The following is a 62,461-nucleotide window of genomic DNA, read 5'->3' as shown; positions in this document are numbered from 1 at the left end:
TTGGCAGGCTCTTTAATCTTAACCCCAGAACTCTTTCCCATTTTGGTACATTCAGTCATTTCATATTTATCTTACTTCATTCTCATGTTTCTAGTTTTTTCTCATTCTGCTTTAGTTTTCATAGATGTAAATTGTAGCTGCCAATTCAGACCGCTATTCAATGTTACTTTATAGTAAATCTGACTTTGCATCTTCCAGAATGAAAGGCCAGGAGGGAAGAAGGGACCAAGAATGAGAGAGAACAAAACTTGGAGCTTTGTGGCTCAAATGCAGGCACATCACCCTTCACCCATCAAGCAACATCATGCTGCAACCCTGTGTTTCCTTACAGCAAGGGAGTCCAAATGAACTTCCCCAAATAAGCTGATTGGGCGCATGGAGAGGCAGCTGGTGATGGAATCTCGCTCTCTTTCTCTTGTAGATGTAGGGTGACTGCTCTTTGTATTTAAATTTAGGGCATAAATTTCCTATGAGAAAGAAACCTCCTTGTTCGAGAAGATGACATTCTTCTCACCAGAGGCAGAACAGTGATGCTGAAATCAGTCTGCACAAACTAACCACTAAAATAGCTCCCCTCATTATTTCCTCCATTGATTTCCTAGCCACTTTCCCACAATTTCCCACTCCCACCCAAACCTTCTTTCCATGTCTTATTACATCTTCAGAATTTATTGTAGCTAAGCTTTTGGGTTTAATTCTTCAGATCTTTATTTCTTCTATATAAAATTGTGTGATGCACAAAAATATTAACATGGAATGCAATTTGCTTGCTGGTCTCTTGTTAGTCCCCAGACTTTGCTGAAGAGCCTAAAATGATAGAGGAAAACTCACCAAGATCATCTGCAGTGACCAACGGTGCACGTCACACTTCGCATTGCCATTTGACTCCTCTGATTTCAGTCAGTGAAACATCTCTCAGTTCACTATTTCACAGGGAAGTTTTGAGCTGAGCAATGGGGTGTCTCCTCCTGGTCTGCATGCTTCATGGTCTCCCTGTCTTCTTCTCAGCCCTCTGCTTGCACCCTCTTCTTATGTGCTATCTCATCCAAGTTTCAATTTTTACATGAACTGTCTTACATCACCCCCACCTTCAGTTTTGTCTGCCTTTTGTGGTGCCCCACTAGGTTTTACTACTTGTCCTCAAAACTAATCCTTCCCATGATCCTTAAAGCATCCCTGCCAGCATTGTGGCATAGCATGTTAAGCTTCCACCTTCAAAGCCAGCATCCTATATGGGCACCAGTCCAAGTCTCAGCTATTCAGTTCCAATCCAGCTCCCTGCTTACACAAAATATATATGCTAAGAGACTATAAGAAACATGCGATTTCAGAGAGATTACAACAGGGGCTATAGAGATAGAACTGACTGTAGCACCAGCTTCCTGCCTGAACACAGTTCAAGTCCTTGCTGCTCCATTGTTGATAGGAATCCCTGCTAAGACACCAGTGGAAACAGCAAATCAAAGCCCTTGGGCCCCTGTCTCCCACATGTGGATGAGGTTCCAAGCTCCTGGCTTTGGCATGACCAGGCATTGATCTTTGAGGCCACTTGGGGAGTGAGCCAACAAACGAAAGGCATGTCTCTCCCTTCCTCTTCCCTCTCTCTCTCCTTTCTCTGTAACTCTGCCTTTCAAACAAATGAAACAAACATTTAAAACAACCTGGGAGCATGAGCACCGCATCTCAACAGCATTTCAGTGGTAATACAGGAGATGAGGTGATCTCACACGTATCAATTCCCAGTCTCCCAATTTCCTCTTCCTCTTAGCCAGGCTATTAGATGGCAAAACAGCATCTTGATCCTCAGGCAGCAACCAAACCCATTTCATGCTTCACCCTTGGAGCCTATGTACTTAAAGCATTGGACACCGGCACTTGGCAGGGATGAGCATTTTCTAGATCAGTCTTGTTGGAAGGTCTGTGAATTTAACAGAGCTGTTTTCTACATGTGGCCAAGCATGGGACTGCTGGCCTGCATATTGTGAGAAAGTGTAGAGTCGGTGGAAAAGTGTCATGGGATGTAGGCTATTGCCTTATATTCTGCTCATTATCCTCAGTCAATTACTCTCAATATTGAGTAGAAGGTATTCTGACAGGCCCAGCTAATCCTCCAACTGCCAGTGCTAGCATCCCATATGAGTGCTGGTTTATGTCCTGGCTGCTCCATTTCCAATCCAGCTCCCTGCTTGGGGCCTGGGAAAGCAGCTGAAGATGGGCCAAGTGCTTTGGACCCTGTGGCCACACAGGAGATCCAGAGGAGGCTGCTGGCTTTGGATCAGCTCAGCTCCAGTCATTTGGGGGAATGAATCAGTGGATGAAAGATCTTTCTCTGTGACTCTCCTTCATTCTCTGTAACTCTGCCTTTCCAATAAAAGTAAATATTTTTTTAAAGGAAGGAATTTTGACAATTGCTTTTTCAAAATGGAGAAATAGTATGCTCTTCTTCTAAATACTGTTTCAGAGACACATTTCTCAGCTATTACATCAAAATCACTAAAAGAGTTTTAAAATTCTAATAAATAACTCAACTGTGAAACTAAATTGTTTCTGCAACTTGTCTAAATGTATAGTGAACTTGTTCATCCAATTTGAAAACACCTTTGATTTAGAAAGTAGTGGAAACAGATTTGATTTTCCCCTCTATTTAACTGGGAAAACTGGGGGCAGCTGTTACGCACCCCTGCAGAGGCAATGCCAAGGGCGAAGAGAAAGCAGCTGCTGTGCACACTGTCCGGGTAAGCGGGAGGGCCCATGCTGAGTGGCTCCTGCCAGGTAGAGGAAACAGGCATGACCAGGGCAAAAGGGGATTATTTTAAAAATGCCTGTTTTCTCCATGGAATTTAATCCTAACAAGAGACTATTTGTCTTCATCCAATGGGCTAAAAGGTAAAGAATGCAAGGTTGAAGGTGCTGAAACAAAGCAAACTGCATTTTCATTGGCTGTGGTCAACTGAGTTATCCTCCTGCACTGGCACAGGTGAGCACAGGCACCCGTGAGACCCAGACACCTGGCTTGCAGGAACAACTGGAGTGAGAGCTGCAAGGTCATGAGCACCTGCAAAGAATGGAGACAATGCAAGAATACTGCTTGTCCTCTAGATGGCACTGTGTGACCCACCCACAAACGAAGTTGGTTTTGACAGAATAGGTTACCAGAAAGATTAGATGGGGAGGGAGGTGCACCAATGGCCCTGGCCTCCTGCCAAATGCGTGGGTTGGGGGTGGCCTCGAGGCTTGGTGTGCCGATGCCCCACTCAGGACATGACCCTGGAGACATGTTTTGCTGTGTACCTGTGGCCTGTCCCACATGCCAGGTAGGCAGAGACCCAAGCCAGGCACTGGCTTGCCCACAAAACTTTCCCTTCTTCCTTTGGTAGTGATGGAAAGGGGGGGGGGGGGCGTGTTCTCAGTTTGGTTTGATTTTTTTCTAAACTAATTTTCTTCTTCTTTTTTACATGAGAGCATTTGCTTTTTAAACACTACAAATACTTTTCTTTTTTCTTCTTTGCAACTTGTTCGAAACTTCGTATCCACAGAGCTTGAGTGGACAGAGAAGCTATTGTCACAGCTGTTATTCTTGCAGCAGCCTTCATTTTGCACACAGCACCAAATAATATGCAACCCTGATACCCTTTGTGCCTGAGCTTCAGGTTCCCCTCTCCCACACTGTGAGAGTTTTGGTTCATCTTGACAAGTGGGATGGTGTGGCACAGGTGGCTGGAACATAGTTCCTGTGTTTCTGTTCCTAGTTTGTATCTGTTCTGCCACAAATATGTACTTCCATCAGTTTTCACTATATTTTGGTGCAAAGCCATTGTGGACACTTGGGGAGTGAATCAGTGGATGGAAGATCTTTTTCTCCCCTTCTCTCTGTAAATCTGCCTTTTGTTTTTGTTTTGTTTTTGCAGGACTCTTCCTTTCTCACAACGGGCACCTAAAGCTGCAACAGTAGGACTGCTGGTTCAGATGGTGAGCCTGTGATTAGCTAGGGAAGAAACTGCCAAGTGTCTTTTATTATGAGTCCCACTAAACACGAATGGGATTCTTATGGCAATTGCCACGGAATTGTGTGTATTGAATGCAGCCATTTTAATGGCTTTTTTAATTTTATAATTTTTCTTTTATACATTTGTTTTTCCCTCATGACAAGTGTTAGGTTCACTGCTTGCCAAAATGTTAGATTCGCCGACCACCAGGGAAAGAATAACTCAGCCGAATATATGAAAAGAATCTAGATGGTCTTTATTTCAGGGAAGCACGGTCACAGGCTTCTCTTCCCGGTGCAGCAGACGGACAGATGTGAAGGAGTGAGCTGCAGAGGAAGAAGAGCCCGGAGGAGACAGGGAAGGGGCCTTTCTAAACTCTCCTTGACATGGAAGCCGAAACAGGGGTCGCCTCGGCCCTTGCTTGGTTGGGGGGATATGGGTTTGTGTCCCTCATTGGTGCAACAGTGGTGTCACAGCCTGAGGGGCCCCGCCAGAATTCTGCCATCTGTTCTGGGTTTGGTTGGAGGCAAACTCTGCCCTCCTCCGGTTACCGTGGTAGCCCTCAACAAGTATTTCTTAACAAGTATTTCTAAAAAAATTTTTTGTGCTTATTTTCTACATGTATATCTTCTTTGAAGTGTCTTTTCCTATTTTCACTTATTTTTATTGGTCTGTTTATCTTTTTATTGTTTTTAGGAGGAGGAGAAAACTATAAATCTTTGAAAAATAAGAAAATAGAGATATTTTAAAAGAAGAAAACTAGTGAGAGTTACCTATGCTACCCACGGTTAAGCTTCTTCATTCTTAACACCTTCCCCCACCCCCTTTTTTAAAAGGTTGACTCATTTTATTGGAAAGGATGGGAGAAACATATTTCCCATCCACTGGATCACTTCCCAAGTGGCTGCAACAGCCAGAGCTGAGCCGATCCGAAGCCAGGAGCCAGGAGCCTCTTCAGGGTCTCCCATGCAGACGCAGGGTTCCAAGGCTTTGGGGCTGTCCTCTGCTGCCTTCCCAGGCCACACGCAGGAAGCCGAAGCAGTGCCCACTTGGGATCACGGAGCGTGCAAGGCGAGGATTTAACCACTGGGCCATCGCGCCGGGCGCCTCACCTTTCTCTCAAAACCAGGAACCAGTACCAGGAATTCCCCTTGTCTCTCGGCAGACGTGTCACTCGCAGCCTCCAGGTAGCCGGAAGCCGAGCCCGCCAAGACGCCAGGGAAGAACAGAGGCTTTCGGGAAATGTAGTCTTGGGCTCCCAGGGCGTCGCCTGCGCAGACCCGGGGAAAGGTTTTTCCGAGTTCCTCTTGCGCATGTGCTGCCCCGCCCACCCCGCCTTCCTCCCGGAAGCTCCACGTGTGGTGGGGTCTTCGGGTCGTCCACGCGGGGTCCCGAGCGCCCGGCGCGAGAGCGGGTGCCGGGGTGCCGGGGTGCCGGGGTGCCGGGTGGAGCGGCGACGCCGGGGGCGACGGCGGGCCTGGGCGCGCCGCGCCAGCCGCAGGTCCCGGAGGCGGCCCGAGCTCCGGGGCGAGGTGGGTGTCGACAGGAGGCGCCCCGAGGGCGGGCGAGCCGCGCGGGCCTGGAGGCGGGCGAGCCCGGGACGCAGCTGCGCTTGGCCTGCAGGGGCTTCCCCCCGGCGCGGGCCGCCCGAGAATTGCTTCCCACGAAGTCGAGTTGTAAAGGAACTTAACTTGCTCTGCGCCTCAGCTGGGGGCCCATTTCTCAGAAGCAGTACTGACTGACGGCCCCTCAGAGTTGCTGTGACCGAGCGCGGGCTTCTGTTAACCGCGCTTCCTCTACTTAGCTGCAAAACAGGATGCGAGTTTACCTTTAAATTACAGCCTAAAACTGACTCGGGCGCTGTAGTTCCTTGGGTCGCCGAGTGAGCTGCAGTCTGCCTCCGGCTGTCTGTGGTGGCTCGAAATGAAAGTTCCATTTTCAGCGACCTCGGGTCTGTCATGAAGCAGTGTGTGAACGCGGGGTGCGTTGGAGCGGGAACAGTCCTCCGTGGCACATCTCTGCTGCTGGAAACGAGACCAGCTCTTCTTTATCACTTAAATTTTAGTGTGGTAGCGCAGTACATCTTACTACAATTAACAGTCACCCTTAGAATGTTAAATTATGTTCTTTTTACACTGTTTCGCAAATAAAGGTTTTCATTAACTTGATGATAACTTGTTTTTAATTATACCAAGTAATAAGGTTCAGGCGTGCCGTTTGCGGTCCTGCTCCTCCACAGGAGGCTTTGTGACCTTCGGTGATCTGGTTTGGCACAGTGGAATCTCAGGGTAGCTGGAGCGTTTCTCTCACTGTTCTGCCCATTCGCCTTCTCTTCCAGGTGTGTGATTCCAGGTTTTTCCACGTGTTTCTAAGAACAAAGAAAATGAACACATTTCCAGTAAGTTTGTTGTTTATCCCTCAGCCTATTTTACATTGTATTTCAGGAAATTTATGCGACTTCATTAATTAGAATGGATACATAAGAATAATTCAGCCTCAGAGAAACATACTTAAATAGGTCGGTTGATGTGATTATGAGACCTTGAAGCCATCTAAATGGAATGCCAAAGGTGTTTTTATCTTGTAGTAAATGGACACTCTGTTACATGATTCTGATTGGCTTAATTTGGAAAGCATGCTACTTCTCATGGGTGCTGGGATCTGGCAACAGGCCCTGGGTCACATGGACAGGTACACAGTGTCACTCCTCTGCAGGGAGGGACTTGGTGCACAGCCAGTTTATTAAAGACTGAGGGTCGGGGGGAGTCAACCAGCAGACAGTGTGTTCTTCTGGCATGCTACTAATAAATAAACAACCTGTGCATGAAAGAAGCTAGGAAAAATGTTTCGCTTTGATCTGTTACCAAAGCTTGAGAGTCAGGGAATTCCTGTGCCAGCCAGTGGGCTTTTGAGTTGCAGCTGCTGCAGGACCTTTATCGTGAGTTCCTGGAGCTTTCTCACAAGAATACAGCTGGTTACAGCTTTATTCCAGCGAGAGTCCCAATTGTCCTCCAACACTTAGCTTAATTATTTAAGATTTCATCAATAAATCATGGGTAGATCAAATACTTTTTTCTTGTCCCTGCTGCACTTAAATCTTCCACTGTATTTAAAACTACTTTCTAGTTTTTTAGGAGAAAAAAACTTTTTTCTGATTATTCTATGTCATGGCTTCTTAATGGCTTCTTTTCCTTGCCTGAATTTCTTCACTTTTTTCTCTCATACATGGTTTGTTCAAGCGCCCTGTTTCTGTGTTCTGCCCAGCGTGTCCCACTGTCTAGGTCTCCTTGAATGCCCTCTGAGGTCTGCCATGTCCATTTATTTCCCTTGCTTTTAGATTAATGTCAGCTCCTTGTCGGATGTTGCTTTGTTACCTGAGGTGCAAAAGGCACCTCAGCTCAGCAGTTGGGAAAATGAAAGGGTAACCCCTTGTGCTTCCCTTAGGTGCCTTAGGTGTTCTACCAACAAACTTTGGCCCAGACCACCAGACAGGCTGCGCTGGCCCCAGTTTTAAACTGACCTGTCATCCATTCCTGCTGTTATTCTTCATTTGTAAATTTTAATTCTACTGCCTATATGCATTGTGAAAAAATAAGAAGGATACTGAAAAACAGTACAGTAACTTTCTACACTGGATCTCAGTGAAAAGGCTGAGAGGTGATATCAGAAATGCAGTTTTGGCTCTGCAGAAGTTGATTCCCTGTGAAGCTGTGCTGCTGCCAGAAGTGTGGTGACGGCCTTAGGGATCCGTTGGGTACATGTGAAGAGTCGAGAGAAAGCTGTGCAGAGTAGAAACAGGAATCTGTTGCTTGTGTGTGTGTTGTGACAGCTGTGCCCGAGAGCGTGGGGCCAGGCAGGGTTTCGGGCCTCAGACGAGGAGCCTGAGGACTGCTCGCTTTTCACGTTCATGGAACTTCTGTCACTTCCTTGATAGACAGTGATCGAATACATTTTTATTAATGTTGCAGGCAAGTTTGCACACCCATAAAAGAACCCAGCATGACACAATGCTATACTTTTCGCAGCCCTCAGGAGTTTATGTACTAACTGCATTAACCAAGACCTGCCCCAGGTGTTCTCTAACTGAAACTTCTGTCCGTGACTGGGCAAGGAAAGCACATTTCCAGCTTTGCAAATGGGCACACCTTTAGCTGTGACACCAAAGTCTAGTCAGTCTTCTCAGTCCTGTGAAAGCAGGACAGCAGCTCAGCACAACTCGTTTGTGAGATTCCCAATAGTGATTGTTCTGAAAAGTTACTTTTGTGGGAATCTTGAGATTAAGAGAGCTTGGGCTGTTGGTGGCCATTTGGGGAGTGAATCAGTGAATAGAAGATCCCTCCCTCTCTTTGTCTCTTCTGTGTAAAAATCTGCCTTCCAAATTAAAAAGTAAATGCATCTTTAAACAGAGAGCTCCCATTTGCTCGTTTACTGTCCCTGAAAGTCTGCAGTGGTCCGCAGCTAAGCTGAAGCTGGGAGCACAGAATTTAATGTAGGTCTCCCAGGCATCAGTTACTTTAGTCATCACTACTGCCTTGTAGGGTTCACATGACCTGTATTCAAGGTCTCCCCTATGTCAGTGATTTTGTCTATAATTTGGACTAAGACAGAATTGTATATTTTAAACCTCTCCCCCCAAAAAATATGTTATCCCACTATTAAGGATTGTTTTCTGTAATTTCAGCAAATTTGTTTAATGAAAAGGGAACGATAGAGGTATACCTCAGTCATAGCTATGATTATGAGTTACAACTGGAGTTCATGGTTAAAAATAAACTGATAGGACCCAGTGCAATGGCCTGGTGGCTGAATCTTTGCCTTTCACACGCCGCGATCCCATGTGGGTGCCAGTCTCCGTCCAACTCCATGCTTGTGGCTTGGGAAAACAGTAGTCCCAAGCCTTGGGACTCTGTACCTGCATGGGAGACTCAGACAGGAAGCTCGGGCTCCTGGCTTCAGATTGGCTGGGCTCTGGCCATTGCAGCCACTTGCAAAGTGAACCAATGGGCGGAAGATCTTTCTCTGTCTCTCCTCCTCTGTGTAGACCTGCCTTTCAATAAAAGTAAGTCTTTGAAAATTAAAATAGTGAAAGTAAAAACTGATAAACTATCTGTAGCCTGGAATTGACCCTCAGTATATTCGCGTCACCTGCAGCATTTTCTGTCTTCTCAGATGGAACTTGGTTTTTGTCAGACTCTGTTTCCCTCTTTCACTTTACCATAGACTGTCATTAACTTGACTTCCTTCATCCACTGGAGGAGCTCATGGGTATAGAGTCACACAGAAGTTGTCCTTTTGGTACTTGCTTATTCATAGAGCAGATTGGCTTGTACATGTTTGAGTTGTCAAAATTTTCTTAAACTTTTAAACTCAGATTCCATTCTGGGTTGCTATTATTTGAATAAGAGTCTCCCCTGCAAAACTCAGGCTGGGTTTTAATTGCCATTGGGAGATAGTGAGACTGTAGTGTTTGGAGGAAACGTCCTGGAGGTGTGTAGGATTAGTTTATGAGACTGAATGTTGATGGCTTTCTGAGAGAGGACAGAGGTGACTCCTGAAGCCCCATTTTGGCTGGACCTTGCCAGCCAGAAGACCATGACCCTTAGACCAGAATTGTAAGCTGAAACACAGAATATGCCTCTTTTTTATAGTATTATGTTCTTAGCAATAAAAATGAAGAAAAAGTATAGCACTTGATTTGTTAATATTTTCGTGCTACCTTGGGTTACGTCCATGTTTTTATAGTGGATACTACTGTGAGCAAGCATGTGCAAATATCTGGTCACATCCTTGCTTTCACTCCTTTTGGGTGTTCTTCCCCCTCCCCCAAAGAGTGGAGTTGCTAGATCAGATGATAATTGATCTGTAACTTTTAATGAATTTCCATACTGTCTTCCACATTGGTTTCACCATTTGCCACTCAGATGAGCCGTGTATTACAGCTTTAATTTCTTCACATGTTTGCCAACACTTTGGCTTTATTTTTTCATAATGGGCATTACAGTGGGTGTAGATCATATTTTTCACTTGTATCTCCCTAATGACTGGTAATGCTGAGTATCATGTGTCTCTAGGCCATTTGTGATTTTTTTTTTAAGATTTTTTTTATTTTTATTGAATAATCAGATATTCAGAGAGAGAGGAAGATATTTATCCACTCATTCCCCAAGTGGCTGCAATGGCTGGAGCTGCAACGGTCTGAAACCAGTAGCTCTTCTGGGTCTCCCATGTGGGTGCAGGATCCCAAGGCTTTGAGCAGCCCTCGACTGCTTTCCAAGGCCACAAGCAGGGAGCTGGATGGGAAGTGGAGCTGCCTGGATTAGAACTGGAGTCCACATGGGATCCCAGTGCATGCAAGGTGAGGACTTTTAGTCACTAGTACCGCGCTGGGCCCATTTATGTGTTTTTTAATGTCCTCACGTGTCCAAGGTAGGGATGTAGCTGCTGGACCCCAGGAAATGCCTTTCTCACTGTTCTGGAAACTGAGTCGTGCAGGATTGGTTTCCTCCAAGGCCTTTCTGTTTTGAAGACTGCCAGGTTCTTGCCATATCCTCACACAGCCTTCTCCATCCCTGGTGTGTCTCTTAAAATGACACAATTTTAGTGGATTAGGATGGATTACATGACCTTAATTAACCCCAGATGGAATCTTAGAAATGAAATAGCAGCATGGCAAATAGCACGCTGTCAGTGCTATGAAGGCAACACTTAAGCCTGACGCAGCAGCTCCTGTGTGAGTGATGATGGTCTTAAGGTTTCCATAACAGTAAACGGATCATGTCAGGATGATGTCACAGCAATACACATGCATGTGCTTAAAGACAAAGCTCCAAACAGCATAAAATAAGAACACACAAGTAAATGGGAAACTTATTTTTAAAAATGCAATTACATTTGGACACTTTTTTTAGTCAGAATACAAAGAAAGTATACTGACGTGACCTGCTGAGCCATAAAAGTGAAATTTTGCACCAAGTTCTTGTATTACAATGGAAAAAAGGAAGAAAAATTAAATCCATAAGAGTGTCAAATATTTAGAGGTTAAATAACACAGTTCAAAATCTGTTTACTATCCGACAGTGATGGGCTTGGTGCGTGGAGCAAGTAATACACGTGGACACTGACTGATGGTTAGTACCTGAAGTCTTATTAACAGCATCAGACTTTTTATGCACAAATAGTTTAGTAGGCATCGTGTAGGAAGGTTTTAGGAATTATGTTTCAACAGCAAGAGGGAGTCTCCTTTCTTGATCTGCTAGTTCCTTTTCCCTATTCTCATTCAAATGACATCTCATGCAAATGATATCCAATCAATTGTCCTACAGATACCGCTCTGTGAGTATGTGCACAGAGCAGGGGGGATACCATAGCAGAGCAAGAGGATAAAAGGAGTCCTGTATTCCTGGTCTCAGTGAGACGCCAGAGGCCTCCCTAGTACTTTTGCTACAGAAGCAGTGGACACTTCATCGGGGATTGTCAGAAAGGACACCCAGGTCCATGTCCCAACTGCCAAGGAGATTACTGGAAATTTGCCTGCCCTAGAAGAATGAGAACTCTGGGGTGAGTTATTTCCTATTGGATTTTCCACATGGGACTTAAGCATCCCAGGACGCTCCTCACACCAGGAGCCCCTGATAGTTCTCAGAATGCTGGACACAGAAGAGCAGCTTTCTCTGTCCTTAGCTCTAGCTTTGGCACCCTAAAGAGGTTGTCAAGGTGTTCTTGGGCCCCACTTCAGGTCTTTTTAGTTTTTCCTAATGTCCAAGGCAGTTAATCTGCTATCTGTAAATCACCTTATATTTTAACAGATTATACTTTTTCCCTCAAACATTCTAAGAAGTTGGAGGATTTCTGTGCACCCTTCACGTGTCATGGAACAAAAAGAATGTTAGTTTAGTAATCCTCATTTATGAACATTCTTATCTGCAAGTTAATTAAAAATAAACCAGGGTTTTCCATTATTTGAGACAGATCCATTGGGGATTCCATTTTCTCCAGGGGCAGGGTAGTATTCAAGGGAGTTGCCACACTTCTGAGGCCGGGTGAGCCATAGGGGAAACCTATAGTTTTTCGGAGGAGCTTTCAGGAAATTCTCAAGAGATAAGAGCATAACCCTTACCATGGGTTACTAGTGTTCCAGAAAACCATTCAGTTGTTTCCAGATAGGGATTTGTAAAGCCTTATCAGAGAATGTAGAAAAATGTTTGTCAACAGGAATATTAAAGTCTCCTTGAGGCAAATTTAAAAATTAAGTGTAAAAGTGTTTAAAGATGGTCCCGTCATGGTGGCCTAGCAACTAAAGTCCTCACCTTGACTGTGCCAGGATCCCATATGGGTGCCAATTCTAGTCCCGGCACACGCACTTCCCATCCAGCTCCCTGCTTGTGGCCTGGGAAGGCAGTCAAGGACAGCCCAAAGTCTTTGGGACCCTGCATCCACGTGGGAGACCTGGAGGAGGTTTCTGGCTCCTGTCTTTGGATTGGCACTGCATCGGCTGTTGCAGTCACTTGGGGAGTGAATCATCAGATGGAAGATCTTCCTCTCTGTCTCTCCTCTCTATGTCTGGCTTTGCAATAAAAATAAATCTTGGCTCTTGGCTTTGGATCAGCTCAGCTCTGGCCAGTGAGGTCATTCAGAGAGTAAACCACCAAGTGAAAGAGCTTCCTCTCTGTGTTTCCTTCTTTCTGTAAATCTCCTTTTCCAATAAAAATAAGTATTACAAAATTTTTTAAAGAAATGAAATTTCATCATGTCACTGTCTTCATTATGTTAGAGCAGTCTAGTGAATCTGTATACTTTTTAAATTTTTCATTAGTTGTCACATTATATGAGTTTTTTATTAACCTGTCAAGGAATTTGTAATGTGAACCTTCAATTTATTAAAATATACTATGAACTTACAATTGATTTCAATATAGAGTGGTATTGCACTGCTTTACATAAAGTAAATGATCATTTCAAAAGAATGATTCTACTTATGATCCCTATTCTTTGCAGTATTGTTTCTGTATGTACTGAGCTGACGTGTATCTTGATCCTCCCACATGGCATAATTCTGCCTTTGAACAGTCATAGCTATTTAGAAGAAATTGAGCACATCGAATGTATAACCTTTTATCCAGATGTTGACGTTTTTGGAGTCTTGACTCATTTGTGGATAGCTTGGGTAGCATCTGGCATCGTTTTCTTTCAACCTGAAAAACTGCTTTTTGTACCCTTAAAGTATACATCTCCCGGTCATTTGTTGTCTTTTCTTCTGAAAAGTTTTTCTTACCTTGTTTTTTGGGGGTATTTCCATTGGACGTGGAATCATTAATTGAAGAAAATTTTCTCTCTATGCTTTGATTTCTGTTTAAATCAGCCATCATCATGTGTTGTCCCTCAGTGTGGCATGGGGTTTTTTCCCCACCTCACTGTTTTAAAATCTCTTTGAATTGTTTTGTGATTTGCCTTGAGTGCTTTGTATTTATCCTGAGTTGAAAATGTAAATCTAAATTGATGTCTTTCACCAATTTTGGGAAGGTTTTGCCTTTATTTTTCTAAAAAAAATCTGTTTCTTTTTCCTTCTATAAGTCCAATTATATGTGTGAAAGCATGTCAAGAAGTTTGTGGAGAGTAGAATTAGAAGGTAAGTTTATTTTGGATCAAAAAGTGAGGGGTCTTTGAACATGATGGGAAAATGTACTGTGGAAAAATATATTTCAAGTTTGTTTTTGCATCAAGATAAACATCTTTTACTAATTTGAGAGAGAGAGAGCTCCCATCTGCTGACATACTACCCAGATTTGTGCAATGACAAGGAGTTTACATAGGACCCAGGGGCAGGATGCCCAAGGACCCCAGATCTCATACATTCTCAGCAGACAGAGTGCTAGCAGGAAACAGACTTCCTGCTTCGGACTGTGGCTGCCTTGCTGGCCAGTTGTGGCTGGAGACATGCAGCACCTCACTGTGTCTCCTTCATCATTAGTTGTTTGTGGTCAAGCATATATGAGTGTGAACAGTGCTTTGCTGTGCCCCTTCCTCATTTCATTTGCTCATCAGTATCAGTTCCTGAAAAACATTTTTACTTCCTTGATGCCATTAGATCTGTAATTGTTATTTAATTTCCTTGTATCCTTTGTTTAAAGGGGCTTTGTGTGGTTGTCTGGGTGATAAATGACCTGCCTAGTTTATACATACCCTGTTAAGTTCAATAAAGCGTGTGTTCATTCGCTTGATTTTGTGTGCTCTGTGTGCGGATTCTTAGTGCGGTTGTTACACCTCGGGTCCAGGTCCCCATAGAAGGACCCCCATAATAGCAATCTTTAGTTTTTCTTTTTGTTTCTTTTTCAAGCTGCTGTTAATTCATAAGGAAAGTTTCATTTTAGCTTCTGTATTTTTATATTATTATTGATTACTTTTCATCAGAAAGGCACATTTACAGTGAGAAGGAGAGACAGAAAGATCTTCTGGTTCCCTCCCCAGATGGCTGCAACAGCTGATCTGAAGCCAGGACCCTTCTCTGGATCACAGGTTACAGGGTCCCAAGGCTTTAGGCCATCCTCTGCTGCTTTTCCAGGCCAGAAGCAGTGAGCTGGATGAGAAGTAGAGTAGCCAGGACAGGAGCCAGCACCCATATGGGGTTGCCAACACTTGGAGGTGGAGGATTAACCAATTGGGCCAACGCACTGGCCCCAGTTTCTGTATATTATAGCTCTTGAATTTCAGTTGTGCTTTTTTTCTAGTATACTTCCCTGCTAAAGATCTTGATCTGTGGCACATTATACAAGTATGTGTTTATTTGAGAAGCATGGAGACAGAGAGGAACTTCCATTCCCTGGTTCACTCCCCGAGCGCCTATAAAGGCCTGAGATGGGCTGAACCAAAACTGAGAGCCAAGAATTCAGTCTGGGTTCCTAACACTGTGTGGGTTATCACTGCTGTCTCCCAGGGTCCCTATTAGCAGGAAACTGGAGCCAGGTGTTATCCTAGAATTCCAGTGTAGGAACCCAGGCATCTTAACCATGTCTGGGCTACTAGGCTAAATACCCCACTCTAGCATGTTAAATTTATATATTGTTTGTAGTACTTGAAAATTAGAGCTTAACCATTATCTGCTATGTATAACATCTGGTTTTAACTTGGCTTATTAAAAATAATTTTTTTCCCTTCTTGAGTTATAGGTCACCTCTTTTGGATGCTTTTATATACACACATACACATACATACATTTATTTATTTGAAAAGCAGCGTGTGTATGTGAGAGAGAGAGGGAGAAAGAGACAGAGAAATCTTCTACTTGCCTCTTCTCTCCCCAGACGTTAATGGTCTTAATGCCCAAGGCTGGGCCAGGCCAGATCCAAAAGCCTGGAACTCCACCTGAATATTCTGTATCAGTGGCAGGGGTCCAAGTGCTTGACCACCCTCTGCTGTCTTCCAAACATGAGCAGGGTTAGGGTTAGGTGGAAAATGGATGCAGCAGCAGCAACTCCAATATAGAGTGCTGGCATTCCAGTGTTAGCTAAGCTCACCACACTAGCATGTCCCTCCATGTCTTTACATTTGTACTAATTGGGAATTTTCTCTTGAGTGCTATAAATTTCATGTTGCAGAGGTTGTGAATAGGATTCTGTGGCTTCTTGACTGGCACTGTGGTATAACAGGCAAGCCTCCACCTGTGGCATCAGTCCCCTATATATGACATTGGTTGAAGTCCCAGCTGCTCTACTTTTGATCCAGCTCCTTGGACCTGGAAAGGCAGTGAAGGATGGCCCAAGTCCCTGGGCCCCTGAACTTACGTGGAAGACCTAGAAAAAACCCCCAGGCTTCTGGCCTCAGATTGGCTCCGTTCAGCTCCAGCTTTTGCAGCCATTTGGGGAGGGAACCAGCAGATGGAAGAGTTGTGTTTCTCCTTTTCTCTCTGACTTTGCCTTTCAAATAAAATAAGTAGGTTTTTAATACATGATTAAATTTATATAATATAAAACATGTGATTTATTTTTCTATATGATATAGAAAAGGTTTATATAATATAAAATATAGTTTTATGTATTTTTTGATATATATACACACATACACACACAGTCTTCCATTGGAGTTACACAAAATAAAAGTAGGCAGTTTGGGCCTGTGTGCCACATTTAGCCGACTTCCTCTCTTTACATGGCCCTTGATCTCCATCACTAGTTTATTAGTTAGAACTAATTACTCTGCTACCTATTACAAGTTTATATCAGCAAAACTGCAGTCCTTTTCAGCAGTACCAAATCAGAATAACAAGAATAAGGGTTGAGGATAAAGGAAAGAAAAAGCTGTTTTAGTCTAACAATAGAAGAGAAAACAGCCAACTTTCCTCCTGAGGGCAGCTCTGCTTTTCAAGGAACCTGGAGGGTAGCTAGGGATGGAGATCAGGACTAAACAGCCAGTCTCCAAAATTACCTGCAAGTCCATTAACAGGATATTTTTTGTTGTTGCTGCTTGCTGATTTTGTTCTTGTTTTAAACATTTATTCTTTTTATTGGAAAGTTAGATACACAGAGAGGAGAGACAGAGGAAGATCTTTTGTCTGCTAATTCACTCCCCAAGTGACTGTAGCAGCTAGAGTTGAGCCAGGAGCTTTTTAATTTTTATTTGAAAGCTTTACAGATGAGAGATGAAGAGAAAGCTGTTATATCTACTGGTTTACTCCCTAAATGGCTGCAGTGGCCAGAGTTGAATCAGTCCATAGCCAGGGCCATTGTTTGTTGCTTTCCCAGTCCACAAGCAGAGAGCTATATCCAAAAGTAGAGCAGCCAGACATGAACTTGTGTGTGTTTGGAGGTCTAGGGGCGTGGGGTGCTTTGGCTTTCAAGTGGAGGATTGGCTAGTTGAACCACTATGCCAATGCCAACTGGAATTTTATTTTTAATCTTGACCAGCATTGCAGTTGAAAATCCTGTTGAAGGAGAATTGATGGCTTGTTCTTAACATGGGTGGGGCATAATAGGATGTTCTGCATAGGTGAGTAGCTACAGAATATTTGGCTGGAATCTGTATTGTGTTAAAAGGTTCTAGTAGTTCGGTTAACTATAAGAATGTCTGGTTAATAAGGTCTGACATGCCTTCAGTCACCTCCACACATTTCATAGCTCATTGCACCTTGTTTACATTTGGAGACCTCGAAGTTTATGCTGAAGTGCATTAATTTCTTATGACAATTAAAGCATTTAAGAGTGTCTTCATACTCAAAATTTAGTTTACTACTATTAAATGATCCATTGAAATAGCTAAGAAATGAGCCACAAAGAACAGAGTTCAGCATGAGCTTCCATTTGTTTTCTGTGCACTCCTGTTACTGCCCGTGTCTGCCAGCAGTGACTGATGACACCCCTCTGGACACTGACGTCAGAATTTTGTCTCATCCTGTGTTTGGGTTTTCCATCTGAGTTTGGTCACATAGACACGGTGATCACATATAGCTGTCTTTAGTCTCTTGCACCTCCAAGGGTTGAGCTGATAGTGCCTAACTCAAGGACCCCAGCAGAAGTCACACTATGCATAGATTATCCATGGTATCCCAAGCCTTAAAGTGAATGAAGGTACTTCTGGCAGCTGAGACATTCCAAAAATTAAGAGATTACACCCCAGAGATGCACAAAGCTTATGATCGGTAGGATTACACTGGGTCTCTGGTTTATAGTTTTCATTGGCTATACAAAGTTTTTAGCTTTTGTAGGTTTTTTGAACCCACTTCTCACTGAAGTCTACATTTACATGTGTGTCATGTCTCTTGATACCCCCCCCCCCCACAGCTCATAGGCTCTCATTTGCTTTCAGTTGAGATCCTGTGTTAAAGTCTTACCCTCAGCTAGATGAGAATAGATGAAATCTCATTTGCTTCATCACTTAAAACTTAAAAGCCCGAGTGTTTATGTGTATATACAGAGCGAGATCTGTTCACTGGTTCATGTTCCAAATGTCTTCAACAATAGGGTAGGCCAGCAAAAACTAGGAGCCCAGAACTCTGTCCAGGTCCCTGTGTGGGTGGCAGGTATCCAAGCATGGCAGCCATCGTCTGTTGCCTCCCAGGATGCATTGGTAAGAATCTGGACTGAGGCAGCAGAGCTGGGACTTGAATTGACTTCTTGATTTGGGATGTGAACATCCCAACAAGCAGCAGCTAGCCAGCTGCACCACAGTGGCTGCCCTACTTTGTGTCACTTCTTGACTTTGGATTTAACTTCCTGTCCCACAAATCTTCTAAACTGGCAAACAGCTATGTGTTAAGACCCTCAAATTGCCAACATTGTCATTCCATCTCCATGTGATGTCCAAAAGCTTGGCTAGATTTTCAGTCTGTGCTGTCTCTCAGGGAAAGTTTGGAAGCAATGAGCCCTTTTTAGGAAACTATTTCCAGTCAGTTAGGTAACCATTTTTGGTGCTTTGCAAAAAAGTAAAAGGAAAAAAAAATGGTAAGGATGGGTACAACAAGGAGTATATTTGGAGGTTAGAGCTGCTTAAATGATCAGGTTTGACTATTTCACACAGATTATGTTAAACTTTTTGACCTATCAAATGTATTAGGTAAAACAACCTATTGCATCGTTGTTGTAATTTTGAGTTTGTTTATATTTTTTTCAATAGCAGGGAATGAGCTGTAATCTTTTTACTTATTTTTCCCCCCATGGAGATGCTGATTGTTGCCTTATGCTTTGTTTTTTAATTAATTATTTATTTATTTATTTATTTAGGAGGCAGACTTACAGTGAGGCCTTGTACCGGCTGGCTTATTCCGCAGGTGGCACGAACAGCTGGAGTTGGGCTGGTCTGGAGCCTCAAACTTCCAAGTCTCTGTGGCTGAGGGGCTGTTCTCTCAAGATTTTATTGCTTTTCCCTTTTAGACAAGTCTACAGGATAGACCGGATTCTCTTTAAAACCAGGATTTTGTCATGAAATATGGATAGTTGTAGATATATAAATGGGAACTTTGTTATACTGTTTTGAGAACGTAAAAGGGAATGTAAAGGCAAGATACTTTGACTATGTCTCACCATTTAGGGCACAAAGTAAGCTTCATCTTATGTGAGACAAGTAGAAGGAATTCGCAATCTTGCTTTGTGGCCCAGAGCTGATGCCCTTGAAAATGCCATTGCAGGTCTTGGTGTCGTTTGAGGATGTGCTTGTGGGCTTCACGCAGGAGGAGTGGCAGTGCCTGAACAGCGTGCAGAGGACCCTGTACAGGGATGTGATGCTGGAGACCTACAGCAGCCTGCTCTCCTTGGGTGAGAGAAGCGCTCGGGATCTCTCAAGGGGAATGCTTCTTTGTGATATATACACAGACTTTGTGTAAGGGTTGATGTTCAGGTGTGAGATTCCATTCTATGGGGAATGTGTCAGTGCTGCAGAAAAATATCCAAGCTGGCCTTTTCATTCTACAGTTCTTGAAGCCACAGTTGTTCTTCACAAGACCTAACTTAGCAGTTTGGCAAAATTCTACATTATTTCCCATTCACAGGGTTCTGCATTACCAAACCTGAGGTTATTTTCAAGTTGGAGCAAGGAATAGAACCATGGACAGTAGAAGAAGCCTTAAACTGGAGCGTCTCAGGTCAGTCAGAGCACCCAAGGAGGGAAGGGATAGCTCCTCAGGAAAACCTTACTGGGCTGTCTTCACCAGTCCTCCAAAGGACAGCTCGTGAGTTATATGGCCTATAAGGAAGCTTGTTGGTGTGTCTGTTCATCTTCTTGGGCTTGGTTTGACTTGGTTTTATGTTGAATACAACTTCTTCTTTTTTTTTTAACCAAAATCAAACTCCTGGCTGCCTGCTCTTAAAGTTTTTTTCTTGCTTATGTATAGTCTATAAATTCTTTTTCTCCATTTTTATACTCTGTTTTTCCCCATATATTTATTAATATATTAATCTCTTCAGTGCTTGTTAATTGAGCATCTAATAGGCACTGGTCTTTTTATACTCACAGATATAATAAAACAAATGTGTTACCCTTTTTTTGTTGTTGTTAAAGATTTATTTACTTATTGGAATGTCAGATATACAGAGAGGAGGAGAGGCAGAGAGGAAGATCTTCCATCCAATGATTCACTCTCCAAGTGAGTGTAACGGCCGATGCTATGCCGATCCGAGGCCAGGATCCAGGAACTTCTTCCGGGTCTCCCACATGGGTGCAGGGTCCCAAGGCTTTGGGCCGTCTTTGACTGCTTTCCCAGGCCACAAGCAGGGAGCTGGATGGAAAGTGGAGCAGCTGGGATTAGAACTAACGACCATATGGGGTCCCGGCACATTCAAGGCGAGGACTTTAGTTGCTAGGCCACGCTGCCGAGCCTGACAAATGTGTTACCTTTTAAAAGGTTTTCAGTCTCTTCGATTGAAAAACACACATGAGATAGTGAAGTATGAACGATAGGGTTTAGATGAGAAAATGGAAAATGTGTTCTTATAAGAAGGGAAACCAGCTTTAGAAAGATCTTTTTACTTTGGGCTAGCTTAATTTTGAGACAACTGGGCCCGCCACGGTAGCCTAGTGGTTAAAGTCCTCACCTTGCACACGCTGGGATCCCATATGGTCTCCAGTTCTATTCCTGGCGGCCCCACTTTCCATCAGGCTCCCTGCTTGTGACCTGGGAAAGCAGTCCAGGACGGCCCAAAGCTTTGGGACCCTGCACCTGCGTGGGAGACCCAGAAGAGCTCCTGGCTCCTGGCTTCAGATTGGCTCAGCTCCAACCATTGCGGTCTCTTAGGGAGTGAACCATCAGATGGAAGATCCTCCTTTCTGTCTCCTCCTCTCTGTATATCTGCCTTTCCAATAAGAATAAATAAATCTTAAGAAAAGTGTTTTCTTGAGACAACAGTTTTCCAAAACTTGCTGAGTGATCTCCTAGAAAGTTTTTAGGAGGAGGAAAGACTTTAAGGACCAAACCTCCTCTATGATGATCTCAGTAGTCATGAAGCTTAGCAAGACATCCAGCATAACAGTGTGGAAAGCGATGGCCATAGGTTTGGGAAAGGACCAGGAGATGATGAGAGCTGAGGCCACGTGAACCAATAATTTCATGTTGAAGGGCTCAGGTATGTTTTGAAGTGAAATTGAGTTGACATTCTCCTGTTTTCCTTATCAGAGTCGTTCTAGAACAAACCACATAAAAAATGTACATACCACTTGATCTTTCATGAAACTTACAGAGGAGATGACTGAATTCAACATGGAAAACAAAACAGAGTTCTTCAGAAACAGTAAAGGGTCAAGCAGAAGTGTGTGCACCAGGAAATGTGGGGCAAATGCCAGGCTGTTGATCTTAGAAGCGAGGAAAATGTTTTTCTATAATGGAGTACACATACAAGTCTCGGTTATAGAGCCAAATCCTTGAGATCAACAGGAAGAAAAATTGTTCATGGTAGACTGTAAAGTTATTTTTTATTTTATTTTTAACTTTTATTTGCACAGACAGATAGGTATTCCATCTGCTGATTTACTCCTCAGTTGTCTGCAGAAGCCAGAGCTGGACCAGGTCGACGTCTAGAGCCAGAGACCCAAGTCCTTTCGCCATCACTTGCTGTCTCCTGTGTGCATTGTAGCAGGAAGGTGGACACTAGGCAATTCAGTGAGGGATTCAGGGGTCCCGAGTGGCTTCTTCACTGCTGAGCCAGTTACCCACCCTACCCTGTTAAGTTTGAAAGAATCAAAATGTGTCTACAATTTATTTAGCAATGTGTGAGAAGTGTCTTCAGGTGGTGTGGGAAAGAAAAGGTTATGTTAGAAATGCCTCATAGGTTCTTATGGCCATTGTCCTAGAAAGAGTAAAAATCATACAAACACAGGTGCCAATCCAATTCCTAAACCGTGCTGCTGCTTGTGGGACAAATGTCTCTCTCCTTACCTGTAAATCGCTCATCTGTGAACACTTAGCTATCCTCAAAACTGAAATTTTGGGTCAGTTTTTCATCACTCTAGGTTAAACTAATATTTTCAATGCCAGCATTCCAAATCAGAGCTCCAGTTTGAGTCCTGGCTACTGTACTTCAAATCAGTTCCCTGCTGATGTTCCTGGGTAAGCAGCAAAAGACTGCTGAATTACTTACCTCCCATGTGAGATGCTTGGATTGAGTTCCAGGCTTAGCCCCAGCCATTGTAGGCATGTGGATAATGAACTAGCACATAGAAGATCTTTCCTCACAGTCTCTGTCACTCCCTCCACCTTTCGAATAAATAAATCTTATTTTAAAAGGCTGAAAGGTCAGCAGAGAAACACAAATGCAATTATAACAGAAAACTAGATAACAAAGAATAGATGAATAGCTTTCAATGCTACAACAAGCAGTAGGCCAGTGTTTGACCAGAGAGAAACCATGTATTTATCATATCATAAATAAATAATTTTATTGACATTTCAAGATTTTTATGCAGAATAGAAACTGTCTTACTTTTGCATATACATTCCAGAAAAAAAATGTTTATGTATGGTTAATAATTTTTTTTTCCTCCCACTTCAGTTGCCAAGAAAATTGATGTAATTAAAGCCAGCAAGAAAAATCAAGATGGACATTTGAGGCAAGTTGTAACCACAGACAACATCTCATCAATTAAGGATAGAGTTGAATTAAGAAAAACCCTGAATTTAAGGCCAAATCATGTTGTAAAGAACAGAAGTTATCCAGGAATGATGCCTGAGGCATTTAATGTATATCAGAAGGGACTTCTCCCTAATGATCCTATAGAGGTGAGTGGTGCCCAGAGTTTAATAGCTAGGAAATCCCTCCAACATCTGGAGCACCAAAGTCAGTGTAACCAGATTCAGGCATTGCAGTGGGATTTTGGATGCAGTGGACAAGACGAAGCCTGCAAGAGGGTTCATGTGAAAGAGACTTCCTGTAGAAATAATCAACATGTGACAGCCTGCGATAAGTCAGTTCTCATTGCTGATGAGACAGCTCTAATAGGAAAACAAACTCTATGTAAAAAAGTTAACCTCTGTAAATGTCAGCTAACACATGAAAGAAAGAGCCCATATGAATGTGAATGTGGGAAAACATTTATGTATAAGTCATATTTCATTCGGCATCAGAAATCTCATGCAGGCAAGAAAGCATATGAAAGTCAACAGAGTACTCACCCAGGGAGAAAACTTCATGACTGTGGAAAAGCTGTCTGTTCAAAAGCAGCCCTCACAATTCATCAAGGATTTCGCACAAGAAAAAAATGTTACAAATGTAGCACATGTGGGATGGCCTTTTGTAAGAAGTTAACCCTCCGGAGGCACAGAGTAAGTCATATAGGAAGGAAGCTTTATGAATGTAGTGAATGTGGAAAAGGTTTTCACCAGAAGTCAGTGCTCACTTTTCATCAGAGAATTCATGCAGGGGAATTATGTTATAAATTTAATGAGTATGGAAAAGCCTGTTACCCAAAGTTACGCCCTGGGACACGTAAGAGGACCCATGCAGATGAGAAAATATATACATGTGAAGAATGTGGGAAAGGTTTTTTCCCTGAGTCAGCTCTGGTTGTACATCAGAGAACTCACAAAGAAGAAAAACCTTATGAGTGTGAAGATTGTGGGAAAATCTTTGATCTCCCATCAGTCCTTGCCATACATCAGAGAACTCACACTGGGGAAAAGCCTTTCAAATGTAGTGAGTGTGGAAGACTTTTTAGTAGGAAAGGTGACCTCAGAATTCATGAGAGGACTCACACAGGAGAAAAAGCTTATGAATGTAAAGCTTGTGGGAGACCTTTTTACCGGAAATCACACCTCATCGAACATCACAGAAGTCACACAGGGGAAAAACCCTACCAATGTAATGCATGTGGGAAAGCTTTTATTCGAAAGTCACATCTGAAAAGGCATCAGACAACTCAAACAGGAAAACCTTATGAATGTGATAAATGTGGAGAAACCTTTTGTCAAAAGTCACATTTTAAGACACATCAGAAAGTTCACACATCCAAGTATATTCATGAATGTGAAGAATGTGGGCAGCCCTATTCCAAGAGGTCACACCTCAAGAGGCATCAGGCTATTCACAGAAGAAAAGCTAAGAACAAAGCGAATAATGGAAACCTTCTGTTAATGTATAGTGAGCTGCAAGAAACTGCAGCAAAATCACACGAATGAGATGCTCTGCAAAGAAAGTGGGTAGACTTCCCAGTTGTCACAACTGTAGCAGGCACGAGGGAACTTTGCAAAGACCCTCTTGCATGGTGGAGCCTGGCGAAGTGTTCTTCATATTCTTTTGTTTTGCCATCCTTCTTTTACTGTGGCTGATGACATTTAAATGAACTGTGCTTTCACAGGTGAATTTTGGGGACAAGTAAACATCCAGTCCATAGTATTAACTTGTTTGAAACACTGTCATTTGCTAAGTTGCTATTTGGCGTGACTGTGTCCATTCCTTCCCACACACAGCTTTAATACAAATGAGCTATCTGATCACAGTTACATTCCACATCATGTGCCAGTTTTAATGCTGTACATCCAATCTTTTGTGTTCCGTTCCAGAGGAGGAGTGAGTCTGTGGTAAGCCCTGAGTATGCCTGCACTGGCAGGAGTCGCTGTGGATGAGGTAAAGAGTGGAGCCAGCAGAGTGTTCTGAGAGCCTGAATAGCAGTAGTTGTGTGGCTGATACTGTGCTTGTGTTTCTGTGTTCCTCGCTTACACTCTGTGGAGGTGGATTAATCCTGCTTAGAGTGCTGACTTGACTGAGTTCATGTGACCTGGATGGTTTCACTAAACTGTTTGCAAACCGTAAATATATAATTAAAAATATTTTATGTGGTGTGGGATGTCTTATCCTTTCTTAATTTAGTCCTTAATTTAGGTTTTGTTGACTGGATTTGCATTCAGTTTTAATTCTCACCAAGGTGACCTGGCCATTTCTAGGTAAGGCAGTGGCAAATGCTATAGTTGTGCCTGCTAATGGTCCACCATCTCTCTGTTATCTACTGCCTACTGGGTACAGCTCCACTGACCATGACCTGCAGATTCCAAATTTCCAAATATGTGTATTTTTATGGAAAAACGGCCAAAAAAAAAGTGCAGTCATTCCAGACAAGAACTTAATGTAAGTAGGGAAACACCTTTTTAGGGAGTGAGAGCGAAGTCTATCAATGAATGTGTCACTTTGATGGTAGTAAGTCAGTTTTTTTTTTTAAAGATTTATTTTTTTATTGGAAAGGTGAATATACAGAAAGGAGAGACAGAGAGGAAGATCTTCCGTCCGATGATTCACTCCCCAAGTGAGCACGACGGCCGATACTATGCCAATCCGAAGCCAGGAGCCTCTTCCGGGTCTCCCACGCGGGTGCAGGGTCCCAAAGCCTTGGGCCATCCTGGACTGCTTTCCCAGGCCACAGGCAGGGAGCTGAATGGGAAGCGGGTGTGCAAGGCGAGGACCTTAACCACTGCGCCATCGTGCCGGGCCCAGTAAGTTTTAAATATCTACTTCATAACTCGGTTTTATCATATGCAAAGTTAAAATTAATCAAAGGAGTAGACAAACCCACTATTAGTGGGAGTCCCTTAAAGCAAGTCAGTAACAAATTGAGAGGACTCGAGTATTTCCTGCAAGTAAAATATTCAACTTCAGAATGGACACTGTTGCCATATTGACTCCTAGGAGTGCCATTTCTTGGTGCACTTCATAAGCCAAACTTCAGCAGACACCAGTATTGACAAAAGGATGGCTCAGCAGCCAGTAATATTGCTCTGAACTGCCTCTTCTTTGGGCTCAGTGAAGAGGTTTATATAGTGACAGAAGGTGGAAATTTGGCTTTACATAATGGCCTTGCTATATAAGTGTGAAACTTTTTAGAGCTTTATTTATTTAAAGTCATAGTTAGAGGAAGACATACAGAGGTATCTTCTGTCCATTGGTTCACTCCCCTGATGGCCACAACAGCAGGTGCTGGACCGGGCTGAAACCAGGGGCTTTCTCTGGGTTTTCTGCATGGGACCCAAATACTTGAACCATCTTCCACTGCTTTTCCCAGGCCACTAACATGGAGCTGGTTAAGAAGAGCAGCCAGAACATGAAATTGCTACCCATGTGGGATGATTGCTTCATAGATGGCAGCTCAGAAAGTGAAACTCCTACATCCCACATGGAGGCAAGAACCCAGTTACTTGAGCCAACTCCTCTGTTCCCAGGATTCTGCGTCAAAAAGGAGATGCAGTCAGGAATTGACCAGGGAGTCATATGCCTTAGCTTGTAACTTCCCAAGTTTCTGAACGTTTATGATTTGAAAGGCAGAAAAACGGCTCCTCGCATGGTTTAACAAATGTCCACAACACTTGATGATTGTCCAGGTCAACCCAGGAAACTGGGTTGCTAGGGACTGAAGTACCTGAGCCGTTAACAGCTGGACTGTCCCTGCCTGAGTGGGCTGGATTGCAGCACTTTGTTGTGGGATGCAAAGTAAGCATTGTGCTAGACATTTCTAGCACATTTCTAGTTCATGTCCACATGAACTTTATGAAATAGCCACATTTAATGTATATTCTACATTTGCAACAAATTTCATTTTACTTTTTTTTTATACTCTTAGTTACTTAGGGTACAAAGGGTCAAAGGCTACAGGAAAGTGGATAATACCATTGTTTTCACACTAATATTCTTTTTTTTCCCTGTATCTGGCATCAGGGGAGAAATACAGGGAAAAGCCCCACCCAGCCTCCCTTCCATCCCAGGTCCCCAATGTGAGGTGCACTCAAGTAGTTTTGATAGTTCAGAAGTTCTGAATTACTGCCAATCTCGCAGTTCCAAGCATGATGAAATCTCTTCAGAATCTACTGGCTGGCATAGTCCCTTCATGGTTGGAAACTTGCTTTTAAGTATTATTTATCCAAGCAACAAAAATACCAAGAACCAAATATGTCAGAGGTATAATGTTAGCTATTTTTAACCTACTCCTATTGGAGTGAGCAGGTAAGAGTAATTTGTGTTGCTTAGACAAACTTAATACCTAGAGTGTTCTTTTAAGCTTAATAGAAGAGTAATGACTTGGAATAAAACCAGAATGGAATGGAGACAAGGTCTCATCAGTTTTAGCTTCTCTAGACATTTTGCATTGGGACAAAGTTGCTCCCACTACAGGAGTCTATTTTGCACTCGGTTTTCTCACATATGCATATTAAAGTAAATTACTGAAGGGGTGAAAATAGCGAAATCACCTGTGATCACAGTGAATGGCAACTGCATCCTCTGGTGACATCAGCAGTTCTGTGAAAGGAACAGCTGCTCTTCTGATACCTGCGGAGGGGACATCACCCACTTGAGGGAACCTTCTCTAATACAGCAGCCACTTATTCCCACAAATCTGCCTCCACTAGTGACCTGAGTTCTGCCAGGTCCTCAACTTCTGGCCAATGCCCAGTGGACCTAAGCATGCACTGAGGCCCCTGGCCCCTGAGATATCCCATGTTTGGTCTCCTACATTGTATCAAGGCCCAGGTCAAAGCCCCCTTCTCCAAATTGGCCCCCTAACTTGCTTTGGAAACAACATGAGTCCCCTTGGGAACTGACACCCACATGGTAGGCAGGGACTGCCAGATCTCCAGGAATCTACTAAACCCACAGGGCTCCTGGCAGTGCTGAGAGGGGCCACAGCATCCATTCTCAGAAGCTTCATTTGCAGATGACATGGCTATGCAACTCCATACCAATCTAGTCCAAGGGAACTCTGTACATCTTCCCATGGCGCTGCTCACTGGGTGCTTGGGACATGGAAGTCACAGGTTAGGGTTAGGTCTATGGGTGATGGTCAGGGTGTAGGGTAGGATTAGGGGTCAAGGATTAGGGTTATGGTACCTTCAGTTCCACTCCTACATTGGTTACAATGATCAGGTTTGATATACAGTTTGTGCCAGGGAATTCAAGGAGAACTAGCGAGGCACCCAGTTCAAAGCACCATTGGTGTCAGATAATGATAGGGAGCACTACTTTGATTTAGGATAATTGGCTAACTAGAGCACAGTTGTTCACCATACACCTGAGAAGTACAAAGGCACATCCAAGGACTCACTGAAGGCAAGAGCACACTTGAGGAGAGACCCTCTGCCTCCTCTTTCCTGGAACTTCTTAACAGGGTCTCACAGACCTATGCTGTCCCAGCTATCCTGTTTTATGTATTGTGACAATGTGTTACTTTAGTTAGTGAAGATTTGCATGAAGCATTCCTACTGGCACATAGGACATGGAGGGAAAATCTAGGAGAATTGAAAAGGGAAATACACTGTATGGGTTTCAGCTTCTCAGGATTTCCCTCTTTAAACAGGGGTGCTACAGGTTTCCCCACTCCCATCCTAGGACCCCCACGTATCTCATATTTTCTTCCCTACAGGTCAGAACCAGTGTTACTCCAACAGTGAGTTCAGCATTAAACAGGGGCATTGGCCACACACCCCCCATCACATGTAAACATTTGTCCTGTATTACATGTCTGCCTGGGAAGCTTGAAATGGAGTGTCAGCCCCCTAGGGAAAGCCTCTCTAGAGTGTCAACCTCCCAGACCTGCCACAGGGACCTGGTCCCTACCCAGCATGGCTTTGCTTCTGTGCTCCCCCTGAAGTCACATCCCTCCTTGCCCATTCTCCTATACATACCTGTCAAAACCCAGGGAAACCTTCACATAGCCCTTCTGCCAGACTCAGCCTCAGAGTGCTTTTCTCAGCAATCTCAGCCAGTGTGAGGCACTGGCCACCCACTCCTGTGTCCTAGTCATGGTGATATTTCATGACTTCAACCAGGTTGGGACACTCAGTCACTGCCCACCCAAGGAAACAGTTGAGGGTTCAGACATCCTTGTCGTGGGCATTTGCAGCAGGAAAAGTGGCAGCCAGATGCTACTGCCCTTTTGTTCACCAGGGGTTGCTTCATTCTCCTCCAGGGGCATCCTTGATGCCTCTTCCACCCACAATGCACCTGTGGATTGTCCAGCTACTGATGTCCCACCTGCCACAAGACATCTAAATGCTGATGTCTCCTCCATGGAGGTCCTCACCAGGAGTGGTACGGTAGCAGCATCCCTGGATCCCTCATTCCCCCAACCACCACCCCCACACCACAGAACAGCATAAGTTGCTCAGGGAAGAAACTGGGGAGGTGTGGGGTGCATAGTGGCCCAGCAGGTCAAGCTGCAACCTGCCAGGCTGCCACCCCGTGTGGGTGCTGAGTCTTTTCCCAGTTGCTTCACCTCCTGTCCAGCTCACTGCTGATACTGCTGGGAAAGCAGCACAGGATGGTCTAGGGCCTTGGCCCATGCACTCATGTGAGACCACAAGAGGCTGTTGTGGTCTTTTGGAAAGTGAACCAACAGATGAAGAAAGATTTCTCTCCCTATCTGTTACTCTGTGGTTCAAATCAATAAATTAAAAAGAAAAAAGGACACCAACTGTAGGCAACAGCCCAGGTTGCACTGTACCTAGGTAAGTGCTGGTGGGTATTCTGGGCTCAGTTAATGCCAACTTAAAAAAAAAAAAAAAGATTTATTTTTATTGGAAAGGCAGATTTACAGAGAAGGAGAGACAGAGAAAGATCTTCCATCAGCTGGTTAACTCCCCAAATGGCTACAATAGTCAGAACTGAGCCAACCGAAGCCAGGAACCGGGAGCATCTTTTAGGTCTCCCACAAAGGTGCAGGGTACCAAGGCCTTGGGACATTATCCACTGTTTTCCAGGCTGCAAGCAAGATGCTAGAAGGGAAGTGGAGCTGCCAGTTTAGAGGTTAGGTGTTAGGGGTAAAGGTCAGGGTTAGGGTTAGGGTCAGGGTCTTATTATTTTGAAGAAATAGCAAAAATAGGGCTTTCTCAATATTCACAGTGGAAATTGTGGAGAAGGGATATGACTAAGGAAAAATTGCAATCCTTAGAAGCATCGGGTCAACAACTCACTGGAGGGGAGCAATTGACTTATGATATGTTGGTTAGAGATGGAGAGTGGATTACTACAGAACAACAGATAGAGCTACCTCAACCTGCACTCACCCATCTATGAGACATAGCATGTGGGCATGGGAGAAAATCGAAACTGGTTCTGAATTTGCAAGCAGTTGTACAAAAGTCATCCAAGGAGCCAGAGAATGTTATGCTGATTTTGTAAGACGTTTGACAGTCTCCATAGAAAAACAAGTTGGGGAGAAGGTGCTAGGAAATTGTTATTAAAGCAACTGGTTTTTGATAATGCAAAAGAGGACTGTGCGACTGTTATTGGTCCTATAAAAGAAAGAGGATCTTCTGGGTTACCTGAAAGCCTGTGGCAACATAGGGACACTTAAACACCATGCCTACCTAGCAGCACTTGAAACTTTTGCCATTCAAAAGCAAATGAATGCTAAATGTTTTAATTGTGGCAAGTCAGGACAGCTTAGAAAAAATTGCTTCCTTCAACTCAAAAATACCATGCTAATACTTCTAATGGTCACTCCCCTAAGTGCCAGAGGCCGACACTGGAAAAAAAGAATGTAAATCTAAATCTGATCATGATGGCAGAAGCCTGTGGCCAGAAGACTCCTGGAAGGTCCAGCCCCAGATCCCAAATTCAGAGGGTTACAAAACAGGAATATCCTATTCAATTTGTGTCTGTGGAGAAGCTACAAACTTAAAACTGCGACTGTCTCAATGCCCCACCTGTGCTCGTCACCCTGCAAGTATAAATCCTGGAGGATGAAATTCTAATCAATTGTGGTGAGTGCATGTTATTCATATAGCACTTATTCCTATACAGCAGTGCTTAACTATATATGCTAATTTTTAAGTACAAGTTTTTATATTAAGTTAATCTTTATGTTCGCTATCTCATTAAGTCCTCATTGTTTAAAATTAACAAAAGTGATGTTCTTGCTTTAAGGAGTATGTGGGTGACAGCATTATATCATTATAAGGTGAATGTTTGCTGTTTTGTGTGCTAATGTACCCAGGTTGTAACTGCATGCCTTGTGAAATATTTTGTATTGCTGAGAAAATTGGAATACAGGCCTTCAGTTCAACAGCTAGATTTCAAAGTAATGACCACTTTCTCTCATGAGGTTTTGATTCTGTTGCCTGGACACCCACATTTTAAATATCTTTATAGAATGAGAAAAAAGAAAAAGTCAAGGAAGAAAGAACAATTTGGCAGAATTTGTTCTCTGGGCTTGTGAATTCTACCTTGGAAGGTCTATTGTTGTGATAAATGTTTGGTTAGCTGACTTTATCTGCATATCCATGGCAAATTTTGGGAACTTGCAATTCAAAGAAGATACTAGGCTTTTGTAAATCTTGAGGGGTTTTTGGGGAACATTTTCAAAAATGTAAAATTTTATCCTACATAATTCGGTATAGAATTGAACTCTAACACACTATTAGATTATTTCAAGGTATAAGTTAAATTAATGTGATATTCGTTGTCTACAATGTGTTTCCATATATTAAAGTAATCCTTGTGTTTTCAGCCGGTTATCAAATTTCTCACTACCTTTAATTGGTCAAGGTTTTGTATTTGTTTTTAAGATATTTGAGTGATGATCTCACATCAATAACCAATTGTAATCTATAATGTGTTATGCTAACTTCAACAACAAAAATCTTGTTTCAGATATTTTTAGCTATCCTTGAATAAGCATCCAAGAATTCAAAGGTTTTGAATTCTGGGTTTCCCTTGGTGTTCTTATGAGGCCTCAAGAATGGCTGTGGGTCTATCTCCCACTTTGTGGAGACAGTTGACTGATGGGAGTATGTTAAGATTGTTGCCAAATGCCAAACAGAGTAAAATTTTGTCATGTTGTATACATCCATGGAGTTGTGAAGATTTAAACTTTAGTTTGCGTGCTTTTAATGATTTAGCTCTCTAGCTGTGATCTGGTTGTTCGTTACATATTCTTAGGGTAGTTATATCACTGGGAAGACTGAAATTCACATTTTCAGCTTGATGCAGGGATTGCATAGTGGTGATCAATGTTTTTCTCTCAGTGTCTTGGTTCGAGGTTTTTGACTTAATGGCTTTTCACTTACTGGTTTCTGGTGAACACTACTACGACTAAGCTTGGTTGAAAACAATCATTTTTAAGTCGCCAAAAGTATGTGCGTGTGTGCACGTGTGCGTGGGAGCACATGAGTATATTAACATTTGTCTTTTGCAAAAGTTGTTTAAAATTAATACAATTTAGTTTTAATTGTTAATCAATGCTCTTGTTTCTGAATTTACAGTGGACATTTTACTTTTGGGTAATGTTTTCTGAAACCGGTATTTGATATTTTTCATTGATAATTTTTTCTGATACTAAGCAACCTGGTGGCTCAGACTTGTTGAAGGTACACGCCCCACCTTAAAAAGCCAATTGTTTATAAAAATAATAATTAGTAAATAAAAAGGGTGGATGTCTTCCGGAGACACTTTATCTATAATATTTCTAATACTTGTAAAATTTGCCTTTTAAAATTTTCCTCAAAGAGACATCAATACTCCTGCTGATAAACATTTTTTATACTCTCTGATAAATTCTTGTGTATATAAAACAATAAAATGATTGATACTCTAGAACACTAATAACCCGTGGAAAAGGTTATGCTCTTGTCTCTAGAATTTCCTGATGGATCCTCAACACTGTGGGTTTCCCTATGGTTCATCCAGCCTCGGAATTGCAGCAATGCCATGGAATACAACGATGCCCCTGGAGAAGATGGAATCCCCAGGGGAGCTGCCGCTAACTACTGTAAAACCAGATTTGTTTTTATTTATTTATTTATTTATTTTTTATTGGAAAGGCGGATATACAGAGAGCAGATACAGAGAGGAAGATCTTCTGTCCAATGATTCACTCCCCAAGTGAGCCGCAACGGCCGATACTATGCCGATCCGAAGCCAGGAGCCTCTTCCAGGTCTCCCACGCGGGTGCAGGGTCCCAAAGCTTTGGGGCGTCCTCGACTGCTTTCCCGGGCCACAGGCAGGGAACTGGAAGGGAAGCGGGGCTGCCGGGATTAGAACCGGCGCCCATATGGGATCCCGGGCGTGCAAGGCGAGGACCTTTAACCACTTGCGCCACCGCGCCAGGCCCCAGATTTGTTTTTTAATGTTTTTGTTTCACTACAGGTCAGGAGTACAGAGAAATCTTCCACCTTCTTAGAGTGTTTGAGAAAGACTTTAAAGATTTATTTATTTTTATTGGAAAGGTGGATATATGCAGAGGAGGAGAGACAGAGAGGAAGATTTTCTGTCCAATGATTCACTCCCCAAGCAGCCGCAATGGCTGGAGCTGAGCCAATCCGAGGCCAGGAGCCAGGAGCTCTTCCTGGTCTCCCACACGGGTGCAGGGTCCCAAGGCTTTCGGCCATCCTCAACTGCTTTCCAAGGCCACAAGCAGGGAGCTGGATGGAAAGTGAGGCCGCCGGGATTAGAACAGGGGTCCATATGGGATCCTGGTGCATTTAAGGACTTTAACCACTATGCTTTTGTGCCAGGCCCAAGGAAGACTTTAAATATAATTTATTAAGACTGCAATAGGTGATTTATAGAGAACAGATTCTTAACTGCCTTAGACAGTAGAAAACCTATAGAAACATGCAGTGGGATCCAAGAGCAACCCTGACACCCCCTTAAAAGGAAGTTGTGTGTACAGAGCAGGAGGGGATCCCAGGGCGGAGCAGGAGGATAAAAAGGGGTCTGTATCCTAGTCCTGGAAACCCCCAGAGGCCTCCCAAGTGCTTTCACCACAAAAACAGTGGATACTTTATCATGGATTGTCAGTATGGACACCGAGAACCATATCCCGACTGCCAAGGAGACCACAGGGAATGTGAAGGCCCTCGGAGGCCGAGAACTCTGAGGTCAGTCATTTCCTATTGGATTTCCCACAGGGGATGGTAGCAGTCCAGAACCCTCGTCATAGAGTCTGGTGACATTGGAGCCCTGACTGGTTCTCAGAGATAAAAGGATTGTAAATTTCCTTCTGGACTCAGGGGAGGTGCTTTCTCTGGTTCTTACCTGGTTCCAGCTTTGGCTCCCAGTCCTCTCTTACACCACCATCAGGGTTGTTCTGGAGCCCCAAAATTAGTTCAGACAGAGACTAATAAAGGTCAGCTTGTTGATAATCACTCAGCCTGTACCAACCCAAAGCTTTGGGACCCTGCACACATGTGGGAGACCCAGAAGAAGTTCCTGGCTCCTGGCTCTGGATCGGCTCAGCACTGGCCATTGCAGTCACTTGGGGAGTGAATCATTGGATGGAAGATCTTCCTCTCTGTCTCTCCTCCCCTCTATATCTGACTTTGTGATAAAAATAAATAAATCTTCAAAAAAAAAAAAGAATTATAAAACTATTTTGATTATCCCAAAATGCATGAAGTTCTGTTGTGGAGTGCAGCCAGTGAAAGCACCCAGTGACAGTGGGCAAATGACATGTGGCTGCGTCCCTGCCCTCTGTCTTGAAGGTGGGTCCTAATAGTGATGGAATGTTAATTTCACCCTCAGCTACTCCCCCCCACCACCACTTAGGAATTCACTCCTGCCCACCTGTGACTCACCTAGCAACTCAGATGGGAGAGTATTGCATTGTTGTGTAGCCACTCCCCTCACAATCCCCTTTAAAAGGCCCATGAAGCAGGGGCTCGCTCTTTCTGGTCAGGTGCTTCTGTTACTCTGGCACCTCGATTCTTGGCTGACCCAGGACAGGTAATGCCCTGAGCATGGTCTCTGTGTACTGCTTAGATGGGACAATGGATATAGTAATGTTGTTTCTGTTTGTGTACTATCAGGAGTTCCAGGAGAGGTGAGGCATAGCAGTGGTGGAATGTGGGCAGAGAAGCCAGGGAAAGGATAATGTCTGCAGCTTTGTGAGTGTGTCCAGGTTCTTTGTAAGTGTGTCCAGGTTATTCATTGCATGTCTGTTAGGACAACTTGTATTGTTGGGGGAGCTGTGCCGTAGTTCTTCAGCTTAACGGATGGACTTCAGGATAATGACCATTTGTTCCCCTTTAGATTATGTTTGGTTGGACTATGATTGGTTGGATTGCCATAAGGACTTGTGATTTGCTACTTCTAGTATGCTGTATTATCACTAAGCTTGGTTAATAAGAATCCTTAATAAACCTTAAACATGTCTGGTGTGATCTCACTCACACCCTGTAACAGTTCTATAAAATCATGCTTGAATACTATAAACTGCAAAGTTTAAATTTTGGGTTAACAATCTCCCTGAAAAACTTTTACCAATTTAAAACTGCTAATACTAAACAAGATGTAACTGCATAGAAACTTTGATGTTAAGTTTACAATCAGCTGTTATATACGATGGATGTTAATGTTGAACCTTTCACTGTTCCTGTGCCACTCTGATTTAGGTTAAACTCAAAAACGTTACCTTGAGAGAAATTATAGCTGCTATTTTTCTTCTGCCAAGGACCCTTAGATGCATTCCCTAGAGAATACCTGGCTGCTGTGGCCCCCTCTCTTTGCCCCTTTCTCAGCTTGAAGTACCCAGAGTGACCACCGGCCAAGCATCCCTGACATGCAACCAGGGTCCATTTTCTGGGAAAAGAGGATGTTGAGGAGTTAGACGAAATGATAGGCAGTTGGGGTATGTGGTCCCTGGTGAAGTTATTTTTGTATAACATATAGTATTGCTTCTCCCCATTTTCAGCTCTTCCAATGACATATTCTCCCTAGCTACATCTTTCAGGCCTAATTTTACAAAACACAGAAGTTGAATTTGTAGGACATTCATAATCTTTGCTATTTGGGAGACAATAGCCTGTTGAATCTCCCCTGAATGCACCAGGATGAATTCATAAGGAGATGAGTGAGCAGGATCCAGCCTGGTTCACGGTTTTAGATAAAGAACCTGCTAGAGGAACTAGCTGTGTTTGGGGGAAAGGTACCTTGTTATTGAGATGTAAATGGCTCAAGCCCATCCTCCATGGAGACCTGCCTGACAACCTCCTTTAAAAGTCTGGTGCTGTTAATAAACAGCACCAGGCTCTGTGCACCAATCCATACTTGCAGGACAGCAAAAGCCTCCCATGCCATCTCCGGGCAGGGGCTCACGACAACCCCTTTCCCTTCTTCAGGGCATCCTAGGAAACACTTGGGGGCTTAGGCAACTCTGTCATGTGCATTTGAGGCAGGAATTTGGCTTCACAGCCCCCTGCCAGATGCTGCTGCCCTCTCGTTCACCAGGGAGTGCTTCACTGTCCTCCAGGGATCATCCTGGATGCAAGACTCTTTCTCCTGCAGGCCAGCCGTGGACCATCGGCCGCCACTGATGTGCCACTTGCCACACGATACCCCAACAGCTGATGTGTGTTCTCCACAGAGGTCCTTCTCACCAGGACAAGTAGAATAGCAACATACCTGGATCCCTCGCTTGTGCCCGCCACTCTCACAGCACGCAACGGCATAAGTTGTGCAAGCCAGGGGTACAGGCACCCTCACTGGTCTGGTGAAGGAGCTGCTGAAGAAACCGGCAAGGGGGGGAGCTGGGTGCTGTGGTGTGGTTGTGTGTGGTGCAGGGTGGTGTCCCAGTGGGTCAAGCCTCAGCCTGCCAGGTGGATGGCCTGTATGGGTGCTGCTTCAAATCCTGGCTGCTTCATCTGCAGTCCAGCTCCCTGCTGATCCTCCTGGGAAAGCAGCGGAGGATGGTGCAGGGGCTTGTGCCCCTGTGCCCCTGTGCCCCTGTGCTCCTGTGGGAGATCTGGAGGAAGCTCCTGGTTCCCAGGCTTGTCCTGGCCCAGCCACAGCTGGCTCTGGTGGTGGTGCTTGGGGAAGTGAGCCAGCAGATACAAGAAAGATTGTTGTCTCTCCCTCTCTGGCAATTTTTAAATTATATTTTGGCAATATTTTTATTATATTTTGGCAATCTTTACAGTGTTGATTAGTGTCAAAATGACAAGGGCTAAAGGGAATATTGAGGAGACACCCCACCCAGGCTCCCATCCACCCCAGGTCCCGATTGTAGGGCATGCTCGGATGCTTCATGAAGTCCACATAGAAATGATTCTACCAGGCCCGGCGCGGTGGTGTAGTGGTTAAGGTCCTCGCCTTGAATGCCCGGGATCCCTTATGGGCGTCAGTTCTATCTCCGCAGCCCCGCTTCCCATCCAGCTCCCTGCCTGTAGCCCAGAAAAGCAGTCGATTACGGCCCAAAGCTTTGGGACCCTGCACCCGCGTGGGAGACCCGGAAGAGGCTCCTGGCTTTGGATTGGCATAGTATCAGCTGTTGCACTCACTTGGGGAGTGAATCATTGGACGGAAGATCTTCCTCTCTGTCTCTCCTCTTTGTATATCTGCCTTTCCAATAAAAAAAATAATAAAAATAAATCTTCAAAAAAAAAAAGAAAGAAAGAAAGAAATGATTCTACCACGAATCATTGGGTGATTGAGGCACTCAGTGTTCGGTGATTGACTATTCGATTGACACTGCTTGATGGAGGCACTCTGTTCTGGGGTGATGGACTCAGTTTGGTGATTGACTATTCAATCAGCACTGCTTAATGGAATCCACGTAGAAATGATTATACCGTGAATCATTCTCAGTCAAGACCACGTTTCTCAGACTCTGCCAGAATAGACCTTCCGCCCGGGGGTTGTCAGGCCAGCGCATGATCGAACTCCTGCAGAGGCGCCGCCGCAGCCTCAGGTACTGCGAGTGCTGTAGCACCGGCTCCAGCAGGATAAAGATAATCACGTCCATGTTTTCATCCATTAGCCTCTGCAGCGCCAGGTAGAAGGCAGTCTTGAAATTCCAGCTTTTTGCATAATTTTTGGTTAAAATAAATATTGTTTTCTTGCTCTGGTGGATGCTCTGCATGAGGTTGTCGATGATGGCAAGCCCTGGGTCCCAGTCCCTCTCCTCCAGGCAGAGCAGGACATGGCTGTCCTCACTCTCCTCCAGGTGGGGGCGCAGCTCGTGCATCACCCAGTCCGTCACAGACGCGTCTTGGGTGTCATAAGAAATATAAGCGTCGTAGAAAGTTCTGGAAGCAGCACGTGACCTGTGACCTTTCACCTTGGCCAGACACACGTGGTACATGAACCAGGCATCCCAGGAGAACAGATGGTGAGCCATGGCGACCAGCAGGACCAGAGAGGTGAGGAAAAAGGTGAAGAAAAACAGGATGGCTGCGACAGCGTCCGACACGCAAGTCTCGAGTTGGAGGCTCACCACGCTCTTCCCTCTCTGATCGCCGGGACTGGCGCACAACACATCTGTCAACCTGGGGATTGTGACATGCAGATGTTCGTCCATCCAGATGCGGAAGTCACTCATGTCACACGTGCAATCGAAAGGGTTCCCGCCCAGCTCCAGATGCTTCAAGTTGGTCTGAGGCGGAAGCGTGGATGTGTGGATTCTCCTGAGCTGGTTGGATCTTAGATCGAGGTGCTCCAAACTACTGGATTCGGACAGGAAGCCGGAAGGGAGAAATCGCAGCTTGTTCCGGCTCAGCAGGAGCCACTTCAGCGAAGACGCGTGTTGGGAGAGACTATGAGTCACAAAGGATAGATGATTGCCACTTAGATCAAGCAGCTGCAGATGAGGAAAGTGTTGTAGCAACGTCCAGTTGAAGAAACTCAGCATGTTATCATTTATATACAATTCATTCAGACTCTGCGGAAGATTGCTGAAGGCCTCACCCGGAATATGTTGCAGTTTATTGAAGGATAAATCGAGCCGAGTTAGATTTTGCAGACAATAAAAAAGGCACCAATATCTGTGGTCGCCATTATTCCACAGCAGGTCGAGGCGGTTGTTGCTAAAAACTAACTCGTTCAATGACACGCTGTTCAGTTGATATTCTGTTAAAGTATAAATGTCATTGTGGCTCAGATTTAAGACTCTGAGCTGCGTTAAATTCTTAATAAATCCCAGACGGTGCGTGACACCCGCAATTCTAAAATAATGCGCGTTGGAACTCAGATCCAGAACTTCCAACTCGGAAAGTTCACTCAGAGCCTTGTTGTCGTCGAAATCTAATCGATTATTGGTCAAATCCAGATACTTAAGACGAGGCAGAGCAGAAAATTCTTTCCCGTGCAGCACTTGGCCGTTGCCGTTCGATGACAGGTTTAGGCACGCGATGTCTTGGAAACCTTCGAATTGCTTTTCTCCAATAAAGAAAATGCTATTTAAGCTCAAATCCAGCGCTTTGCCGTACGCGGTGCACTGCGGCTTGATCAGAGGACGGGTGTAGTGATAAAAATTGGAATGCGGGTCAAACTTTGGCTCAGTGGAGCGTGTTCGCAGCACGTGACCAGGCCGAGAGGAATTTTCTAGAAGGTTTTGTCCATTTTTTTGTTCCGTCTCGTTGACCAGAGGCGAGATTCTGTTTTCCGACAAGTAGATGGTTTTCAGGCTGGGGAAGTTCTGGAAAAGGCTAAAATCGATCTGTTTAATGAAGTTGATGCCCAAGTTAATGGTGTTTAAATGTGGCAGGTTCATCAGCGGCTGGAAATGTTCTTTTCTCAGTTCTTGGAACACGTAACCTCTTAAATGCAGTGTCCTGAGAGAGCGAAGCTCAGTAAAGGTTTTGGAAATATTAATATATTGCAAATAGCTTGTTTTTTGGTAGTTAAAAGACAAGTCAAGTGTCTCTAAATGGGGCAGTTTTGTTAAAAATTCCCCCGAGGCGATTTCTTGCACTAAATAGTTGAATTCCAGATCGAGCACTTTGAGAGAAGTCATATTTTCAAACCAGGAGGCCGGGACAGCGCGCAGGGACGTGCTGGACAGGTTGAGGTGCGTGAGCTGCCCCAGCGGTTGGAAAGCCAAAGGATCAATGTGGATGGATGCTTCTCCGTCGCAAGGCGTGCAGGGGAACGGCGCGTTGAAGCACCGGGGGCAGTTCCCGCTTAAATCCAATAATCGCAAATTTTCCAGCCCCTGGAAGTCGTCCCGGTTCACGTTTCTGATCTTGGTGTTGCTCAGGTAAAGCTTGGTCAGGGAGGCCGGCAGTGTAGACGGCACGCGGCCCAGGTTATTAAAGGACAGCGACAGCACCTGCAAATTTGTGAGCTCTTTAAACGTGCCATTTTCTATATTCAGTGATTTGTTGCAAACAAAATAGCAGTTCCAGCCCAGGTAGAGACTTTCCAGGTAGTGGAGTCCTGAAGTGTGACTTTTCCTCAGAGAAGTGATTTTATTTTGAATTAGACTGAGCTCCCGCAGAGAGTCGGGCAGTCCGGCGGGTATTTCATACAACTGGTTGTCTTCCAGCAGCAACTCGCTCAGGTTTTTGAGGCCCCAGAAGGCCCCGTCCGTGATATTCATGCCGTTTTGACTCACACTGGGATTTTCACCCTGGAGCTGCTGGTTAGCGTTGTGGTTAAGGTTGATTTTGGTGACGTTTTGCAGCTGCTGGAACGATTCGTTTGTGATCTGAGTGATGAGATTATCAGACAGGTCGATTTCTGTCACGTTTTTTCCCACCGTCCGAGGCACTTCCAGCAGGCGGCGGCTGTTGCACTCTGCGACCACAGAGTCATTTTCTGTTTTTTCGTCGCAAGGAAAGCTCCTGGAGTGGTTGGATTCAGAGGAGAATTCCCAGAAAGCGGTTAGCAGGACGAGGCAGGCCACAATCCGAGCAAGGGACATGTTTTCCTAAGAATAGAAGACAGAAATACAACATTACATCAGTGTTAAATCGTTTGATTTTTTGAAATGTGAATTTCGGTCCCAGCTCCCTAGCCTAGTGGCTAAAGTCCTCTTCTTGTACGTGCTGGCGCTCTATGGGGGGTGCTGGTTTGTGTCCCAGCTGCTCCACTTGCAAAACAGGACGGAAGATCTTCCTGTCTCTGTGTTTCCAACTCGGTAATTCTGACTTTCCAACAAAATAAATAAAATCTTAAAAAAAAAGAAATGCGAATTTTGTGAACAGTGGAATTCATGGCATCGAATTCCTTTCCTTTTTGTCATATTTATTTATTTGCAAGGAAAGGCAGAGTTACAGAGGGAGAGGGGAGGACAGAAGGGGAGAGAAGGAAAATCCATCAAATTACTTTCCTTTTTTGTCATATTTATTTATTTTGTCATATTTACTTTATTTATTTTGTCCTATTTCTTTATTTGCAAGGAAAGTCAGAGTCACAGAGTGAGAGGGAGAGACAGAGAGGGAAAGAGAAGGCATCCATCTGCTGGTTCGTTCCCCAAATGGCTATAACAGCCTGCGCTGCACCAACCCGAGGCCTGGAGCCAGGTGCTTGGTCTGGGTCTCCCACATGAGCACAGGGGGCCTAGAATTGGGCTGTTTTCCACTGTTCTAAGGTGCTGCTGCTACACGCTTAAATTCTAAAAGAAAGTCCTATTTGGAGGGGCCTGGTGTGGTAGCCTACTGGCTAAAGTCCTTGCCTTGAATGCACTGGGATCCTACATGGGCGCCGGTTCTAATCCCGGCAACCCCACTTCCCATCCAGTTCCCTGCCTGTGGCCTGGGAAGGCAGTCAAGAACAGCCCAAAGTCTTTGGGACCCTGTACCTGCGTGGGAGACCCTGAAGAGGCTCCTGGCTCCTGGCTTCAGATCAGCACAGTTCTGGCCATTGTAGTCACTTGGGGAGTAACCAGTGGATGGAAGATCTTCCTCTCTGTCTCTCCTCTCTGTAAATCTGCCTTTCCAATTTAAAACAAACAAAAACAGGACCACATTAAGGTTATGCCCATTAGTGACAGGAGGGGTCCTGATTTTTTTAATATTCATTTCTTTTTTCTAAATTATATTTTTGATATGATTTTTAAATTATATTTTTGATAATCTTCATATAATTAATTAGGGTAAAAAGGTTCAAGGGCTACAGGGAAGTGGGTAAGACTATTATTTCCATGTTGTTTCCTTCACAGATCTAAAGTAAAGGAGGATTTTAAGAGAGAAGCCCCACCCAAGTTCCCATCCACCCCAGGTCCTGATTTGATAAACAAAGTCCAGAGGAGCATGTCCACCCCAGGTCCTTCCTGTGTGGTTTGGCGGAGCTACAAAATGACACTGGACACCCCCAAAAGGCTCATGCGTTAGGGAGGTCAGCACCAATCTGCTTACGAGCCTATATTGGGAGGATTCCAATATTAATTTTAATATTGGAATTATTAATTAATATTAGTAGTCATTAATCATTAATATTAATTGATATTGTATTATAATATGTCATTAACAATTATATGCTAGGCCTGGCATGATGGCGCAATGGTTAAGGTCCTCGCCTTGCACGCCCTGGATCCCATATGGGCGCCAGTTCTAATCCTGGCATACCCACTTCCCATCCAGCTCCCTGCCTGTGGCTTGGGAAAGCAGTCCAGGACGGCCCAAGGCTTTGGGACCCTGCGCCCGTGTGGGAGACCTGGAAGAGGCTCCTGGCTTCGGATTCGCATAGTATTGGCCGTTGTGGTCACTTGGGGAGTGAATCATCGGACAGAAGATCTTCCTCTCTGTCTCTCCTCTCTGTATATCTGCCTTTCCAATAAAAACAAAATAAATCTTAAAAAAAAATTATATGCTATATAATTATATATTATATGTTAATTATATTAGTAATTATATTATGCTATAATAGAATATTAATGACCACACATAATATAATTATACATTGATCACATAGTATATATTAATCACATATTAATATTTCATATATTATAGTACAATATATTAAGAATTATAATATAATATCAATATTATATATGATTATGTGTTATGTATTATAAATTAATTATATCAATACTTATTACATAATATATTAATAATTGTAATGTAATGATATTAATTAATATCAATTATTTTTGATAATATGAATTCCAATGCTAATATTTGGAGGGTTCCCATACTAGGGGTAGGTTTTCCATCTTGCAACGCTGATCACAAAGGCCTAGCAGGTTCTGTGTGGCACCACCAAGACTCCAGTGATGTCAGATGGACGCTCCCACACACTTCACCACAGCCAACTAAAAACCCAACCCTCTGTTCGCTCCCGCAGCGCGGACACTAAAACTGGAACGATGCAGAGAAGCCTGTGCAAGGACGACACGCCAATGAGGGAAGCGTCCCGTATTTTTATAATGGACTCTTTGCTTGGTACACATTTGCAATGAAACAATCTTGACTGGGTTTGAACTATAATACTGCAACAAGGTGGAGGAATCCAGCATGGGGCGAGGGCACGAGGAGGGGTGGGGGGGAATCCCAGAGCCTATGAAACTGTGTCACATAATGCAATGTAACTAATAATAATTTTTAAAAACCCTCAAAACAACAATAACAACAAAAACTCTAAAAAAAAAACACTCAACCCCCCCCAAAAAAACCCTAAAAAAAACTAAGAAAAAAACAACAAAAACTCTTAAAAAAAAAACCCAGCAAAAAACTAAAAAAACTCAAAAAAACCCAGCAAAAAAAACCTAAAAAAGTCAAAAGAACAACAAAAACTCTAAAAAACTCAAACAAAACAAAAAACTCTAAAAAAAAAAAACAGCAAAAAACCTCTTAAAAAAAACCCTCAAAAAAAAACCCAACAACAACAACTAAAAAATACCTATCACAACCTGTATTTGCTAATACTGATGCAGCACAAATAACACACTCCAATGTGTTGCTACATTGCTTTTTTGCTCTGGCTTCATACCAGAAACTTCAAAAATTAAAATTTTAAAATACATGCTCGTAGGATTTCGATTTGGTTGGTCTGTGCTCAGCATGAACTCTGCAAAAGCTCTTGCTGGGATTAGAACCAGAGCCAAGAACCTTGACCTCCATCTGCATCAAGCTGATCCTTTTTCCAAAGTTTAATTTGGTCCTATTATTATTCTGTCTCATACTTTCATTTTGTAAAGCATCATCACATTTTAGTGCCGAATTAATTGACCTGCAAGATCCACAATGGAGAACAAGAGAATGTAAAAAAAAAAAAAAAACATGAATTAAAAACTGAAATATGCATAAAATGATGGAGAATGATTCTAAGGACTAAAAGAAGCAACAGATGAGCCTGGGGGGAAAATATAGAAGATAGAGAATATAGGGGAAAATACAACAGGGATTTTAGATAAGATTCTCTTGGAAAATACAAGAAATTGAAATGGGGAAAATAAAAGAGGAATTTTAGATAATTAATTCCTGGAAAATACAAGAAATTGAAATAATTCTTGAAATAAGGCTGAGGGGGAAAATACAGAAAATACAACAGGAATTATAGATAGGGTTCTCTTGGAAAATGAGGGAAAATAAAAGAGGATTTTTAGATAATTCATTCCTGGAAAATACCAGGAATTGAAATAAGGCTATGTACTTGCTCTTCCATCTCCTTGAGTTTTCTAGAGAATATGTCGTTTAAAAGAAATGTTTTTTTTTCAGTCAGACAGTTGTTGACATGCACAGAAATGCAATTCCTACCGTGTGTACCTATTGTACAATATTAATTATAAACATAGAAGCGCATGACTTAATTTCATGAAGTCCTGGCTGCTGCTCTTTGTGAGGGAAAATGCAGCATTTTCTGCAGAAACAGCAAGATGAAAACCATCCCCTTTCCCCCTCCCCGAACTGAGGTTGTTCTAGAAAATTTCATCGTCTGCAAGAAAGCCCACAGTCCCATTACGTTGCTAGCTTGCAATTTTGTTGTTCTGCAGTTGCAGTAAACAAGGTTGTCTCTGCGATGGATTGACAAAAAAATGTGCTAATAATGACTTTATAGCAATGCAATTGATTTACAGAAATGTGCTAATAATGACTTTATATTTATAGCAACGCACAGGCAGATCGGAGAGCAAGCCGAGTCCACTTCTCTGTTTGCAGACTTACCTCTGAGATATTTCTCTGCCCGTTGATGACCTTCTTCAGATCCCAAGCCAGAATTCATGGGGTCAAAAAAAAAAAAAAAGAAAACAAACAAACAAACAAAAAGGCACGCTTTTTTCCTTGCAAAAAGCTGAGTGGCGACTTAGCACTTGTTTGTTGAGCGACTAACTGTTCATTGCTTGGAGCAGCAGAGAAGAACATGCACACTCCTCCTCTGTGCAGATGCTCTGGAGGAAAAGGAACTGCTCAACTTCCTGAAAATGGGCCATTTTAGCCCTTGGGGGAGGGAGTGGGCTGTGGCTTTGCAGAAGTTGAGGGTGGGAAGAAGGGAAGTTGTGATTGCTTCACTGTTGCCACATCATGGCTGACGGCAGCTTAAAATTTTAAAACTGAAATGCGAGAGGGAAAAAAGGACACACATGAAGTGATTTGAATAGGAGCAAGCTGCATGAACTGATTAAATAGGAGCAAGCTGCATGGAGTGATTAAATAGGAGCAAGCTGCATGGAGTGATTAAATAGGAGGAAGCTGCATGGAGTGATTAAATGGGAGCAAGCTGCATGGAGAGATTAAATAGGAACAAGCTGCGTGGAGTGATTTAAATAGGAGCAAGCTGCTTATATACCAGAAAATTTAATTTTCCTAAATGGATTCGACACAGAGTGAATTAAATACCAAATTCTCAGAGCCTCCAAAGGTTCAACCAGGGATTGGCAAATTTTAAAGGCGAATGCCAACTTTCCCAGGCGAGCCCAAAATTCTCCCTGACCAGGAGCTGGCAAACACGTCCTTCTGACAGGCTCCCAGTCTCTTGGTTTTTCCTTAAAAACCTTTTCCTTAGAAATAAAATGAAGTAAAGTAGAAACTCTATTGTCCAGCAGCGGACCTGGCCGTCTTCTTGGAGAACTGGAGGGTTTTTTGTCAACTTTTCTGCAAAAGTCAGATTCCTGTGTTCTTCGATTCGAGGCCACAAAGTATGGACAGTCTTTCAAAGCCTATTTTATATATTTACATATTTATATTCATATATTACAAGTCAAGGCAGCCTATTTTATATATGTATGTATTTATATTTATATATTTCAAGGCCAGAAAGTATCAACCAATCATGGACAGTCTTCCAAAGCCCATTTTACATATTTATATATTTATATGTCCGTATTATCAGGGTTAGCATAGTATATTTATATATTCATACTTATATATTTATATGTATATATTATAAGGGCTAGCATTCTACATTTATACATTTATATGTATATATTATAAGGGTTAGCATTCTATATTTATATGTCTATATTATCAGGGTTAGCTGGTGTCTATGCTGGGAAAACGCATGAAAAGGAGCAACTTCATGCTGCAAAGGAGCCGGAAAGTAAAAAAATTGGCGGAAGGACCGACAGGTCACTGCGCAGGCAAGGTTTCATCCCATGTGGAAAGTGACCGGATGATTCCACCTTCTAGAACTTTCTAGCTTGGGGATCTTCTAGAACTTTCTAGCTTGGGGGAAATGAGCCTCAGTTTCCTCATCTCTCACACAATTCCTTCTTAAGTCAAGAATTTACAGCTTGTGCAAATTAATAAAATCATTTTCTTGGATTTTTGTAATCATGTTGTTGTATAAATAAAGTTCCTTCAAATTGGGCGGTAAATCCGCAGGGACAGAAGTAACGCTGTCGTCTTTCAAGGAAAGCACTCAGTCGTTGCAGCTTCCAGAAGGCTCCCGTTGCTATGGAGAAGGACACATTGCATGGGTTCCGGTAGTAGCAGTTCTGGCCCAGGTACAGGAGTTCGAGGCCCACCAGGTCGGTCACATGGTCCCTCATGATGGAGACGATGTGGTTGGCCTCGAGGCTCAGGACTTTTAAATTGGAGGGAAGATCCCGAGGGATGTGCAAAAGTTGATTTCCATCCAGATAAAGGGAGCATAAGCAACGCAGGCTGGTAAAGCTTTGGCGTTGGACCCGCAGCCTCTCGGTGCACACGTTGTTTTTCGCCCCCATCGCACAGGGACGCAGTTGCACCAGAAGTCGAGCTCCAGCAGGCGGTCCAGCCTCCAGAAGAATGCCGGGGAGAGGCTCCCGGATGCGGTTCACGCTGAGTGTGAGGTTGATGGTGTTGGTGGGGGCGCCGCCGGGAATTCGCACCAGACCCCTGTCCCTGCTGTCCATGAGCCCTGGACATCACAAGGCAGGGTCTTAGGGAACCACGTGGCCCCGAGGATTGTGGGAGTCAGGGTCACGTGAAGAAGGAGCAGGAGGCGAGTCTGGGCTGCGTGTGTTGGAAACACCTGGGAAGAGAAGAAATAAGAATTTAGAAATTATTCTGAAAATAGAAGAAATAATAATTGAGAAATTATTAGGCCTGAAAATAGAATAATTGCATAATTGCATTTGTGAGTTACACAGATTTGCAATTATTGCTTTTTGTGTGTGAATTTAACTTTCCCACAGACTTTTATAGTAAAATTTTTTTATTAATTACATTGCATCATGTGACACAGATTTATAGTTTTTTTTTATTAATGACATTGCATTATGTGGGTCTATATGGAATTTGCCACTTATGAAAAAAAAACTGCATGGATCTCAAAATATCCAGCAACAAAATACACTGTGAGGAAAAAAAATAAGCATCTAAATGCAACAAACTCGACCACTTATTTGTATTTTTTTAAAATTATTTAAAAAATTGGAAGCTGAAGAACAAATAATTTCTCTGAAACATAAATAATTTTTCCAAAATGTAAATAATTTCTCTATGTGTAAATAATTTCTCTAAAACACACCAAAAAATCAGAACCACAAAGTTTTCAAACTAAAAAAATAAACTGATGCAAGGCAGGCTTATGCGCATGAAAACATTGAATGTGATTTTCACATTGAACGTGGTTTGCATTTGGTTTGTTCATTCAGTATTTTACAAAAAAAACCAAATTATAGAGTGACAGAATATCACCCCCATGCCGTCACTCCCGATGCCATCCCTTGCCCTCCTACCTGCCTCTCCACTGTCTTTCCTATAGGGCCTGTAAGTGTGTGTGTGTCCATGAGGGGCCACAGACCTCCTCTTTCCACAACCTCGCCAATGTGGGTGTCCAGCGTGGCCTCCCATGCCATTTCTGGGCATGGGCTCATGAGGACCCCTTTCCCTTCTTCAGGGGCTCGTAGGAAACACTTGAGGGTTCAGGCATCTCTGACGGGTGCATTTGAGGCAGGAATTTGGCCCCGCAGCCTCCAGCCAGATGCTGCTGCCCTCTTGTTCACCAGTGAGTGCTTCACCTTCTTCCAGGGACATCCTGGACTCAAGACTCTCTCTCCTGCAGGCCAGCCGTGGACCATCGGCCACCACTGATGTGCCACCTGCCACAAGACACCCCAACAGCTGATGTGTGTTCTCCACAGAGGTCCTTCTCACCAGGACAGGTAGAGTAGCAACATACCTGGATCCCTCATTTGTGCCTGCCACTCTCACAGCATGCAACGGCATAAGTTGTGCAAGCCAGGGGGACAGGCACCCTCACTGGTCTGGTGAAGGAGCTGCTGAAGAAACCAGCAAGGGGTGGAGTTGGGCGCTGTAGTGTGGGGTGGGTTGGGGTGGCATGATTTGGGGTGGTGTCCCAGCTGGTCAAACCTCAGCCTGCCAGGTGGATCACTTGTATGGGTGCTGCATCAAATCCTTGCTGCTTCCCCTGCTATTCAGTTCCCTACTGCTCTTCCTGGGAGAGTAGCAGAGGATGGTGCAGGGGCTTGTGCCCCTGTGCTCTTGTGCTCTTGTGGGAGATCTGGAAGTAGCTCCTGGTTCCAAGGCTTGTCCTGGCCCAGCCACAGCTGGCTCTGGTGGTGGTGCCTGGGGAAGTGAGCCAGCAGATGCAAGAAAGATTGTTGTCTCTTCCTCTCTGTTCCTTTGTGCTTCAAAGCAAATAGGACAGAGGGAGGCTGGCAGGCAGGCAGGCAGTCAGGCAGTCAGGCAGGAAGAGACAGAAAGCTGCCGGGCTCCTGGGAGGGAGTGTGCTGTGTGCTGTGCTGTGCTGTGCTGTGCTGTGGCTCTAGACTGCTTTTTTCCGTGCGAATGCAGACCCCGAGGGTGTGCATAGGGCTTCTGTCATGGAACTCCTGCGCAACCTCTGTAAAGAGGGTCCTTGTGAGAGAATGCCTCTCTGGGCTGGGCCTGCTTCCCTTGATCTGGCAGGAGACTCTGGAGGAGTTTCCTGCAGTGAGTGTTATTTTCCAGGAGAGGCCGCGCAAAGCTCCCCTTTGTACCCCAGGTGGGCTCAGGCCTTCTGAGTGCTAGACAGCCCAGCACTGAGCCGTCCTAGCATCAGGTGGAGTTCCCGGTCTGTGTTCCTGGACACATGCTGTTGGACGATCAGGGGTCCAAAGCTGAACAGCCCGCACACCAAGGCCCAAGCCCAGGGATCGGGAGGAGGATGCTTGTGACCTTGTATCAGTCCGGGCCTCTGTGACAGGACGTGTCAGGTTGCCTTTAACATCAAGGTATGACATTAGGACACTGAAAGAACCCTGGGAGGTAGAGTCCCACACCAGCATCCCCACAGGCCCTCTGCAAGCTGGACTTAGCAGCTTCCCAATGGGCTGCTCAGAGGGCTTTGTGTATTTTTTTTCGTCTGCAGTGTGTCCTGGTGGCCACGAGATGGCGCTCGGGTCTGACTTTTCTGGCACTGGTCCACTTAGTCATCATTTCCCAGGTTGTTTTCATGTGTCCTGTGATTGACTCAGGCCTCATGGTTAACCTTCATGGCAGGTTCCTCTTTCTGACACCATATTGTGACCAGATAGTGATAACTGTGTGCAGGGCTCAGTCCTCAGTGGTCATGATTTTTAAAGACCATGAGAAAATCCCATAGCTAAAAGTGTATGAGTCTGATGGGTGTTGTGCAAACCCCATCCCAGAATGAGGGCATTGCTGTAGGCCCCTGTCCTCTGTAATTGGAGGTGGCTCAGGCTGAATGTGGGCACAAGGTGGCATGAGGGTTTACAGGGGTGCATTTGGGCTTGGTACGCCCAGTGGTGTTGCCACATCAGCATGAAGTCACTGCGTCTGCAGCGAACTCCAGAAGATCAAGTCCCCACCTTGGCTGACTCCCTTGTGCAAATCAATGAAGATCCGAGCAGCTGAGAAGTTAAGTTGTTAACTAGCAGTATTCCTGTTGGTTTCTGAGATCAGTGACCAAAGAGAGACAAATGAATTTCTACCTCCTGTTAGATATCTCTAAGAATTAAGCCTAAAACTAGACAATTAAAGCAAAAAACAGAACAGGGAAGGACCAAGGTAAAAGCCAGTTGTGTGCTCCACGTGGCGGTGGAGCCAGCACAGCACAGCAGCATAGGTATGCAAAGAGACCCATCCAGACTAACTCTCCACTCTAAAGCTCAAAGCTGGCAGCCAGGCTGTGGCATCCCTGTAATTGCGGAGGCATTCCAAGGGGTATCTCCGTTCAGCCCCCCATTCCTGTGACATGCTAGCTCTGGGACTCCTGCCAGTACAAGTAAATCCTGGTTTTGCACCTGGACATACTCGTCAGAATAGCATGTGCTGGGAGCACTGAAATGAGGGTAGAAACTAGAAGCGTCCCTCAGTTTCTATTTCTCCCAAGTTTAAGACGTCTCTTAGGACTCCTATAGCTCGCCCGTGGTGTCCAGGTGTGCGCTGCTGAAGACCACAGAAGAATGGAGGAAGGTGGGAGTGAAGTCAGCACACTTGACTCATGTCGCTCGACCTTCCACGCCTTGTGGGATGTCTCAGTTAGAACAGCATGTGCCAGGAGTGAACAATCTGCTCCTGTTTCCTGCGCCATGCTAGACCTAGGCCTCTGCCTGGTGCAATACTCTGATGTCCTGAAGAACATACAAGTCAGAAGCAGCATGTGCCAAAAAATATCCCCTGCACCCTGCTGCATCTGGGACTTCTGCCGGACAAAATATGCTCTCCTTTGAAATTTGTTCTAACCTCGAGTTGACAAGCCTGACCACAAACTTCAGCCTGATTCTATAAGCCTGTATAGCAATGTCCTTAACTAGAGCTGGAGGAGTACATGTGTTGACTCTGGTTTTCTGCTCACATTAGCAACTACACTCGTTAAGAGCTGACCTGGAGGAACTGTCTCTGCTGACTGCCTTGTGAAGGAATTAAGCACTTTCCAGTTAAGTTTATCTTAGATCTCATCTTTAGAGGGGCCTAGAAAGAAACTCTGCTGCCTGCCTTTTCCTTTTCCCCATCACAGACCAGCTGGTATTTAGCACATACTAACCAGTAAAAGAAAACCCCAAAACTGAATTCATACAGAATGAGGAGACTTAGTGAGAAAAAGCTTTTGGAGAGGATCCTATAAGAAAAGGTAATGGAGGACTCGTCAGTGCCTGAGGCTGTTTGGGAATTGAGGCATGCAGCCCAGGGCTCGTGGCCTCGCTGTGGTGACAACTGAGTCCCCGCAGAAGGAAGAAAAAGAGTGCAGATTTCAGCCCGACACCCTGATGGGCTGTCGGAGTCCGGGGTACAGTCCAGAGGCCTTTCAAAAAGCATCAGGGAGTGGCCCTGACCAGAATTTCTGAGGCGCCCTTAGACTTCTCCCAGTCTCACGTGACGGGCTTAGTCCGCGAAAAGAAACTGAGTCTGGACAAAACTGACATTCCTGGAGCCAAGGACCCCAGCTCCAGGGGATCAATTTAGCCAAACTCAGCAAGCCTCGCCCCTGAGTCTTAAGACCGGCAGCCGTGCTAAATGCATTTAACTGGCTGACAGGGACCCGGTGTTTCTTTTTCCGAGTTACTAATTGTGGAGAACTAGTGTCTCCGAAAAACAGGATAGAGTCCGCTTTGCTCACCATCCGATGAGATAGATGTCTGGAGGCTGGCTGGAGATGAACTCAAGTCTCGCTGGTAGAATCCGAGTCACGGCACCGAAACTGTTGCAGGATTTTTGACTCCGAGTATGGCAGCAACCTCAAATTCTTGTCTCGCAGGAAAGAAGAATTTTCATGCAGACCCAGTTTAGTTTTAAAGTAAGATTTATTAGAAAGGCTGAGAAGAGAAGACTCCCTTCCTAGCGACGGGAGGGGGTTTTGAGATAGAAAAGACCCTTACCTCCTGCCACAGTGGCAGGAGGAAGAGTAAAAAAGAAGACCTTAGTGCTCTGCCATAGTGGCAGGAGGAAAATGAGAACCCATATCAATGGTGGGGAATGCACCTTTTAAAGGTTTCCCTCAAAGATGTTTCTCCATGAACAAAGAAAATTCCTGGTTTCCACGGTACCTGGCCTTGGGACAAAAGGCCACAGAGGTGCCAGACATAGGACATTCCAGGCCTTAGGCAGATGTGTATTGCTTCTTCCTGCTCTCCTTTCAATGATAAAGAGATCAGCCTGAGGCCCTCCACAATGGCCAGAGGTAGTGGCCATACTTCAGGTGGAGAATTGATATGCTAATAGCACCCCTGTCCCTTGGAAGAGACGTGCTCTGGTGAATCCAAGACATGGTGGGGAAATTATCTTTTACTCGGGGACCCAGAATACCCTAACTGCCTACTACCCACTCTAACTCCTCTCTCAATGACTTTTCATTTAAGGGAATGTACAGTAGTTATGTAATGGAGACTAACATTCAGATGTGAGGATGCATGTGGTATGCATTTCTGTTTCCAGACAAGGATGTACTTACAGTGAAACTGTTGACTATATCTTGACAATAGGATTCTGGACTCTCTGCCATTGTCCATGCCCGCAATGATGGACATATAATTGAGTATGAATGACTATATGTTAGTAATGATATAAAGGAACTAGGTGGGGGGGAGGGAATTGGGGAGGGGATAAGAGAATATGGAACTGTATCATAAAATGATAGCAATAATAATAAAATGTGGGGAAAAAATAAAAAAAAATCATAAAACTGTTTTGATTATCCCCAAATGCATGAAGTTCTGTTATGGAGTGCAGCCAGTGATAGCACCCATTGACAGTGGGCAAATGAAATGTGGCTGTGTCCCCCACCCTCTGCCCTGAAGGTGTGGGTCCTAACAATAATGGAATGTTAATTCCATCCTCAGCCACTCTCCTGTCCCCCACCACTTAGGTATTCATTCCTGCCCACATGTGACTAACCTATCAACTGAGAGGGGACGGTATTGCATTGTTTTGCAACTATTCCCCTCACAAGCCCCTGTAAAAGGCCTGTGAAATGGGGCTTGCACCTCGACTCTTCACTGGCCCAGGACAGGTAATGCCCTGAGCATGGTCCCTATGTACTGCTTAGATGGGACAATGGACATAGTAATGTTGTTTCTGTTTGTGTACTATCAGGAGTTTCAGGAGAGGTGAGACCTAGCAGTGATGGAATGTGGACAGAGAAGCCAAGGAAAGGTGAATGTCTGCAGCTTTGTAAGTGTGTCCAGGTTATTTGTTGCATGTCTCTTAGGATAACCTATATTGTTGGGGAAGCTGGGATATAGGTCTTCAGCTTAATGGATGGACTTAAGGGTAATGGGCATTTGTTCCCCTTTGGATTATGTTTGGTTGGATTGCCATATGGACTTGTGATTTGCTATTTCTAGTATGTTCTATTATCACCAAGCTTGGTTAATAAAGACTCCTTAGTAAACCTTAAACATGTCTGGTGCGATCTCGTTCACACCTTGTAAGAGTTCTGTAAAATCATGCTTGAATAGAATAAACTGCAAAGTTTAAATTTTGGGTTAAGAATCTCCTTGAAAAACTTTTATCAATTTAAAACTATTATTGCTAAACAAGATGTAACTGCATAGAAACTTTGATGTTAATTTTATACTCAGCTGTTATATAAAGTTATTTTTGTATAACATATACTATCACTTCTCCCCATTTTCAGCTCTTCCAATGACATGTTCTCCCTAGCTACATCTTTGAGGCCTAGTTTTACAAAACACAGCAGTGGGATTTGTAGAAGGACATTCAGAATCTTTGCTATTCGGGAGACAATGGCCAGTTAACTTTCCCCTGAAGGAGCAACTGATAAGTTGCTTATCAGGAGCAACTGATAAGGAGATGAATGAGCAGGATACATCCTGTTCACAGATTTAGATAAAGAACCTGCTAGAGGAACTAGCTGAGTTTTAGGGAAAGGTACCTTGCTGTGGAGATGTAAATGGCTCAAGCCCCTCCTCCATGGAGTCCTGCCTGACAACCTTCCTTTAAAAGTCTGGTGCTGTTAATAAAATTCCACTATTGACCATCAGTTAGTAGTCCAAGCCTGTTATTCTAGGCTCTGTACACCAATCCATACCTACAGGACAAGGACAGCCTCCCATGCCATCCCTAGGCATGGGCTCATGAGGACCCCTTTCCCTTATTCAGGGCCTCCTAGGAAACACTTGGAGGGTCAGACATCCCTGTTATATTCATTTGAGGCAGGAATGTGGCCCCACAGCCCCCTACCCCATGCCATTGCCCTCTTTTTCACCAGGGACTGCTTCACCCTCCTCCAGGGGCATACTGGATTCAAGACTCTTTCTCCTGCAGGACACCCGTGAACCATTGGCCGCCACTGATGTGTTACCTGCTACAAGACACTCCAACAGCTGACATCTGTTCTCCACAGAAGCCCTTCTGCCCAGGACAGGTACAGTAGCAACATGGCTAGATCCCTCATTTGTGCCCACTGAAGAACCTAGGCGTTTTCTGCCTTTTGTGATTCTGCCTTAATGGCTTGCCTGGGGGCTGTGTGAACTCCAGGCCTGATAGTCTACGTGACACCTGGCAGGTCACGTAGGCAGACCACTCCTCAGGAAGGAGTACTTGATAAGATTCACTGCCCAATAGCTCATCAATTTGTACTTTTTGAAAGTTGCTTGTTTCAAACCCACGAATAGAAGCCTGCTAAATCATGACTGTATAATTAATAGCCTAAAATGTATAAGAACTGGGGGGCTTGGGCTCTCGCGCTCTTCCCTCGCTATGCTGGGCTGGGAGAGGTGGCTGGGAGACCTAGGCTAAACTGAATAAACCACCTTTTTGCCTTAGCACCGACTTCAGACTTGATGATTATTTGGGGATTTCAAAAACCGGCACGACACCCACCACTCTCACAGCATGTAACAGCATAAGTTGTACAAGCCAGGGGGTCAGGTACGTGGCCTGGTGAAGGAGCTGGTGAAGAAACCACCATGGGGTGATGGGGTGTGGGGTGGGGTCGGGTGGTATGGGGTGTTGTCCCAGGGGGTCAAGCCTCAGCCTGCCAGGTGGATGGCCTGTATGGGTGCTGCTCCAAATCCTGGTTGCTTCCCCTGCAGTCCAGCTCCCTGCCGATACTCCTGGGAGAGCAGCAGAGGATGGTGCAGGGGCCCCTGTGCTCCTATGGCCCTGTGCCTCTTTGGGAGATGTGGAGGAAGCTCCTGGTTCCAAGGCTTGTCCTGGCCCAGCCACAGCTGGCTCTGGTGGTGGTCCCTGGGGAAGTGAGGCAGCAGATGCAAGAAAGATTGCTGCCTCTCCCTGTCTTGTTCCTCTGTGCTTCAAAGCAAATAGGACAGAGGGAGGCTAGCAGGCAGGCAGGAAGAGACAGAAAGCTGCCAGGCTCCTGGGAGGGAGTGTGCTGTGTGCTGTGCTGTGGCTCTAGACTGCTTTTTTCCGTGCGAATGCAGACCCCGAGGGTGTGCATAGGGCTTCTGTCATGGGACTCCTGTGCAACTTCTAAAAAGAGGTCCCCTAGAGAGAGAATGCCTCTGTGGGCTGGGATGCTTCCATTGATCTGGCAAGAGGAGTGTCCTGCGGTGAGTCTTTGTGGCCATGAGAGGGTGCGCAAAGCTGCCCTTTGTATCCCGGGTGGGCTCAGGCCTTCTGAGCGCTAGACAGCTCAGCCCTGAGCCATCCTAGCATCAGGTGGGGGTCCCGGACAGTGTTACCGGACATGTGTCCTTGGAAGATCAGGGGTCCAAGGCCGAATGGCCCACATTTCAAGGCCCAGGTGGTGGCGCAGGACGCTTGGGGTCTAGCATGAGCCCAGACTTATGTGATAGGAAGTGGCAGGGTGCCTTTAACACCAAGGTATTATGTCAGAGCACCAAAAGAACCCTGGGAGGTAGAGTCCCACGCCAGTGTCCCTACAGGGCCCTCAGGGAGCTGGGGGTTCCCACTAGCCAGCTGACTAGCGTTGAGCTTTGGCACATGAGGTCCCGGGAAAGCTTACCACCACACCCATTCCTCACAGAGTATCCTGAGATGCAGGCTCTGGACAATCTTTAGCAAGTGGAGTGCTCCCCGATGGGCTGCAGAAAGGGCTTTGTATATTTTTGCGTGTGTGGGGTGGTGGTTAGGGTGATACACCACTTGGCCTTCCTCTGCCTAGTTGGGTGGTGTCTGGGCATGTGGGCTCATAAGCTAGGAGCAGGTGGATGGGCAAGTAGGCACCAGAGGTCACCAGCCATCTGGAATAGGAGGTACCAGGTCCTAGATGCCCCGAGAGCACACTGGAACATGCAGTCCTGCTGCCCAGCAAGTATGACAGTGGCCGGGGAGCCACCAAGGCCTGCACAAGGGAGGGCTTTCATGGCCTGTGCACCCTGCAAACGAGAGGGCAAGCAAAGCTGCCCTTTCTACCCTAGCTAGCACTTGAGGGCTCAGGCATCCCTGTCATGTGCTTTTGAGGCAGGAATTTGGCTCCACAGCCTCCAGCCAGATGCTGCTGCCCTCTCGTTCACCAGGGAATGCTTCACTCTCCTCCAGGGCCATCCTGGACTCAAGACTCTTTCTCCTGCAGGCCAGCCGTGGACCATCAGCTGCCGCTGATGTGCCATCTGCCACAAGACACCCAACGGCTGATGTGTGTTCTCCACAGAGTTCCTTCTCACCAGGACAGTTAGAGTAGCAACATGCCTGGATCCCTCATTTGTACCAGCCACTCTCACAGCGTGCAACAGCATAAGTTGTGCAAGCCAGGGGAACAGGCACCGACCTGGTGAAGGAGCTGCTGAAGAAACCATCAAGGGGTGGAGTCCGGTGATGTGGGGTGGTATGGGGTGTTGTCCCAGCTGGACAAGCCTCAGCCTGCCAGGTGGATGGCCTCTAAGGGTGCTATTTTAAAGCCTGGCTGCTTCCCCTGCGGTCCAGCACCCTGCTGGTACTCCTGGGAGAGCAGCAGAGGATGGTGCGGGGGCTTGTACCCCCGTGCCCCTGTGCTCCTGTGGGAGATGTGGAGGAAGCTCCTGGTTCCAAGGCTTGTCCTGGCCCAGCCACAGCTGGCTCTGGTGGTGGTCGCTGGGGAAGTGAGCCAGCAGATGCAAGAAAGATTGCTGGACAGAGGGAGGCAGGAGGGAGGGAGGAAGGAAGAGACAGAAAGCTGCCGGGCTCCTGGGAGGGAGTGTGCTGTGTCCTGTGCTTTGCTGTGCTGTGGCTCTAGACTGCTTTTTTCCGTGTGAATGCAGACCCCGAGGGCATTTGTAGGGCTTCTGTCATGGGACTCCTGTGCAATCTCTGTAAAGAGGGTGCTTGAGAGAGAATGCCTCTGTGGGCTGGGCCTGCTTCCCTTGATCTGGCAGGAGGAGCATCCTGCAGTGAGTGCTATTTTCCACGAGATGGCACACAAAGCTGCCCTTTGTATCCCGGGTGGGCTCAGGCCTTCTGAGTGCTAGACAGCTCAGCCCTGAGCCGCCCCAGCGTCAGGTGTGGGTCCCGGACTGTCGCTGTCCCTCAGCGATGGACTTGGTGCACGGATCCAATAATAACACGCGTGGACCCTGACTGATGGTCAAATCCGAAGTTTATTAGGGGCCTCAGACTTTATACACTGAGATTCCATACTGTGTCCCTCTCTTGATTGGAATTCCTTTTGTTTTGTATATTACACCAGGTGTTCTCATTTACATGCTGTTTATACCAAAGGTAGCCATTTGGTTGTTGTCATGCAAATACTGTCCAATGAACTGGAAACCTGTGCTCACTGATCTTTTAGGGTCACAATGTCCTCCTACAAATCCCCCTTCTGTGTTTTATAAAATTAGGCCTGAAAGTTGTAGCTGGGGGAACATGCTCTTGGAAGAGCAGAAGAATGGGGAGAAACAATGTTATATATATTATACAAAGATGACTTCACCAGGGACCACACACCCTAACTGCCTATCATCTAGCTCCTCAACATCCTTTCTTACCCAGAGGATGACCATTGCCTGCATATCAGGGATAGAGGTCGGAGAGGGGGTCACAACAGCCAGGTATTCTCTAGGAGATGCATCTAGGGGTCCTCGGTAGAAGGTAGAAAAATAACAGCTATAATTTCTCCCGAGCTAACATGTTTTTGAATTTAACCTAAATCAGAGTTGCACAGGAACACTGAACAGTTAACATCCATCATATGTAACAGCTGAGTATAAAGTTAACATCATAGTTTCTATACAGTTAGTATTAACAGTTGATGAAAGTTTTGGGGAGAATCTCAGCTTACAATTTAAGCCTTGCCATTTATATAATTGAAGTGTGATTTTACAGATTTCTATGCATTTAGGAGAATCAAAAAAGTCTTATAATTCTACCAGATCATAGAAAAGCGTTAGGCAGGTGAGCAGGGAAATCTCCAACAACTTAGTGAGTGAGGAAAAATTTAACTCTATATCCTAACCTAATAAAGTCCATAAAAAGCAAATAAGGAGCCTGACCAGTAAGTACAGGCTGAGTGATTGTAGGTTAATTGGCCTTTGTTCTGACTCTTCCAAATATTCTATATCCCTGTCTCTCTCTGTCTACCTGAAAAGCCAAGTAAGAGTCCTGATCAGTACAGTATAAGTTGAGTGATTATCAGTTAGCTGACCTTTATTAGTCTCTAGTATCTAAAATAATTGTGGGGCTCACAAGCAACCCTGATGGTCGGTGTAAGAGAGGGCTGGGAGCCAAGGCTGGAGCTAGGTAAGAACTAGAGCAAGCTCCTCCTCTGAATCCAGTTGTCTCTGAGTGCCACCCGGGGCTCCTGGCTGAAGTTCCGATGTCACCAGACCCTATCATGAGGGAACAGGGCTGCTTCAATCCCATGTGGGAAATTCACTAGGAAAGGACTGACCTCAGAGTTCTTGGCCTCCAAGGGCACTCACCTTCCTTGTAATCCCCTTGGCAGTCGGGATATGGTCCTCCTTGATGAGGCAGGCATCCACTGCTTCTCTAGTGAAAGCACATGGGAGACCTCCGGGGGGTCTCTGGGACTAGGATAGAGGAGCTCCTCTTATCCTCCTGCTCCTCCCTGAGATCCCTTCCTGCTCTGTACACATAACCTCCTTTAAGAGGGTGTCAGAGTCGTCCTTGGATCCCACCACAAATTAAGATGGCTTTTCTAATGTCTAAGGCAGTTAAGAATTTATTATCTTTGAATAATAAGTTACACTTAAACATCCTAAGAAGGTGGAGAATTTCTCTGCACTCCTGACCTGTAGTGGAACAAGAGGAATATTAAACCAATTTAGTTTTCAGTTCTTAGAGGCAGTTCCACTGGGGGTTCCACCTTCTCCAGGGGCAGCGTTGCGTTGAAGGGAGTTGCTGCACTTCCAAGGTCAGATGAGCCACAGGGAAACCACCGTTTTGAAGATCTATCAGGAAATTCTAGGGATAAGAGCATAACCTTTCCCATAGATTATTAGTGTTCCACAGTATCAATTATTCAGTTGTATTATCAAATACATCATGAGGTCAGGGACAGTTGTGCTTGATGCAACAATCTCTTAGAACCCCTCATGTCACCTGGTATTGGGAGGGGTCTATCCTCCTCCTCCAATATTTCCTTGATGGTGATGGATCTTTCAGGAAGAGGTCGTGAAGCTGTCTTACTGCAGGCGCTTCCTCCAGTGAATGGAGTCCTGGACTTTACATTACGAGTAGGCATCCACACAGCTGCAGCTCAGTTTCTGGGAAAATAAGCATATCCTCTTCCCACAGTTAGCAAGGGGTCAGGACCTCTACACTTGTGAGTGGCTAGGTCCGTCCATCGAACCAAAGACATCTGCGTTGGGCCTGCAAACTGCCTCCAGTAATGCAGAGCTGCTGCTCACTAGAAGGCAAAATCTGAAGAAAATTTAAGGTGAATAAGACCAAATTAATGCACGCACAGGGATAGCATATTCCCCCCTCTGCTTTTAAAACATATTTTTTTGGACCAAGTAAATTAGATTTAGTAACAGTTTAAAATCATGTAGATACTTTTACAATTCTATCAGAAAGCTCTGGGGAGTAGCTGCAGGTTGCCATAGTCCCAAGGCATCCTGCTCTTGTTGATAAACAAACAGCAACACATGATAACAATTTCAAACAACTTTTGCAAAACACAATGTTAAGACACACATGTATGCACACGCACACACACACACACACACACACACACACACACACACACACACACTTTTGGAGACTTAAAATATCATTCTCAACCAAGCTTAGTAGTAGTGTTCACCAGAAACCTGTAAATGAAATGATATTAAATCAATAGTCTTGAACCAAGAAACTCAGTGAAAAACATTGATTGCCGCTATGAAATCCCTCCATCAATCTAAAAATGCAAATTTCAGTTTTCCCAGTAATATAGGCATCCTAAGAATACATAGTTAACAACCAGATACAACTTTAGAGCTAAATCATTAAAAGCATGTAAACTAAAATTTAAACCTTCACAATTCCATGGAAGCATACAATATTTTGACACAATAAAATTTTACTCCATTTTGCATTTGGCAATAATCTTAATATAATCCAATAGCCTGGTCAACTGTCTCCACAAAATGGGAGATAGATCCGTTGGCATTCTTGAGGCCTCGTAAGAATACCAAGGGAAGCCTTAGGATTGAAACCTTTGAATGCTTAAATGCATTTTAAGGATAGTGAAAAATATCTGGAAGAAGGTTTGTTGTTTGATTAAACGTAGCTGAAAATATCCGAAAGATTTGTTGTTGATGTTAGCATGACACATTATACATTACAATTGGTTATTGATGTGAGAACATCACTCAAATGTCTTTAAAACAAATACAAAACCTTGACACATTAAAGGCAGTGAGAGATTTGATAACTAGCCCAAAACACAAGAATTACATTAATATATGCACTTTGTAGACAATGAATATCACATTAATTTAATTTATACCTTGAAATAATCTAACAGTGTGTTAGAGTTCAATTCTATACCAAAATTACGATAAAACTTCACCCCCTTTTTTAAAAATGTCCCCCCAAAAACCCCTCAAGATTTACAAAAGCCTAGTATTTTCTTTGAATTCCAAGTTCCCAAAAGTTGCACTGGATATGCAGATGAAATCAGTTAGCTAAACATTTATCACAGCAAAAGACCTCGAAATCAGTCAATGTTGTGAAATCTAGCCTTTAAACCGAAGGCCTGTATCCCAGTTTTCTTGTATTCCTGTGTCCTCAGCATTATAAAATATTCCAAAAAAAAGATAAAATAAAAAAAAAATTCCAAAAGACTAGTGTCCTCAGCATTATAAAATATTCCAAAAAAATAATAATAATAAAATAAAATATTCCAAAAGACATGCAGTGACAACCTGGGTACATTAACACAACAAAAACAGCAAACTTTCTCCTTATCATGATATAATGCCGTCGCCCAAATACGCCTTAAAGCAAGAGCATCACTTTGTTCATTTTAAACAATAAGAACTTTAATGAGACAGAGAACATAACTTAATATAAAAACTTGTACTTAAAAAAATTAGCGTACATGATTAAGCAATGCTGTGTAGAAAAAGTGCTATATGAATAACATGCATTGGGCCCGGCGCGGTGGCGCAGTGGTTAAGGTCCTCGCCTTGCACGCCCGATCCCATATGGGTGCCAGTTCTATCCCGGCAGCTCTGCTTCCCTTCCACCTCCCTGCCTGTGGCCCGGGAAAGCAGTCGAGGATGGCCCAAGGCTTTGGGACCCTGCACCTGTGTGAGAGACCCGGAAGAGGCTCCTGGCTTCGGACCGGCGCAGCGCCGGCCGTTTAATACAGGCAGGCTGTGGTGTAGTAAGTTCTGATGCTCAAAGGAATCCCAGTATCTAAGGTGGCAAAGACTGAAATATCCCTGCTCAGCCTCCCATTTCCTGCGCCGTGCTAGTTCTGGGACTCCTGCCAGTTCAAGTATATCCCGGTTTTGCACTGGGACACACTCATCAGAATAGCATGTGCTGGGAGTTCTGAAATGAGGATACCTGTGACTAGCCTGTGGCATCCAGGTGTGCACTGAAGACCACAGAGGAAGGAGACAAAAGTGAAATCCACACACCTGACTTGCACTTGATCGACCTTCCATGCCTTTGGGATGTCTCCATCAGAATGCCTTGTGTCCAGGATTGAAAAATCCGCTCCTGTTCCCTGCACTGTGCTAGACCTAGGCTTTTGTCTGATAACCTTAAGTTGACAAGCCTGCTCAACAACGGGCCTGATTCTATAAGCCTGCAGTACAACGTTCTTGGTTAGGCCCCCATCCTGCTAGCTGCAATGATGGTATCGCGTGACGAGATGTGGGGGAGCATATGGAAAACACTGATCTGTTAGGTGCCTTTTTTGAAAAGCAGCTTTAAATCCTCCAGCGCATCCCAGGTTGGTTCTATAGAATCTGGTTGACAAGTCTGCTTGACCTTAGACCATAGAGTCAGTATCTACCCCAGGAGGGAAAATGACCTTGTACATCAGGGGCCAAGACTGAGCCTGCAAGGACCTTTACCAATATCTCATTCCCAATAAAGGGACAGTTGTCAGAGGAATAACAGGGACAGAGTGGTAGAAGTGGAGATATCCCCAAGTACAAGCCCACGG

The 62,461-nt window shown here is 44.6% G+C and overlaps 2 protein-coding genes and 2 pseudogenes across 2 annotated transcripts; 2 read left to right on the top strand and 2 right to left on the bottom strand.

Annotated features, from left to right (window-relative positions):
* Window positions 1-5,073: 5,073 nt before the first annotated feature.
* LOC121164648 (zinc finger protein 717-like) lies at window positions 5,074-30,688 on the top strand. Its single transcript, XM_040992760.1, has 6 exons — window positions 5,074-5,518; window positions 6,325-6,384; window positions 19,099-19,225; window positions 19,459-19,551; window positions 22,451-22,677; window positions 30,384-30,688. The coding sequence occupies exons 1-6, from the start codon at window positions 5,300-5,302 to the stop codon at window positions 30,552-30,554; spliced, it is 897 nt and encodes a 298-aa protein (XP_040848694.1). The 5' UTR covers window positions 5,074-5,299; the 3' UTR covers window positions 30,555-30,688.
* A 6,692-nt stretch (window positions 30,689-37,380) lies between these two features.
* TLR8 (toll like receptor 8) lies at window positions 37,381-44,922 on the bottom strand. The gene is made up of 2 exons (XM_040992759.1): window positions 44,695-44,922; window positions 37,381-40,517 (listed from the first exon to the last, which is right to left on the bottom strand). Exon 2 carries the CDS (start codon window positions 40,509-40,511, stop codon window positions 37,401-37,403), a length of 3,111 nt encoding a protein of 1,036 aa, XP_040848693.1. The 5' UTR covers window positions 40,512-40,517; window positions 44,695-44,922; the 3' UTR covers window positions 37,381-37,400.
* Window positions 42,863-42,953, top strand: LOC121165475 (annotated as a pseudogene).
* A 1,255-nt stretch (window positions 44,923-46,177) lies between the features above and the next one.
* On the bottom strand, window positions 46,178-46,862 carry LOC121165335 (annotated as a pseudogene).
* Between the last annotated feature and the right edge of the window lie 15,599 nt (window positions 46,863-62,461).

This window comes from Ochotona curzoniae, unplaced genomic scaffold (genome assembly GCF_017591425.1).
Source record: "Ochotona curzoniae isolate NIBS_2020 unplaced genomic scaffold, NIBS_Ocur_1.0 contig_883, whole genome shotgun sequence".
NCBI classification, from domain to species: Eukaryota; Metazoa; Chordata; class Mammalia; order Lagomorpha; family Ochotonidae; genus Ochotona; species Ochotona curzoniae.
This window is presented reverse-complemented; position numbering and strand designations above follow the sequence as displayed.

Excerpts from the sequence above, each read along its gene's own strand:
- LOC121164648 (XM_040992760.1), top strand. The coding sequence starts at position 5,300 with ATGTGCTGCCCCGCCCACCCCGCCTTCCTCCCGGAAGCTCCACGTGTG. Across the intron at positions 6,385-19,098 it reads AGAAAATGAACACATTTCCA|GTCTTGGTGTCGTTTGAGGA; the intron begins GTAAGTTTGTTG and ends ATGCCATTGCAG. Across the intron at positions 19,552-22,450 it reads CTTAAACTGGAGCGTCTCAG|TTGCCAAGAAAATTGATGTA; the intron begins GTCAGTCAGAGC and ends CTCCCACTTCAG.
- TLR8 (XM_040992759.1), bottom strand. The coding sequence starts at position 40,511 with ATGTCCCTTGCTCGGATTGTGGCCTGCCTCGTCCTGCTAACCGCTTTC.